Raw genomic sequence first — 72089 nt, 5'->3', positions numbered from 1 at the left:
TTCTAATACATAAAATAGGAAACTTTCAAGATATTAAGGCAGGCAGCATTCTAAGATGGTTGACAATATTTATAACTCCCCCTGGTATAGATGTCTTATATGATGCCTTCCCCTTACATGTGGACTGTAAATCTTAGCAGATTTGAGTCATATTTCTTTGCTGGTTTTGAAGAAGTAAGCGGCCATATTGTAAGAAGGCCTCAATGCTAAAACTTAAAGGCAGCTTATATAAGAGGAGAGTGGTCTCTGGCTGAAAACTGTAAAAAAATTGGGGACCCCAGTCCTCCAAAAGTAAGGAATTAAATTCTGCCAATAGTGTGAATGAGCTTTGAGGAGAGCTCTGAATCTGATGTGAGCTTGCATCCCTGGCTGCCATCTTGATTTCAGACTTGTGAAAACTCTAATAGAGGAAACAACTAATTAGTACTTGACTTCTGACCCATGGAAATAGCCAGATAATAAATATATGTTGTCTTAAACTGCTAAATTTGTGGGAATATTTTAGACAGAAATAGAAAATGAATATAGGTAATTTCTATAAATTTGGCCCATAAATTCTAGGGCTTAAACATCAACCCCATATAGAAGGTACATCTATGGGTTTGGGGCAACAAAACGATAAAAAGCTTCAGAAGCCAATGAGTGCTAGGTTCTATACATGAATGATGAAAACTGCAGAAAGTTTTATGCCTACAAATGACACACGTTCTGGAAATTACTGACAATAATTGGGCTGCATTACTATTATTATTTCCTTTCTTCCTTCCTCCCTTCCTTCATTTTTTCCTTCCTTCTTTCCTTCATTCCTTCCTTCCGTCCTTCCTTCAATGTCTCTTGCTCTTTTCTTGCTTGCATTATTGGTATTGTTTTTTTTCCTTCCTTTCTTCCTTTTTTTCTTTCTCTCCTTTTCCTTAAAACCTTGTAAAGCTAACATGCTGGGGCCTATTGACTGTTGAACACTTTACATTTTAGTTTATTGTCAGCATCAAAATCCTTGACACCTTCAATCATCTGGCTGTCTGGACCCTGAGTGAATACATGTAGAATATTGCAGGATTGTCTGATAAGAGAGAGCAGAGAAAGGAAAAATGTAGGACAAGAGGGTTTAATGGGAACAGAAGACCTGATAGGCTATGAAAGTAGGATGGGCTGAATATCAGGACAAGATATTAAGACAATGAGATAGGTTTTTAAAAAGGGCAACAAGATAAAATAATGTTTTTGCTGTGTTGTTTAGACGTAGCATTAACTTTGGAGGAAATTTTTGTCTGTTTCTTTACTAAACACCCAGCGCCCAGAAGAGTCTTTAGCATCTATGGTAATAGCATAACATACATATACTGAAAGAATGAGTGTTACACATTAAATAATCTTGATGTTTATTTGAATTTGAAGCTAGAAAGATTGGCATATTTCTTTAATTAATTTAATATTTCCCATAAAACTTAAGATAATGGGACATTGGACAGAAATGGTACGTGGATCTAAATGCACGTATATGTATTTAGAAAAGATTTTGAATATTTCCTAGCTTCATGGGATTCAAAATTATTGTACAATAGGAGAATATTAGGTGATTTTGATTAGTACAACCTAAAGGAGGCACTTAAGAGAAGAAGAATGAAAATAGTTAAAAAGTAAGCTTCTTATTTTATATTCAGCCAATGGCTGGCCTTATTTACTTTATCACAAGGATGACCTAAGTATGAGGCCACAGAAAAAATACTACTACAGAAATTATGTGATAAACATAATTGAAGAAGAATGAAGTATATTACATTTTATAAAGTTGCTGAAAATATTACCCTAACTAATTAACTTCACCTGGAATTAACAAGCATTTCAAACTGTGAGTTAAATATTAGGAATTACATATGTTTTCTATTTAGAAATGACCAAGAACTAGTTAGTGGGTCACGGTTTTGTTATAATGGCGAAAATAAAAACATTATAACTTGAGGAAAGAGTACCTTACCTCTCCATTTGCTGCTTTGGCTAGCTCATTGTAATCAAGAAGGTTTACCTTTTGATTCTGTGTGGAAAGGGGAAAAAAGGCTGCCACGAAGCCATATCTAAATCACTATTAAAAGTGCAAAGAAATTAATGTAACATTACTGTCTTGTTTTTTTTTTTCTTTTTTCTTTTTTTTTTAATAGTTAATTAATTAATTTATTTATTTTTTTTAATTTCCAGCATAACAGTATTCATTATTTTTGCACCACACCCCGTGCTCCATGCAATCCGTGCCCTCTATAATACCCACCACCTGGTACCCCAACCTCCCACCCCCCGTCCCTTCAAAACCCTCAGATTGTTTTTCAGAGTCCATAGTCTCTCATGGTTCACCTCCCCTTCCAATTTCCCCCAACTCCCTTCTCCACTCTAAGTCCCCATGTCCTCCATGCTATTTGTTATGCTCCACAAATAAGTGAAACCATATGATAATTGACTCTCTCTGCTTGACTTATTTCACTCAGCATAATCTCTTCCAGTCCCGTCCATGTTGCTACAAAAGTTGGGTATTCATCCTTTCTGATGGAGGCATAATACTCTATCCCCAGGGGTACAGGTCTGTGAATCACCAGGTTTACACACTTCACAGCACTCACCAAAGCACATACCCTCCCCAATGTCCATAATCCCACCCCCTTCTCCCAAACCCCCTCCCCCCAGCAACCCTCAGTTTGTTTTGTGAGATTAGGAGTCTCTTACGGTTTGTCTCCCTCCCAATCCCACCTTGTTTCATTTTTCCCTTCCCTACCCCCAGACCCCTCACATTGCCTCTCAAATTCCTCATATCAGAGAGATCATATGATAATTATCTTTCTCTGATTGACTTATTTCACTCAGCATAATACCCTCTAGTTACATCTATGTCATTGCAAATGGTAAGATTTCATTTCTCTCGATAGCTGCATAATATTCCATTTTGTATATATACCACATTAGATAGTATTTTAAAATATGGAACCTCATATGCTTAAGTCATTAATGTAGCAGCTATTATTATTATTATTATTTATTGGGGGGGGCACACTGCAGAGTTAATATATCACACCTCTATTTTCTTTGTCAGAATTAGGAACCAATTAGGGTATAGATACTGAAGACAGATAACTGAAGATAAAATGCTTGACTATTGATAATTACTTTTAGATAACATACTTTGAAAATGCTGATATAGATCTGGTTAATACCTGACCCCAGGTTAGGCACTTGAATATTATACACCTACCTATAAGACTTTAGGCCTTAAATAGGCAATGTGTGCCCTCTACATCCTAGCAGTACCCTAGGAGAACACAGAAGAAAGCAAGGCATGTGTATTCATTTATCTGAGTTAGGAATTCAGGAAATTCAGGAAAAGTCACTGTTACTACCCTGAGAGGTCAGAGAGAGGTCAAGAAGTTTACTATATATAAATTCTTTCTCATAGAAATATAAGGTTACTGGGAAAGGAAAACTAGGTGTGGTAGACAGAACATAGTCCTCCAAAGACATTTAAACCCTAATCCTCAGAATCTGTGAATGTATTATGTTACATTAAAAAAAAAATGGAATTAAGGTCCCAGGTGGAATTAAATTGCTTATCAGATGACCTTGAGAGAAGACAATTATCTTAAATTATCTGGGTGGGCCCAATATAATCACAAGAGTCTTTATAAGTTAAAAAAAAAATAGAGGCAGCAGAAGTTAGAATCAGAATGTAACAATGTGAGAAAGACTGGACTGACCATTGCTGGCCTCAAAAATGGATCAGGGACAACAGCCCAGGAGAGTGGGAAGCCAAAGAATATGGGCAGCCTTTGGATGCTGGAAAAGGCAAGAAAGTATATTTTCCTCTAGGGCCTCCAAAAGGAATACAGCCTGTTGACACGTTGATTTTAGCCCAGTGAGACCCATTTTGAAATTCTGTCCTTCAAAACTTTAAGATAATAAATGAGTACTGTTTTAAGCTGCAAACTTTGGGTATTTTATTGTAGCAGCAATACAAAACTGTAAGATAGTTGAAAGGCAGGCAGGCAGGGATGAGGGGCCCCACCCTAAGAGGAAACCACCCTTAAAAGGATTTTACACTATCCTGGGAGGAGCTTGCTCCACCGTTTCCTACATGATAGCTAGGTGACAAAAATCTGATTGGATGACAGGCACAGGGGGGTTAATCAGACTAAAATAGCCTGCCCAGAGCACGGTAAAAATCCCTAGATATAGAAACTCAGGTAGCAACCCCCTTGGGGCTCCTCAGGGCCCCTCCCTCCTTGGGAACTTCATACTATCACTTTGCTATTGTTCAATAAACGTTGCTTTCCTGCCCACCTCTTCATTCCTTAAAGTAGTGTGACCAAGAACCTCAAGGACCACCGAGAAAAAAATTCTGTAACTAAACTAACTCAGGAGCCACAGCAGCCAGCAGTGCAGTCATAGACACCATTCTTTCTCAAGCAGAACAAAATGTAACATAAGATTTTGGTGATTGCTAAAATGTTGGAAGGATGAGGAAAACTGAACAGAGTGTTATCATTAGACTATTGGTTTCAAAATCACATGATGTGAACTTTCAACATTGCCAATATCTCCATCACCCTGCACTGAGAAAGAAATGGTTGTGCAAAATGAAGGTCTTTGTTTTTTTTACTTCGGTGGGTGATGGCAACATCCTCAGGCAACTGTCTAACATTGAGGTAACACTCCAACACCTTTTTTTGTGGGTCTTACTCCTCATTCCCTAGCAAATAGATGTATGCATACATAGGCATTTAGAACATTTCTGCTCACCAAATTCAGGCCCCTCAATGTTATCAATGTAGTGAGCCAGGCAGTGTAGGCTAGTGAGTTGATCAAGATTCTTGAAGCCAACATATGCAGAAAACCAAAGGTAGACTGCTAACCTTAAAGCAAACTGCATCTGCTTAATAAGGCAGAGGAAGAAAAAGAATTTTCACTCGGGAAGTTGCTTACCAGTTGTCAGAAGAATGTTGATGAGCTGGAATAGACACAAGGGGAGCGGCAGTTCCAATTGCATTTAATTCCCTGATCAAATTTCAAATAATTCACTGTCGCTCTCCAAACCAACATATTATCTCTTTACTTTGTGAATCCATTTTCTGCGACTTAAATGGAGACATGATAGAAATCACTACCTTTATTCCTTCAGAACTCCTGGTAGCACCGAGATCTGCAGTACACCAGGGTTAAGATTGAATTTGGTTTATTATTCTGGGATAGAGGGCAAGTTCGAAGGCTTTTACTTCAGTCTTGAGCAAACTAATCCTCATTCTGCAAGTGAGGAAACCAATGTGGAAATTCTGTTAGTTGCTGAGTTTGTTCCAGTTATGGAACAAAAAAATGGCAGGAATAAATAGAGGTTTGTTTTTACAGACCTGCTATAGGAGATAAACTCCTATAAACTCCATTTATCACTCAGTTTCAATGTACTCTTATTCTGACTGGTAAACCTCAGTCACAAAGGAGACGCCAGATACTATGTTTGCTGGAAGCAACTCTATGATAATCCTTGAAAAGTCAAGATTCTTCTCTTTCCTCAGTGTAAAATATATTTTCATCTTGGCAAAAGGCCACAGACTAATAAGAAAAGGCCTAGACTAATATTTGATGGACCCCCAGGATGGGACTGACAGGGAGTGGATGAGCAGGTCATACATGAAAAACAGTCTAGCATTCCTATCTTCCTAAATCATTGGATTTCTTCCATTATATCATTTCAGGAATTTATTTTTATTTTATTTCTTTTTAAAATTTTGTTTATTTATGACACAGAGAGAGAGATCACAAGTAGGCAGAGAGGCAGGCAGAGAGAGAAGGGGAAGCAGGCTCCTTGCTGAGCAGAAAGCCTGATGCAGGGCTCAATCCCAGGACCCTGAGATCATGACCTGAGCTGAAGGCAGAGGCTTTAACCCACTGAGTCACCCAGGCGCCCCATATATAAGGAATTGCTAATATCTCAACTTTATTTACTCCTGGTGACTGCTGAATCCAAGTTTCACTGAAATACTGAAAGAAACTCTTAGAAATATCTCTGGCTGCCCGCGTCTTTTTTATTTCTCAGCGTGCTTTCTACGCTTTGAATACTTATCTAAGTAGATACGTACATTAATTTTCACAATAATCACATGGGGTAAATGTAATTATTATTCTCATTTTGTAGATGAGAAAAATTAGGTGAAGAGCATTTAAGCATCTTGTCTAATTCACAAAACTTCTAAGTAGTAGAGTTGGAATTGAATTCAAAATTTCTGGTATATTCATCTAGTGATAAATTCAACTTCTCTAATGTTATGTTTATTATTCCCTATCAGAAGCTGTAGAATCTATTTCCACACATACTCTGTGGTCTTTTATGATATAAATCAGGAACTCTTACAGCCATATTTTGTGACGTGTAAACCATCTCCTCTCAAGTCAGATCTTACATTTGTCCTCCTGGTGCATGTTAGGATATGACTCTGTTTATCGATTGGAAAGCCATGAGGGGGTGACAGAAGCAGGGCATGAGAGTAAGAGGGAAGTATTTTTGAGGTAACTGCCTAATGTGATATGCCAGTGCATTCAGAAGGACACTCCAAGGCTGGAGAAGAAGCTTATTGATTCTTCCAGGTTCTTCCTTGTGTGTTTTCTTTTTGCTTCTAGTTTTTCTCAGGGTGAACTCATTAATGGTTCTCCTTCCAATAGCAATAACTGAATCCAATTTGCAATTTTCCCAACATGGGCACAGACAGTTTTACCAAGCACCCACCTCAACACACCAGCCCCAGCTGGTTGGTGTTCCCTCTTGAGAATTCTGGGTTCCAGATTCTCAGAACCCTCCTAAGGTCTATAAGTTTTAATAATTCTAACCACGTTCTTGTCCCATGACATTTAAGGAGAGTTACTGTGTCCTATAGTTGCTACCTTTATAATATGCTAGACTCTCATTTTTTCTTTTCACTTACCTCACTAACAACTTTATTTCTAGTTAGCATTTTTTCCTATAAAATTCTCCCTACTCAAATAATTGCTATCATCTCTCTTTCCTGATTAGACACTGACTAATATAGGTAAGATCACCTCAGTGTCTTCAAGCAAGTTATGGCTTTCTTCCCAACAAGGTGAAAAGTAGCTACTTCTATAGGCTTGGGAACTTTAATGGGATTTGAGTTTACCAGGCTTATATTTATTGTAACTCACTCAAATGTTCAAATGTTCCCATTATGATTCTGGAAGCCTAAGTCTCTCCCCTTAAGTGCCTGACAGTCACAGTAAATACCTGGTATAGTTGGGGATTCAGATTAGTTTGTATTTCTATAACTCCTTGAATTGATTTCTGTGTCTGATTTATTGTCATCTCAATCAATGACTGTCAGTTATAAGGGATGCTTTTAGGGACTCAAAGAAGTCTAAACCTATTGGTGCAGGTGAGTTTGGGTAGTATGGTAGAGGATGAAAGGAGAGGTAAAACCAAATATTTAAGACCCTGTGCTGTAATAACTTTCTTTATGCTCTCCAGATTAATTAGAAGAAACCAGCTGCCCTCACAGTCTCTTCATCTGCAATCAGTGATCATTTGCAGCAGCCACTTGAATTCCAAATCCCACTTAGTGCTAAGAGATGCATTCTATAAATGACCACATGTCATGGGCCACCCACAATCTATTTTTCCTGTTGATGAGGCAATCACTCCCTTTTTATCCAGGTCACATTAACAATACAAAATGTCCATCTTCAGAGCCTTTTCTTGGAACCCTTCCTAGTTTTATATATTTAATTAATTTATTATAAGAAACAAATACCACTCCAGATAATTTCAGTACAGAGTGACTTAATATTGAAAATTGAATTTAAGATCTAGGAATTTCTTTACGTCTATATATGAGCATTGTTTACTTAGGAACTCTGAGAAGAACATTAATTTCCTATATTTGCTGATAGGTTTTCCCTTCTACAATTAGCCCCAACATATACATCACAACTTCCAACACCAGAAAATTGATATGTCATACTACAACTTAAGGACTCTGTTTTCAGTTTTTGTGTTTGCTTTATTTTATTTTATTTTCCTGGAAAATTTTTATGAAGGTATTGGTATAGATGAGTTGGTTTGAGATAGGAAAACAGGGGGACTCCATAAAAATCTGATTTTTGTTCCTTTTCCTGCTTATATTATTCTACAATATGTACCCCCACTTTACACATGCCTTTTGGTACAAATAGTGTCCATCCTCCTTGTAAGGGGCAGGAGTAATGGTTTCTTTATTGTCTTCCAGCACAATAGACAACTGAGGAAGGACCAGGTGACAGGACAAGACATAATGCACACATTCCAGACCACCTGCACTAGACATGTCCATGCAGAGATTCCCCTGGGCTCCAAGATGCAAAACATCTGGGTCCTTGTCCTTGTTCTAATCAGTTCCTGGATGACTGAGAGGACAGGTACTCCAGACCACAATCCACGATAAAAACCTCAGATCCTGAGCAAAAACAAGCCTCTCTTTTCCTTTCTGAGTCTCCTAGATGTTCTGTCTGTACTTGCACTCTCTCTATACATTCAGTAAAGTGCTCACACCTCCTGCTTACTGACATTTGATTTCTACCCTGTGCATAGTGAAGGACCCTCTTCACTGGTCCTGTGGGACCTCCTTCTGGGTCCTCAGTCCTGGTCTACCTGTACATTGTTCCTTCCTCTCTTACATTTGACCATAAAGCGCAGATATCAATTTGGAGTCAGACAAATTGATACTTGAATGTGAATACTAATTTTAACACATACAGGCTGTGTGATGTTAGTGAAGTGATTTAACCTCCCTGAGCCCTGAATCATTCATTTCATAAAGTACTGATACTTATTTACAAATTTGATATGAAAACTACATAAGACATTTAGCACAATGCTTAGCACATAAATGCTAGTTATTAAAATGAGGAAACACTTTTTAAAATATTTTTTTCAGATACAACAGAAAACTACTTTTTATATTTAAAAAATATATATATATACATATATATGTGTATATGTATATATAAACTTGTTGTTTTGAATGCACTGTCCTTCAGAGAAAAGGCAGGAAGAAAGGAGGGCGGCAACCCTTTCATTTGTGCTCTTGTTTCCCAATCCTGCCTCACTCCCAGCTACTACGTAAAAGCTGCTTTCCCATGGCATAGTCTTCCGTAGGAGAATCTCCTTACTCGTCCCTGGGCCAGTCCTGTGCAGCATGTGAGTGATTATAGAGAAAAGGTGAGGTTGGTGAACATAATAAGGTAACGTTCCTGGCTTCCCATGGCCCACTGAAACACACAGAAGACCCCTGGGTTTTTTTCTTGTTCCTATGGAGAACCACAGATACACCAAGTAGGCTGGTAAACTGGTAAGTGTGGAGTGAGGATATGGTAGGTTACAGTGCTTACAGACTTTGTGACCAAAAGGAGAAGAATGGGGAATACAAAGCACTAATTAAGATATGAAGCTATCTCTTCCCTTAGTTAAGGGTTCAAAAATCGACAACCCTGGTTGCCTACCCACTCCACTTGGGAAAACAGCATAAGGATCTATAGTAAGAACCTTCAGTTTTCTTTGGTCTCCCTGCCATTTGCCCATTTCATTCTCCCCCAGGTATAAGCTTCCTACCGTAAACACTCAGAGGTCTTATGGAGGGACATGTGGGCAGGAAAATTAAATCTGAAAGCCTGAGCATGTACCCACACTCCTAAATTAATTAAGAGAGTATTTGAAACCAAAGGAGCTAGAAGATATTAGATGGAAAGTTTGAAGATTTTTTACATTTAAATTTAAAATTTTTCACTTTATAGCAATTTAAGAGCTTGTGCAAAACATTAGATCAATTATGGAAATTTTGGTTTTTGTACACATCTGAGTTACAGTGTGCCTAGATAATGTGGATCTGATAGGGGATTTTTTTGGGGGAGGGGTTCTTGTGTGAACTGGAGTCATGTGTAAGAAGACAGTGTTCCCACAAGAGCAGAATGGGTATGTCCCAAAGCACAGGATGAATATACATATACTTTGGAAAGTACATCAAATATATATCTTTTAAAATAACTACATATATTCAGTCTAGGGAATAAAACCAAATAGAATCATTCATGCATTTACTGTAAGAAATTGACTGACTCACTCCCTATGGGCATAATACTTTGCAAAGCATTGTTGGAAGAATGCAAGTTTTCTAAAAGAAACCAGAATTCCATTGTCTTCAATAACTTCTCATTGTAGTCCTCTACAACCTTCAACTTTACTTTATTCATATTTGCTCTTTTTTGGTTCTTAAAATAGGCTCTGGTTAAGCCAGCTGTTCATGCAACTGAGGAGGAAAAAAAAAAAAAGCAAACTCAGGAAAGCATAGTGTCTGCCTTACATTTTGCATAGTTGCTATACTAATCAATATCACAGTAATTAAAATCACCCATGATTAATGGGCTAGCATTTTCTTAGGGCTTTGTTGTCTACAAAAGCATTTCACAGTCTATTTTAGAACTGCCCAGTAGGAGTAAACCCCAAATCACCAGGCTACCTTTTGTTCTTAATTTTCATCTGAACTATTCCTGTCTAAAGGAGTACCTTGCCTGAGGATGTAGTTGTGGGTATCCCCTCTCTGTATGAGAGGAAAAAGACCTTTTCTCTCAAAAGCAAAGTCTGAAGCTGGGAAACTAGGGATTTCTGGGTACTTTAATGTCCATTCATTAAATTCACCTTCTTTCCATACAGAAAGATCTCTGGGACATGAGAACTCTGACAGGCCAAATAGATTGTTTGCTACGAAAAGCTGTACCTATTTGCATTATATCTCTCCACAAGACAGAACCGTCAATGCTATTATTCTTCTCTTGTCTAATCAACCCTAGGCTGAGACTCTAAATCTTGAGTTCTAATCCTGGCACTAAGATTAATGCAATCATGGAAAATTGACATTTTATCTATGCATTAAAAAAAATTAGCTTATATTTTAGGGAAGCAATTCCCTTAAGGAATCAGTAAGACAAGCAGTTACTTGCAGTTACTTAAATAGGTTAAAATGCTTAAAATAAATATTCTTTGCATTAGGTTATGTTTCTGATATCTTTTTATTTTGTGTGAATTTCAACAAGGGTTTTGCACTTAATAGCTGATGAGAGAAAAATGATTACACAAAAGCTTGTGAGGTTTTGAGGATTGACTGTACTTCATAGAAAATACTCATAAAGAATCTAAATTTGCAATGCTAGATATGGTATTTCTCATCAGGTATCAATGAATACTCAAATTGGTAAATCTTAATTCCATTCTTTGTCTGCAAATGATTTGCACATTTCTTTCCAGATTGTGCATACCTTTCCCTTCAGAATTCGTTCGAATATTCTTTAAGAAAACAGAAATAGTGTGGAAATCATATAGCCTCTAGAGCTTTATTAACATAATTTTTGATAATTTGCTCCATAATTTTTATAGTTTAAGTGCAATACTATAAAGTGGGATCTATTCTGAATCTGAATGAACCTGTAATTCATTCTCAATTCATTCAACATGTATATGCAGGCATTCTATATTTAAATTGAAGTGCTTAAACACTCTCATGGCTATGGAATTCTGGCTCCATGAAAATGTCACTGAAACACCTTCTGAGGCAAAGCTGTTAAGAGAAATTGTTACCTTGACTGTCTTAGTGGCATCCTTAAATTAGCATATTCGGGACACTCACAAGGTTTTAGACACTAGTTTTACTAATTTTTTCTAAGTTCGCATTTAAATTCCATTTAGTTAACATATGGTGTAATAGTAGTTTCCAGTATACAAATTAGTGATTCAACACTTCCATACAATACCCATTTATCACATCAAGTGCAGTACTTAATCCCCATCACCTAGTAAACCCATTCCCTAACCTTCCTCCCCTCTGGAACCATTCGTTTGTTCTCTATAGTTAAGAATCTGTTTCTTGGTTTGCATCTGTCTCTCTTTTTCCCTATGTTTGTTTGTTTTGTTTCTTAAATTCCACATATGAGTGAAATCGTATGGTATTTGTCTTTCTCTGACTTATTTCACTTAGTGTTATACTATCTAGCTCTCTCCATGTTGTTGCAAATGGCAAGATTTCATTCTTTTTATGACCAAATAATATTCCATTGTATACTTACATATACCACTTCTTTACTCATTCAGCAGTTGACAAACATTTGGACTATTTCCATCATTTGGCTATTGTAGATAATGCTGCTATAAATGTTGGGGTGCATGCATCCCTTTGAATTATTATTTTTGTATTTGGATAAATACTTAGTAGTGCCATTGTTGGATGACAGAGTAGTTCTATTTTTAACTTTCTGAGGAAACTCCATACTGTTTTGGAAATTAGTTTGAGGTAGAACTTTCAAGGCAAGGGGTTGATTAGGATTGGGGAAGGATCATGATATGATAGTTGAGGACAGATGGGCACATCAAGATGAGAGTTTGGGTTAAGAGTGCAAATGGACTTGGAATCCTGGGAAGTAAGTTCTTCTTTGATGCTGTTGAAAAGTTGAACAATTTGATGTCTGTTAAATGGTTTCCTGGGAAGTCCTGAAATGGACAGTAAAATCATTTACAACCTTTGTCTTCCTGGGAAAGAGTTCCCTGGAAAAGATACATTAGTGAGGGGTGTTCAATTGTAAACTCACATCATTGCTACATGGATACAGATGACCAAAAACAAACAAAAAAAACACAAAACAAAACAAAACAAAAAACAATAAAAAAACCAACTATGCACGTAAGTGATTTAGAGAGCAGAATAAATAGTATTAAAGATAAAAACTAAGAAATAGCAATGTGGAGTATTCATCTAAATAGCTTAATAGCTACTATATGGAATTTTAGAGTGCTTTAAATCAGTTATTACTTTTAACACTTTCTCAATAAGGGTAGAAACAAACATTTTAATTCTATTTAGTTTTATTCTACATTTTGAATTCTATATACTTTTAAATTCTACATATTTTAAGCACCACTTTCAGCACAGTGTCTTACCACGTGACCCCATGCCACCTATGAGTTTAAAAATGCATGATGGGAAATGTGGCATAGAATGTGGGGCTCACCATTCTTGGAATAGATTTTCTATCTCCCTACCTCACTATCTAATCTGCATGGAAGCTAAATACATTGTCCGATTATTTAGTGCTACATCCCAGTGCTAGTACAGAGTTTGGTCCATGGACAGTGGTCAATAAAACATCTCTTGAATAAATAAATCCATCTTTCTGCTGCCTAACCCTCTTTAAATCTAATTTGAGAAAATGTAGCCTGAATTTTCTGCATTTTTCCCTTAACCCTCTCTTATGTGTTTCATGTTACTGGAGGTACAGCAGGTAAATTGGGTTTAAGTCAATTTATTCCATTTGGTGGGCAATTAATTGTTACTAGTTTAGGAATGAACATTAGAGCCCAGTTTGGTCCCTTTATATTCCTGAGATCTTGGCTTAAGCTGTTATTTTTTTCCCATGCCATAAGCTGGCAGAATGTTGAGCAGATCTGCCACAGTGATCATGTCACTCTGAAGGGAAACACTCCTCCGAAAATGAAGGCAATGCATGAAAGAAGAGAATTCACTGATAGGTACAGCTGCATCTTCATATGTTTTTAGATCCTGAATCAGCCATGCCTGAAGGACTTTCCAACTTTATGAGACAATGTATTTATTTGAATGCTTACATCAGTTTTAATGAAATATTTATGAGGATAAAATGAAATAATATGACTAAAATTGCCTTAAGTAATACACAACATAATGAATGGATGCAATGAATATTTGTTTCCTTTTTAAAAATTCCCTCTTTAATACTGTCTTTTACCCTGTTTCTAGAATACTGGTATTTTCTCAATATTAATTTAGACCACTGAAATAATCACAGAGACAATATAAAATTTTGTTTCTATAGGGCATTAAATCACTGGGTACAAGTTGAAATCCATTTTCCCCAACTCTCTTATTTACATTAAAGAAACTGAAGATCAGAAAAAAAAGAAGAAACTGAAGATCAGAGAATAATTTGATAATAATTATAAAAATAGTTGCAACCCTGGGCGCCTGGGTGGCTCAGAGGGTTGAGCCTCTGCCTTCAGCTCAGGTCATGATTTCAGGGTCCTGGGATAGAGCCCCACATCGTGCTCTCTGCTCAGCAGGGAGTCTACTTCCCCCTCTCTCTCTGCCTGCCTCTCTGCCTACTTGTGATCTCTCTCTGTCAATAAAAAAAAATAATAATAAAATAAAAAATAAAAAAACTTAAAAAAAAATAGTTGCAACTAACCCAGGCATTGAATCTTGGTCTTCTGTTTTGTTGAATGAAAGCTACTTCCCTTAGTTCTGTTATTATATGTTTTATACCTAACATATTGATACTATTTTTTCCTTAGTTTTGTAGACTTTGAAAAATATAATCATCTCTCAACCCCTCACCATAAAGATTAAAGTATAATATCATTCTCTAATAAAACATTTATTAATCACCTATTGTGGATCTGAACTGTGTGAGGATGAGTACAAACATTCCTAATTAAGTAACAGAGTCAGTACTTATAGGAAAATCAGCAAATAATAATAGCAAACAGAAATATGTTATGAATTAGGTTTTTGTGCAGCAGCATAGTATCCATCATATTTTTTGCCTGTGAACATATATCTTTCTGACTTCCCGTATTAAAAACTCTGGTGAAGGTGAAGTGCCCATGTTAGTAATGAGTAATCCCAGCTTCTTGTTCATAGCTTAAACAAAAGGTGTTCATCTGACTCAGGCTAGGCCAACCATATTCTGTCTTTCTCAAGAAATTGAACTCAAGGAAACCTAGAGATTGAGTCACTTAATGATCTGGAACTGGTTCTCTAAATCACGTGTTGTTGAGGTACGTATTATTTTAGGATAGTTTGTCTTTCTTCCAGCTACTTGCTCAAAGTACTGGTGTATTCATTTTTTCTTTTCTTTTTTTTTTTTTTTAAAGATTTTATTTATTTGACAGAGAGAGAGACCACAAGTATAGGCAGAGAGGCAGGCAGAGAGAGAGAGAGAGGAAGAAGCAGGCTCCCCGCTGAGCAGAGAGCCCCATGCGGGGCTCGATCCCAGGACCCTGGGGTCATGACCTGAGCTGAAGGCAGAGGCTTTAACCCACTGAGCCACCCAGGCGCCCTGGTGTATTCACTTTTTGATGAGAATTTGTCTTTGGATCCATTTGGGCATTCAAACAACCATAATACTTTTTGAGTTAAAATTTGTGACATATAAACTAGACCAAGTATTACTTTCCTTTGTGATTAATGACCAAGAAATTATTCCACTTTTGCTCAGTTGAGCACATAGAATTAGGTGGCTCATACACAAGGCATTTTTGTGTAAAGGCAGAACTTTATTTCCCATGAGAAGAGGGTTCACATTTAGAGCCAATCATATTAATAAATTTTTGGATGTATAAAATGCTTAATAATTGTCACATGGAAGTATTAATTTTAGATTATGTTGTGGGCTTTTAATGGGCTGAATAAACTAATTTGCATTTGGAAAACAAGGTTGTGTATTGCTTTTATTTTCAGAACATTAAGGATGAAAGTTGACCTACTTTATGTGCAGAATTCTTTGCATGGGATGTTGAAACTTTGTATGTTTTGCATGGGAAGGGAGACAACTCCTTTCATCACTGAGAAGCTGTCTTAGCCAGGAAAAGAATGCTTTATTTAGTTTAAATCCACTGCTTAATCAAAATTTAACAATAAGTTCCCAAGGTCTCCAGGGTTTTCCTCCAATTCTAGTGGATATAATGTAGTCTCTGATAATCTTTTTTTCCTAGTGGAAGAGGCTGAAATATTACAAGGATGGCTGACAAGGCAAAGCCTCATACAAAACAAAGTTATGGGAAAGTCAAGACACAATATACAGGCAGAAAAAGTGGATCTGTAAACATGAAGATGAGTATTCTGACACCAACTGGTATACTGGAATTCAATGCTAGAACTAACCAACTGGGGTTAGCACAAACCCCATGAATTTTTTTTTTCTTTTAAAAGATTTTATTTATTTATTTGACAGACAGAGATCACAAGTAGGCAGAGATGGAAGCAGAGGGGGTGGGGAAATAGGCTCCCTGCAGAGCAGAGAGCCTGATGCAGGGCTCAATCCCAGGACCCCGAGATCATGACCTGAGCCAAAGGGAGAGGATTAACCCACTGAGCCACCCAGGTGCCCCAAACCCCATGAATCAAGGGCAAGACTGTCTTCCCCTCAGATACCAACTACTCTAGAAGTTCCCAGAATACCCATTCTTGTTGTCAACTAGCTACAAATCTGAGGGTTCCCAAGATCCCCTCAGATTCCATAATTCACTGGAAAAACTTATAGGACTCAGGAAACGGCTATGCTCATGACAGTCTTATTATAAAGGTTACATATCAAGTCCAGCTGAATAAAGGAACACATAGGACAAGGTCTGCAAAGGTCCAGAATGCAGAGCTTCTGTGCCCTCTCTCCATAGAATTGAGTATATCACCCTTCTAGTGCATCAATGTGTTCAACTGGGTTATGATTAATCGAATCTTTAACCCTAAGTCAACCTCTAACCCCCTATCTTCCCCAGATGTTGGGAGGTTGGACTGACATCAAGTGGCTCAAAGCCCCAAACTTCTAACCATAGGATTGGCTTTTCTGGCATAACCAAATCTCATTCTTATTCATCTCCTTAACATAAACTCAGGTGGGGTTCAAGGGCTAACCATGAATAATAGACACTCATATAACTCAGGGAATTCCAAGGATTTATAGGTTGTCTTCCAGAAATCAGAGGCAGAGACCAGATAAATCCTTTATTATACAACAAAGAGACTGGGTAGATTTTCAGAGACTCAGAGAAGATTCCATTAGAGGAAAAACTTGCAGCCTCAAGAGCCTCTGTTCTTTATTTTTGATATTAGGTTATCTACAAGGTCAAAGAGTTCTCCTCTAATTAGTTTCCATTCCTTGCAATCAAGTTATTCCTCTCATTTCATAGAAATTTACAGAAAAACAAACAAGACTGAGCTGACATTCAAGTAATTTATAGGGCATTTAAGTATCATTTAAAAGTTCCAGGAATGTTTCAGATAGGGGAAAACAGAATAAGTAAATATATTAAGATTAGTAAACATGGAATGTATGACCAATTCCAAGACATCTTTTATAGTAATAATGTCTCTTTAAAGTCCTGGAGAAACTAAAAACAAACAAACAAACCCAAAAAACAAAAACAAAAAACAAGAAACAAAACAAAACAAAATGACAACAAGTATGGTTCAAAAATTTTTAGGAAGTTTTATGAGACTTTTCTGGGTATTATGGTTTCTGGGGCTCTTGATATCTCTGGACTAACTTCAAAGTAAGATAGTGTAATTAAGGTTTATATAGAAAGGGATTTTAAAAAAAGCTTTATTCTAACGCATCCTTTCACAGTATTATCCTGAACTTAACAGTATTGTAGCATATTGGTAGATTACATCATTTGATCAGAATTCCAGAAATCATTATCAGAAAAAATGGGAGAATTAGACTTGTCTCTATAATTTTTACCTTTAACTTTCAAGTATTTGTCCTGGAACACTCTCTCCCTTTGAACACCCATTTCCTTATGACAGTCAACTCAAAATCTTGACACTTCAATAATTTTCTGCTAATGCCCCATTGAGCATCAATATTTCAGCAAAATATGTAAATTATATTGATCCTCCACAGCAATGACGAAAAGTGAAGTAAAGACTCCTCGAGACAAATAACATAGCAGGCTATTCGAGGTCTCTGTGTGTAAAAGATAAGGAACAGCAAAATGAAATGATAACTCTGTTATTTGGGAGAAAAAAAGGAAAAAAAAAATCAGCCAGGAGTATTTGACAGTAGATTCCTAACTAATTAAGGAGAGGATCCAGAATGTTTCTCCACTGCATTTGAAGTCATCTCATTAGAAACTGGGAACTACATTAAGCACACAGTCTTGAGTAAAACAATGGGAAGAAAGCATTTCGGGAAATAATAGAAAACACAGACAAGAATGTTGGGTGGAGTAGAATGTTAGAAACTTTGGAAGCCAACCAGATGACTTAAACTTGTTATGATGCATGTGTAATAGTTTTTCCCTGGAGTAACTAATTAGAGTAATTTTAGGATCAGCCTGGAAAGAATATGAGGGGTGGATTAACAGGGAAGACAAAGGACCGTAACAGGTTAAATGGTTGCAGAAGTTTGGATAAAATTGTGGAAATGTATTCTAGGAAGATATGGTAATGACGAAGTTCAGAGTATAGGAAAAGGAAGTGATTTTAATAAAGAATGATATCTTTGTCTCTGAGTAGTAATTACTATAATTATTAGTAACAATTATTTCCCCATAAATCTCGTTTTCTCTGGATATTTCTGCCTGCTGGGACTCCACTGGTTCCTTAATGCTGCTTCTCTAGGAAAAATAATTTATGCAGCAGCTAAAAGGCTTTTTCAGCATGTTTAGTTTACAGGGGAACTATAAGCAGTGTGTGAAGGCAGTTAGGCATTATGGACATATTCCATTACATTTTTCTTCAATCATCTGCCTAATGAGATGGCAATCTTGTTTTCCTTCTCTGCCTGTCCATTTTACTCTCCATTTTCTTTCAGGACAAACTCAAGTGTTGAAGATTTTGGAATTGCTTATAGTCCTTAGAATACAGGATAACCTGGATGCACCAGTAGAAGAAAAGTAGGTTATTTATAACTCCGAGACCCTAAGAATTTAAATATATAATATAAGTGCCCTATGTAAGTAGTTTCTGCATTCTTATCATAATTCTTAAATGAAACACTAATTGAAATGACTGTAGTCCAAAAGCTAAAGACATCAATTATTGTAGCTCAGGTTGCAAATATGGTACAATAAAAGAATTTCTCTATGTTTTTTTCTCTCTCTAAATTTACTTTGACCTTCCTTCCTTCCATTGACTATTATAATTTCTGTATTTCTGTCCATAACATTAAAATGTTACTATTTTCTAATTGGTTCTCTTCTTGAATGCTATCGGAATTTTTAGAACCATGAATTCTTATAAATATGCATGTAAGTATAAGAATTAGGTCTGTAAATAGAGCATTATTCTCCAGCTTAGACTGATAAAATTATACACAATTTCTTATTAGGTATATGTAGTGTTTTGTTGGCTTTTATCTAATTACAGTAACTCCATCCTTTTTCTGACAATTATTTCTTCAATGTACCTGTGTGTGTCTGTGCAAGTCTTTCTACAGTGTCCTTGGAACATATAGAGTGTGGAATATTTCATCATGGAACATATGCATTCCCCAATCCACTTACTAAAAAATAATGCTCACTGGCATTGCTCTGTACCCTGAAGACATATCAGGAAAAAAAAAATGGCAGGGAGGGTTTGGAAATTTCTGACAGGAACATTTGTCCATCCCAATAATCAAGAGGGAATCTTAGAGAGTCAGGAAAACCAGGCATTGATGTGTAGAAAATCCCAAAATGTAGAATATTCCAATGTTCTTCACAGTTTTTAAATGTTTCTCTGGAAATTTTGAAAACGAAATTCTTATTTATCATAACTAATCCTACAACCTAAGTCTGTTTTATTCATCCAGAGTATTTATTATAGTTTTAATACACACTGAATTTTTTTAAAAATGTAACTACAGTGTCATTTGAAGGAAGATTGCCTTTTTTTCAGAAGTTTTAACTACATTTTAGAAAATTGTGCTTCTGAAAGCAACATTGTTTGTGGTATTTGCTTTGTTTTGTTTCAAATGATAACTTACCTTTATTTTTTTTTATGAAGTTCCATTAGACAACATCTAATACATCATTAGTTTTGATGTACTGTTCAATGATACATTAGTTTGAACCTCCACACAATTCATCTGTATCTGCCTATATCAGACACTACAACATTCATTGTAAATCTATGAATAGGTTCAAATGACTGAATATTCTATTTTTTACTGTAGTTGTACCTGAGAATTTATATATTAAAATGTGTGTCATATTATTATAAATTTCTTTCTGCTGGCTGCTTCCCTTCCAATATTCCCTTTACCTGGTCTGTACTTCAATACTCTTGCTACTCTGAAATTTGGCAGCTAACTGCTCAAAGATATCCCTTTAGAGAATTGCCTTTGGCTGAAATGGAGATCCTTCAACTCCTGCTAGTCTGAATGTGTTCTCCTGAAATTCATGTGTTGAAATCTCAGCACGATGTGGTGGTATTAGAAAGTGAGTCTTTTAGGTGGTGCTTAGGTTCTGAGGGTAAAGCCCTCATGAGTGGGTTTAGTGCTTGCATAAAAGAGACCCCAGAAAACTTCCTTTCCACTGTGTCAGGAGGCAGATGAGAAGTCTGCAACCCTGAAGAAATCCCTCATGTGGTCATACTTATACTCTGATCTTGGACTTCCAGCCTCCAGACTGTGAGAAAAAAACTTCTGTTGATAAGCTACCTACTCAATGGTATTTTATTATAGATACCTGAACAATCTAAAGAAAACCCCAGAGAAATTTCTCAACCAATGACTGGCTGCCACTGAAGTTTAAAAAATCCAGCCTCTTTTCTTTATGCATGACCTGTTCTATTGTGTCATGCTTTGACACCCTGTCTAACAGGCTATTCAAACTATTTTCATTTATTTATTTATTTATTTATTTATTTATTTATTTATTTATTTTTATGTTGTTAGTCACCATACAGTACCTCACTAGTTTTTGATGCAGTGTTCCATGACTTATTATCTGCATATAACACCTAGTGCTTCATGCAACACGTACCCTCCTTAATACCCATCACCAGACTAGCGCATCCCCCCATCCCACCCCTCATTTTATTTCTTGGAGTCCATAGTCTCTCATGGTTTGTTTTCCACTTCAATTCCCCCCGCCCCGACCATTTTTCCCTTCTTTCTCCTAATGTCCTCCATGCTATTCTTTATGTTCCACAAGTAAGTGAAACCATATGATAACTGACTTCCTCTGCTTGATTTACTTCATTCAGCATAATCTCTTCCAGTCTCATCCATGTTGATACAAAAGTTGGGTATTCTTTGTTTTGATGGCTGAATAATATTCCACTGTGAATATGGACCATATCTTCTTCTCCTCTCTATCTAAGCAATCTCTTCTCTCTAACTGCCCTTAAGATGGTTTTCTTGGTTCTAATATTGTGAGTTTTACTATTACATGCCAGGATGCTGGTCTGTTCTCAGTGCTCTTGGGAGGAGTCTTCCATGCCGGTAGGATGTGAATGCTTATTTCATTCCCCAGATTAGGGAAGTTCTCAGCTAGGACTTGCTCAACTATATCTTCTAGTCCTCTCTCTGTATATAGTACCTCAGAGATCCCAATAATTGACTGAAACATTGCATGGCATCATTTATTTCTCTAATTCTGTTTTCATGGATTTTAAGTTGTTTGTTCCAGGCCTACTCCTGATTCTTCTTTTCTATCAGTTTATCTTCTAGATCACTAAATTGTTCTTCTGCCTTGTTTACCCAAATTGGATCTCATTGATAACATTTTTAAATTCTGCAAGATTGGCTCCCATTTCTGCCCTTAGAGAATCGATGTTGCCATTAATAGTTTTCTCCAGCCTAGCTATTGTCCTCAAAACTGTTGCACTGAAGTCTAATTCTGGCATCTTGCCCATATCCATATCCATTATGTCTGCAGGAGAGGCTGTTATCTCTGTGTCTTTTCTTTGTCTATTCCTCCTCCTAGTCATTCTGTTGAGTTGTGGTTGAGGGGATATACAGCAGAAAATATCAACCACAATCCAGGCAAGGTGCACCCTGAGAAAGTTCAGAGTGATTGCCACCACCAAAAATCCCCAACCAAAATGAAACTCAAAAATAAGATTTATAAAGTACAAAAACAAAAACAAAAACAAACAAGCAAAAAAAAATATTCCCCCCACACGTAAAATAAGTAAAGATAAATTAAAAAATAAAGGGGGGGTAAGGGAAGGTGGTTATAATCCCTCTATGTGGGCGAGGTAGGGTATTTCAGTTCTTCCTGGGTGTATTTTGTTCTTTTTGTAGAGAACACTATTTCCCTGAGATACAGGGAAATTAAAACTAGTATATGTATAAAGGTAGTATTGAATAGGGAAAAAAGGACTACATTGAAGCTTATATCCCTATATATAAAAAAGGAAAAAGAAAAAAGTATATGTGTGAGAAAGTTCAAGTTAAAAATTTACTATGGGACATGTTGTATTAAACATCTAGTTGAGGGGTGCCTGGGTGGCTCAGTGGGTTAAAGTCTCTGACTTCACGGCTCAGGTCATGATCTCAGGGTCCTGGGATCGAGCCCCACATTGGGCTCTCTGCTCAGCAGGGAGCTTGCTTCCTCCTCTCTCTCTGCCTGCCTCTCTGCCTATTTGTGTCTGTCAAATAAATAAATAAAATCTTTAAAACAAACAAACAAACAAAAAAACATCCAGTTGAAATGATAAGTAGATGAAAAAAAAAAAAAACATAAGAAAGAAGTAAAGAAAAAAGAGAGAGAGAGAGAGAGAGAGAGAGAGAGAGAAAAGTTGTATCTAAGAAATACACAGGCTGTGAGGCAACACCAGGAGTTTAATATATTGCTTTTCCCTGGTGTTGGGGTTTTAAAGTTTTATGGGGACCCTGTTGTTGTCCTCTTGTTCTTTCAACTTGTCTTCTGGGGGAGGGGCCTGCCTTGTTGTTTTCCAGTCAATCCTGCTTAGGCAGAGCTGCCCTGTGCCCTATCAAGGGGCTGAGCTCCATGGAAACCAATTTTCTTTGCGGGGGGGGGGGGGGGGTTGGTTTATTCTATGGCAAGCTTTCTTCTCTGGCAGGTTTTTGTGCTTTGGGGAGGGTCATAGCAAAGGAATACGTCCCACACCCAGACCTCCACCCCAGAGGAGAGAAGCCGCAGTCTCCTCCTTTCTGAATCATCCACAACACACAGTCTCCCTCTCTGTAAGCACTACTGAAAACTGCAACCTCCCACAGGCAGTGCACACACACTTCCCTCCTGCTCCCCCATCCCCTGTGCTACCAAAACTGCGAGTGATCCCTGTCTGGGCAGGCCCAGGCCTGGGTCTGTGGGCACAGGTCCAATCCAGGTTGTCTTGGGCACAGGTAGCAGCCGCTGCCAGCCCCGGGTGTGCTGACTCAGTTCTGCACCTGCAGTTGCCCATCCCACCATTTGCCCCTTAAGCCCAGTGTTCTGTTTGAGCACTGTTATCAGTTCCTTCTCATCCCATCACTGGTCTCCAAGCTATGGATGATCCCCAAGTGCAGGATGCTTTTGCATTGGGTTATTAGTTACCAATGGCTAGCTTCTGGTAACTCTGTCCCCTCCCCCTTCTGTTTATCCTCCAACATCTGTCCACACAACCACAACTCAGTTCTTTGTACCTCTTGACTGATGATCCTCTGCCCCCATAGAGATCCAGATGGGTAATCTTACATCTCAGGCTGATTTTGTGCTTGTTCATAGTGGCTTGGTAGATATCTAGCTAAATTCAGGGGACTGGTTGTGATGGAGTCCCCTCACTCCTCCGCCATCTTGCCTTCAACCCTCACATTTTTTTTTTTAAAGATTTTATTTATTTGACAGAGAAAGATCACAAGTAGAGAGAGAGAGAGAAGAGGAAGCAGGCTCCCTGCCCAGCAGAGAGCCCGATGTGGGACTCTATCCCAAGACCCTGAGATCATGACCTGAGCTGAAGGCAGAGTCTTAACCCACTGAGCCACCCAGACAGCCCCAGCCCTCACAGTTTTTTAACTAATTAAATTTAAACTAACTGAAATGAAAATTTCCCCTCCTTGTTTTCACTGACTACACTTTATGGGCTCAAGACCCACATTTAGTCAGTGGTTACTGTGTTGGACACTGTAGATATGGGGCATTTCCATCATAACGTAAAACTCTATTGCTTAGTATTACTTTAGAACATTGTTGCCCAATAAAAATATAATGCAAGTTATGCCTGAAGTTTAAAATTTTCTGGTAGCCATATGAAAAAGGTTTATAAAAGGAAAGAGGTAAAGCTAATTTGAATAGTATTTTTATGTGCCCAATGTACCCAAAATATTATCATTTTACTGTGTTATTTATACTAAAATTATTATTGATTCATTTCATATTGTTTTTTCAAACTAAGCCTTAAAACCCTGCTATGTATTCTAAACTTTTAATGTATATTCAATTGACAGCTAAATCTTCATTGGAAATACTTGATCTTTATTTATACTTCATAAAATTTACAGTTGAAAAGTAGACTGAAATACTCCAGTTTTTCCAAGCATGCTTAAAAGTTTTGTAATAATTGAAGAGAAAATTTAAAAATTTTAAACTTTAACTTAATTAAAATAAAATCAAAGAAAAAATTCAATTCCTCATTCACATCCACCATAACCAAGAGTGTAACAAACACAAATGTCTAGTGCCTATTGAATCTTATAATACAGTTCCAGAGCTCCTCTTAGTAGGCGGCTGAAGCCTGATTCCAGCTAAAACAGCATCTTAATTCAGCTCCCACTTTTGACCTATCATGCTTCCTTCACTTCCCTGTAAGTACTCTCTTAATAAATTACATGTGCCCGAGTCCCTGTGCCAGACTCTGCTTCTCAGGAACCTGACCTAAGACATTAATTTTTTATTCAACTCATATTACCATTAATGCACTACATTTATATATATATACATATATATATATAACAATATATATATTGCTATATATATGCAATATATATTGCAATATGTATATTGCAATATATATATGCATTTTATATTAGCTATACACTTCATTTCAAGAAGTAAAGGGGAAAATTTCAAAACATTTTTGTGTTTTGAAGAAGGCATTAAGTCCAACACTCTGAAATCACTTTGTTACAAATATAAATGTGAGTTCATAGCTTATGTTTTTATTTCAGTATTTTATCTGTAGAGTATATAGATCAGGAAATTTTTAGGTATTTACTAAAATATAAACATTATTATTATTAAAACACAAAATTGCTAGCAATAATATTTGCTACTGTCAGAGGCATTAAATACACAGTGGCACTGCTGACCATTTTTTGAACAATCAGACCACACATTAATTCCAATAATCAAACTTAAGGATTCAGCATTGTTTAGGTCTTCTCCTGACTAACAAGCTCAAAATCAAGCTGTAACAATAGTTTATGTGGTATTTTATAAGCAATTTACAATAACTGAAAGAGAGACATTTTTATTCCTGTTAATTATACTCATCACAAAAATGCCTCTGAACAGAAGAGAAAAAAGGAAGGGGCAGAGGATTTGAAGCAGGTTTTGGAAAAACCAAAAGCCAAGCCATTTGGGAAAAAGTGGAATCAGCTCTGATTTGCACTGGAATAGCCCTAGTAATAGTCAGTACCTACTTCTGATCTCTTGAGTGTTTCTAGTCATAATTGTTTTCTTACGTTCTAATGTATAAGGAAAATGTGTGCAGTGAACAGGGTTTTGAAACCAATCACTTAAACCTGTTTGTATCTCAGTTTTGTTCTTTGTTTTGTTTTACTTTGTTTTTTCTTTTTTTTTTTAATTTTTAAAATTTTTTTAAAGATTCATTTATTTCAGAGAAAGAGAGAGAGAGAGAGAGATTGAGAGTGCTGGCATGGAGGGGAGGGGCAAAAGCAGAGGGAGATAGAATCTTCAGCAAACTCTGCACAGAGGGTACAGAGCCTGTCACAGGGCCTGATTTCAGGACACTGAGATCACAACCTGAGCCAAAACCAAGAGTTGGCAGCTTAACTGACTTTGCCACCCAGGCGTCCCTGTACTTCAATCTTATACGCAAAAGGATCATAAGAACTGTTGTACGGTTGTTATTTTAATGTGATAATTAAATGTAACCATATATGTTAAATTATACCTACATTGTTGCCTAGAAAATTCACTAAGGAGTAATACAGGTAAAGTGAGCCCTTGGGCTTTCAGGAAAATGGGTTCTATAAAGAAGGGCTAGAGATTGTAATAATGTGGCAAGATTTTTGAAATCTCTGTAACTTTCTCTAAGTCTCAGAGAGAGGAAACCTTGAGAAGGAAAACAGATTGGTATAGTTCTTAAAAAGAACAAGATAATGCGTCAGCATGATCTGCTCACTCTGTGGACCTCTTTGAGGCTCTCAGGAAAGGAATCACTCTGGTGATAGAGAAGGCATTGCTCAGATATGTATACAGTGAGGGAGCATTGAAGTGATTGGTGCTATTGGAATTTGATGGGTAAGAAGCAGATGAAGGGCATTTAAATGAAAGTGTTGACCCAGAGACAGCCAATTTATGGAAGCTATTGATGACTATAATTCTTAACCCCCTCTGTATAATAACAAAATTGGCTAATTTGTGATGTTCATGAAAATACTGTACCTCTGAGCATACCTATGAATTACGCCATCACAGTCGAAGAGGCTGCCTGGCCTTCCTGGAAGTGTGAACTCAGGAGCAACCATCTGGTCACTGCCAGAAAAGGATGTGCCAATAGAGCATTTTGTAACTGATGGGGTGTTGCAAATTCAGTCATGATGTGTAGTCACACGGGCAGGCAAGTCATTCTCCAGCAGCCTGGTACATCTGCCACTTGGCTCTGGGAATATATTAAGACATTGATGGGCATATGCAGTTCCAGAACGGGTAGATTCTACAAATAAGGGAACATTTTATGGGATAGGGTTTTTATTTACATTTTATTGAAAGTTTCATGATAAAACACAGTTGGATAAAATCTGCTAGCAGTAAACCTACAAAAATATTCACCGATGACTGCTCAGGAAACTCCTTTGGTTCTTGTTCTTTTCCTTAACTCTTATTTTTAAATCTAAATCAGGTAGTCTGGTAGGAAAATTCCTTTTATAGTGCCAATATTTTCACAGTTGAGTAGTAATGATTTTTAACAATTATTTTGGGGTAGTTATTAGTAAGTTACAATTCTGCAATTCTGCCAAATTTTTAATGGTAAAGGATGTCACTATTATATCTGACGAGTAAAAGGTCTGTGTAACTACAGTCTACTTTGGTCTATGTAAACATTTACAGTTTTCTAATAACATATTTTTTAAAAGCACCATGATAAATGTCTTTATATAGTAACTTACATAATCTTCCCAAAAGCCCTGGAAAGATGTAGAGTACTATTAAAGAGCATAGTCTCTGGAGTCAAAGTGTTTGGCTTGAATTTTGGTGGCTTGCTTTGCATTTGCTCTTCTCCTTTACTGATTTTCCTTCCCCTAGATTCTACATGGCTTCCTGTGTCCCACTTTGAGATTTCTACTCAAACCTTACTCTATTGGTATGGCCTTCCTTGATTGTCTTGTGCCAATCAAACCCCATTACCTTCTCCCCTTACCTCCTTTTAGCCAGAGCCCTTGCTATCATTTGGTATACTTCATTCTTATGTGTTTGTTTGACCACCATCTGACTCCTTTTAATAGAATATAAATTCCACAAGGTCAATGACTTTATTAAAGTAATTCCATCTTTAATAATTCCATCTTTCCATTTAACGATAATAATGCCTCACTTACAGCAGACACAAAAAGTTGTTGAAAAAATAAGTGACTACATTTTCTCTAGCACTAAAAAAGTTTATTGTCTCTTTCTATTATTCTACTATAAGTACTTACAGTGTGGTCTCAATTTAGAGCTACAGGCATACACGATTTAGTAAGAATAAAAACACTTTGTATAAAATCAAAAGGTTATTTTCCTAAGTGTTCAGATCAACTGCCATTACATGAAGAGATGCCATTCTGATTTTAATCTCTGATCCTTCTGATGTAGAAACCTGCCAGTCTCTTTTTGTTTCCAGTTGATTGGATGAGTCTTATTTTTCTTCTTGGTTCTCCCAGTTTCATATTTTACTTATAGAAAATATGTATATATCCATTTCCTAAATAACTATTTTATTTTATTTAAAGATTTTATTTTTTTATTTGAGAGAGAGAGAGAGAGAGCATGAGAAGAGGAAATGTCAAAAGGAGAAGCAGACTCCCTGCTGAGGAGGGAGCCTGGTGTGGGACTCGATCCCCAGGGCTCCAGCATCATGACCTGCGCTGATGGCAGTTGCTTAACCAACTAAGCCACCCAGGTGCCCCTAAATAACTATTTTAACTAAGAAGTATCTCTGCCCTATCTGAAGAACACTGCTGGATCCTTCCTGCTGCCGATGCCTCTCTTGTCAGTATTGTTCTCTTCAGTGTAGTTGCTGAATGATGAGTTTTCTTTCTTCTTTTGCAACTTTGAACTATCATGACCCATGTTATACAGTTCCAGAATCAGTTTTTCTCATGTATTTATGACTTTTTTTTACGGTTACGTCACTCCCATCTGCAATAAGCCACTTTTTTTCACGGTATACTCAATAGGAACAGTAGGACAGAAACTTATATAAAGTACATTAAGAAATCATATTCCATTTTGACATATAAACACATGAAAAACTGAAACAATCAAACTAGATAAAGTGTTTGCTGGAGGTGCCTCGTTAGCGCAGTAGGTAGCGCGTCAGTCTCATAAAGTGTTTGCTGGGAACACATTAGCAGGAGAGATTAATCAGTTATACCTGGGTATAACAGGGGTGAAAGGAGGTATTACAGGATGCAGATTTATAAAATTCTAGAGGTGATGACATTTGATTTGCCTGTCAAATTTAGATAGTGGGATATGCATATGAAAGAGGGAGGGTGAAGGGCCCCCTGGATGACTCAGTCCGTTAAGTTTTTGGCTCTCAGGTCATGATCTCAGGGTCCTGGGACTGAGCCCCACGTGGGGCTTCCTGCTTAGTAGGGAGTCTGCTTCTCCCATGGCCACTGCTCATGGGTGTGGACTCTGCTCATTCTCTCTCAAATAAGTAATTAAAATCTTAGAAAAAAAAAGAAAAATAAAAAGAAAGTCAGAGTGGAAAGGCATAGCAGATAAAGAAAACAACATGAGCAAAGCTTGTTTATAAATTATAGATAATTATAAAATAGCCAATGCAATGCCTGGTACATAAAAATACTGGTCATTTTATTAATACAATTATTTCCGTCAATGTACTAGCCAGTATATTCCATCAGTATACTAGCTTGTATACTAGAGCTGGGATTCTAAACCAGAGTGTGAGTTCAGGCTGTACTATAATTTCAGATCCTATGGTTTTAGCCATCATGCTGTATTACCTCTTTATCCTGATATGTTGTTATATAATAGTATTAACAACCTTACTACTGAAATCTTGATGTTTTTGTCAATATCCTTGTTGAAACTAGCCCTGATGTCTCTGAATAGCTGATGTCTCTGAATAGCAATGTTTAAAAAAGATAATAATCAAAGATTTCAAAATGACAAAGATTTTCTGAGAATAATTGCTATTATTATTGATACACCAATTTGGGAATACTATAAAAAATAAATATATTTCCTTCATGTGATGCTTGTTTTCTTATTTGGCAATGTAATGTCATGAACGATAGAAAGAACATTTCAATCCCTTTGGTTAGGAAGAATAATTTCCTGTTTGTGGTGTATGTTATTAATTACTTTTAATTACTTTTAAAGTAAAAAGCATGATAAAGTATGATACTTTTAAAGTATGATACTTTCCATATAATATCTTTAATATTTCATTTATAACTCAGTGGTATTAATTCATTTTCAGGTTGTATTTTTAGGACTCTTCAAATTTGAGGAGATACCTCAAACTGATTCAGTTAGGTTGTGCTTGGTATTAGGTTAGATGTTTATTGATCTTTGTGGGAGAAAATTTAGCCAGATAAAAGTGGAAGTTGTTTGTAAGGGGCAATCTGGTTGGGTCCAAGCAAAGTTTCAGGTCATTGAAAGACTTTGCTCTCCTTGGACAAATGAAACTGTGAGGTACTGATTGCTTTCCCATGGGGAGGTATTTACAGGACAAAAACCAGAAAGACAGTTAAAAAACAAAGTCTTTTCAGGTAATGTGCAGGCTTCACTGAAAGGTGTCTAGGTACCACATGGATCTTCACAGCTCTTTGGTCATTGAGGCACACAGTGTTCACTAACATGGAATTTGGGGAGTTCAGCAAAGCTACTTCCATTTCTGTTTATGTGGGTTTTTAAGTTTGGATTACACTGACCTCTTCCTTTATACGGCCTCTTCTTACCTTCTTTTCTTAGACCAAAACTCCGGAATCAAAAACAGCAATTTTATTAACCTATCCAACATAGTACTATTGATATAAGGTAAATGAGGGCACTGTAGCTTATTACTTTTTTTTTAAATAGAAGATGTACATGTCTATAATTGTCTTCCTTCTGATTGTTTTTGTGGTCTTCAAATGACAAAATAGCTCTCTTGACTTTTATTATCCATATAAATACCGACATGGTTGAAATATATTTTTTTCTGTCTGTTATTCGAACATACTGGTTTTCTCCTTTCCAGCCTATAAGAACAATGAAGCCTACTAAAGATGAGGATTCGGAGAGAAATTACATCGATCAAGGAAAACTAATAGAACAATATCTTCTGCAAGTATAGCTTGGGCTCAGGGATACAAGAGCACTTGGCTCCATGGGTTCCAAGCAGACCAGGTTTAGACACTTGCCACTGACAAAATCCAAAGACAGAGAAATGAGTGGTGGTGGAACAAGAAAGGAATTTACTTCAGTGGGCCAACACTGGGAAGACAGAATAAGGTCTCAAAAACTGTCTCCACAGGACCAAAAATGCTTCCAGGTTTATATAAGGAAAATGCGGGACAAAGTAGGTGGTCACAGGTAGGTGGGTCGTGCAAGTCAGATCATCACTGTCTTGGAGTCAATCACAGGCAGAGTCTTGCTGGCTGTGGGCAATCCTTATGCTTGCAATCCTATCCCATCAGGGATGGGGTATCTTCAAGGTCTTTCACCTGAGCCAGGAGATAAACTAGAAGAAAAACTCAACTAGAAATGAAGATAGCTAAAGTCCTCTTTCACCTGCTCAAGATGGTAAAGAAAAGAATAAAGGAAAGAAAAAATGCATTTTGTTTTATTGTTCTTTCAGGCATTGTTCATCTACTTGCTTTTTTTTTTTTTTTTAACCAAAAGGTATTTTTTTTTCAGTAGTTTTTCCACCAACTTGATTTTTATCAAGGAGTGAAATATACTAGATACTTTCACTAATTTCTGCCTAATATCGGCAACTGTGTGAAAACCACTATACTTTGGTTGGAAAATGATTGTGGGTAGGAGATATTAATGTGTAAGAAAGAAAGAAACGTTTGAGAAAAAGAAGCTTTTTGCAATGCACTTGCTAAGATGCAACTAAATTTTAGTTCAGACAAAACACAGTAACAAATCCTGAGAAGCCCTTAAAAAAATGTAAAATTCTGCAGCAAACAATCAGTTGCAAATAAATTTGGCAGTTATTACAAAACTATTCCCCATGGCTTAGGATTCACTATAATTCTATATTGAAAAAGGCAAGCAGAATTCTAGAGAAATACAGTATAAATCAAAAAGACCATCTTATTGTATCTGAAATACTTAGACTTCACCTGGAGTACCATAAAGTATAGTGCACATGATACTTGAAGAAAGATGTAATTGTCTATAAAGGTGTAACACAGTAGACTGACTGGGTCCTAAAGATGTCTGTGTGAGGAACATGGGAGTTTTTAGAATAATCAAGGGAGGAATTTGCGCTGATACACAGGACATATTTCAATTTTAGTCAGCAATTAAATGAATTGGGTCTAACTAGCTATGTTGCATTGATCTTGATATGGAAGCTAGTTTTTGTCATTGACATTAAAAAAATTGATTTAGAACCTTCCACCAAGACTTTTAGAAAGCTCATCTTTGATTGCATCACTCCTTTCAATCTTTTTCTATTATTTTTGCTGTGTGTACTTTCTACTCTGTGAATCATTTTATTATTTTGCATCCTTCCATAATCTGCCCACTTTAATCAAAACCTAATCCAAAAAGGCCTCATGAGCATAAGAAACTGTTTGGGGTCTTTTGCAACAATTTCAGTAGGTAATAAAATAAGTTGATAATGAAATAGAACACACTGCAATAAATCTGGGATTGAGTTAAGGCACAGTCATTTGTCTTAATTTGTTAAACTACCTCACCTGATGCAAATGCAACAAAGTAATTTACATGTCAATTTCCTTCCCTATTCCTGGATTCTTTGTGATTACTGCAATTAACTCTGGTCAATACTATTTCGGTGTTGAAAATATTTTCCAAAAGTAGATGACTTTAATATCATTTGAAAGTTTTGGGTGTTTTTCTTGTTCCCTTCCTCCTCTGATGTTAGACTTCTTTTGTAGACCTGCAGTTCTCTTCCAAAGCTGAGGTAAATGCTGAAAAGGTAATTTTTGGTAACAAATTGGCTACAGCAGTTTGAGGGTGGCAGTGACCATGGGTAATCTTTCTTCATGAAGGTCTTGGCCCCATGGAGGGAAGGCACTTAGTCACAGAGATGCTTTCAGGGAGCAAGTTTCCATAAATAACGAAACTTTCAGAGTCAATCAAGATGACACAGGCAAAGTTTGTGATAAAGCCCTCGGTAGAAAAGCACTTCAGTCGTAATAATTTAGGGCAATACAGTGTCGTTCTCTGATGGGCTTCAGCTGGAATTAAAGGGCCCACATTGTTTTTCAAAGGAGAGGGCATCGCTGCAATTTCTCTTAACATTTGAGCATAGTCACATTACCTGGAAGATGATTATACATCAATCTCAATATTGACTGGAAAACAGAACTACCTCCTGCTGTAGGCAGAATAATGAATCCCTAAAGATGGCTCCATCTCAAGCCTCAGAACCTGTGACTATGTAAAATGGCAAAGAGACATCAAGGTTGTAGATGGAAGGATAGATGCCCATCAGCTGACCTTAAAAGAGGGCCAGTATCCTGGATTTTTCAGGTGGGTCCAAGGTAATCAGAAGCATCCTTAATAGTCAGAATGTGACGGGAGAGTTGGTAAGAAGGCAAAATGAGGATTCGGTCTGATGTTGCTGACTTAGCTGACCAAGGAAAAGGGCCATAAAGTCAGGGAAAACAGGAACACTCCAGAAGTGGAAGAGGTGAGAAAATGAATTTTATTCTAGAGCCCCAGAAAGAGTTTAGCCCTTCTGGTACATTGAGATTAACCCATTAAGATCCATGTTGGATGGCTGATCTACAAAACTGTAAGATGATAAATTCATATAGTTTTAAGGCATTATTTTTTAACAAATTATTACAGCAGTGATTAAAAAAACTGATATACCCCCCCCCAACTTCATCTCTTTGTTTTTAATCACTCATTTAAACTGAAATCTGACATGAATCCACTTGCATTGGGAATTGTTAGTTTATGCTTTGGCTGGAAAGTCCTTTCATAAATTTTGTTCTTTTCTTTGAAAACTAATCAGTCAAATTTCTGATAATCAGAACCACAGGTGCCCCCAGAACTACCTATTCTTACTAATTAATTCGTTGGCATTTCTGATAAGGGAAATCTGTGTTCTAAGGTGGCCGACCCTCCGGTCTTCCAAGGACCATATCTGGGTTTCCCTCTGGCCCCCGCTACCACCTTGTGTTTGAAAGTGCCACATATATGGAAGTAAAAGTGTATAAATTACCCCCTTTGTGCTTGGGGCTCAGACCTTTGCAGATCATTCTCCTCTGACCACTGTATTAAATAAACGTACCCTCCAAGATCTCCCAGTGTGGCTTGGTTTTTCCCTTAGGTGATTTAGTCCAGATTCCACAACATTTTTAGCATAGTACCTTCCACAGTCAGTATATTTTATCAAGCAATTTACTTCCCAAATATCCCAGAGATACTAATGCATGCAACACTACTATGCAGTCAGAGAGAAAGATACATAAATGTATCGATCAACAGGTGCTTGTTTACGCTGTAAAATACCCACAAAATCTTGGTAACTTACAAATGACAAAGCTCATTTCTCACTCAGGGTAAATTTCTCTCATGGAAACATTATCCATAGTTGTGACAGAATAGTGAACATTGGCAAACCACTTCTCATGATGGTTCTTAAATCTGCTGCCCTAAAATAACACACAAGTTTGTAAATGTTTCATTAGCTAAAGAAAGTCACACTACCAAGCTTGTGTGTAATAAGGTTAAGGAAATACAGGCTTCTATTCAGATAAGGCAGCAGATATTTGGAAACATTGACTCAGTCTTTCACAATGAACTAGTTTCCCTAGAAAGCTGCCTAAAATGTGAGTGTCTGTGAAGACATGTCAGAAATACAGTGTGTTTATGTAACCTGATAGAAAATAAAAAAGTGAGCAGAAGCACATCGTGATTCAAAGGTCCTTGCTGTGTGATATTGATGTATTTGTACATGGGGAGTACGGTGGAGCCTGTGGAGGCAAAGAGAGAAAGAAAAAGAGAATTTTTAGCAGTTTCTATGTATAGGCGTACTTGTGACTGAAGGAGAGATGTCCAAAGGGGGAATTTATGAGGCTGTCCAGGGGATTGATTGTGAAACCACAGTAAAGCCCCTTTAAAGAAACCAGCTGCAAAGAACCCCCTTATGATACATTTTAAACAGATATAAATTTGTAAGAAATTGACAGGATAAAGTAAACAGGTGCTTGGGAACTTTAATTAGTAGGGAATTCTAAACAGAATTAGGCTGAGGTAGTAGATTACACAAAAGTAACAAAGTTTGTTTTTATAGTCTTCTTGGCTTTGAAGTTCCTATTCTGGTGATAAGGATGGCTTTTAACTTCATACAGGTTACATATTTTTTATATAGGGAAACTTTTTCCTGCTATCAAGGGGACAGTGGAGGGTCTGGGTATCCTTGCTTGAGAAACTTTTATTTAAAATAATATCTCAAAGTGACCACCAATATGCTCTTGTCCCTACAGTGAGAATCCAGAGACTGAGAGTTGAATCAAGAGATTATAGTGATAGTCCTGGCATTTGGTGAAACATGTTTGGATTAGATATGGATAATCCCTGGAATATAAAATTTGTAAAGTATTTTATTTTTTAAGTAGGTTCCAGTACATCCAAGTGCTAACGATGTCTTTTAATAGACTGCCCAGGCAATAGCTAGACGTTCTCCACAGGCTCAAGCTTAGCCTTTGAGTACTTACTAGTAAGGTAGTAGTAACTAAATTCTTCCTTTTTTTTTTTTTTTTTCCAATGAGGTCCAACATGGATAAACTAATATCTGTTTTCTTTAACCTCTCAGAGAGATAAAGATATTAAGGTGATATTAAGAAGCATATTTTTATGATAATAACTGAAAAACAAATGCATGCTCCACGACTGATTTTCTTTTTTTAATTTATTTTTTTTTAATTCTCAATGCTAAAGTCTGGAGATTTATCTGTGGGGAAGATCATTAATACCAGGACATTGAGATATGGTATTCAACTTACCTAAATTGTTTCTTCAAGGTGATTTCCCATTGTTTGCATTTAGAAGAAGAATTAACAATTACTCAGAGCCTGGTTTTTTGTTTTATTGCTTGCTTAGAGGATGACATTTTGAAAAAGAGTATTTTGTTCTTGAAGTTTAAACTGTTTTGAATAACTATTTTTTTCATCTTAAAAAAAAGATATCACCTTACAACTTTCCTTTTATCTAAAAAATGTTTTACTTTTATACAAAGATTGGCTTCTATTAAAGGTATTCAAGCACAAAACAGAGACCTTGATGCTTTTCAATTACATTGATTTTAAAATAGCCTTGTGAGAACCCCGTTCTGTTGAACTCAACAAGGATCATCTGAAGTCTGTGTAAAGGGTTCGCTTCTCATTATTGTCTCTGGAGGAACAATGGGTCTCATCATGACTGCTTGGTATTTGTAAAAATACCTATGAGTGGAATTTTAACAAGAAATATCCTTGGCTTGCTTACAATTGTCAATAAAACAAACACACTGAGGCTATCAAAGAAAAGACAATTGAGAGATGACTGTAGCCTTTTGTCCTTTCAAGGTGTTTTTATTTTGAACTGTAGAATTTTCACACAACAGAGTTTAGTAAGTGTATAGAAGAGATGTGTGTGAGTGTGTATGTGTGTGAAACTGAAATAAATGGTTTAAATCAATTTTAAGCATCTATTTTTTTAAAAAGTTGTTGTAAAGTTAAAGAATGACTCCCAGTTTGGAATATTTATCATTTTCCACTTACTGTCTTCCTAAACTGGGTGTCTTCACTGTAGAAAGGATAATAGGAGGTCCTAACTTATAGGGTTAATGTTCTCTAAGGACTTGGGAAACCTGTCATACTTATAACAAAAACAAAGCATTAATTAACCTTAAGATTTTTAACATTTTACCTGCTAAGAATTTCAACCTTACAGGAAAGGTTTGAGAATAAGTACAGTACAGATAACACCTTTTTCCCTTTTATACACTTTCACCTACTGCTATCATTTTACTCTATTTAAATAACTTGAGCAACATATGGCCTTTTACTATCAAATTTTTCTGTGTATTTCCTAAAAATAGTAGTAGTACTATAACCATAGAACAGTCACTAACTGTAATAAAAATGTTCTAATAATTCTATCTCACCTATGGTTTGTAATGTCATTTTTTTCACTTGAACAAATAACTTCCTTTTTAGAATTTTTTTGTACCACTGTAGATATATGTATTAATTTATCTTATGTATTTAGTCTTTTATAAATTGTGAGGCATTATCACAGCCTTTGTGTTTTATGACCTTGACACTTTAAAGACTATAGCTGTCTTCTACTTATATTAAAACAAGCTTCCTCAATCTGTGTTTTCCTGATGTTTCCTTGACATTAGACACCCATTATGTATTTCTGGCTAGAATAATGTTTAGATGATACTGTGTCCTCTCAGAAAATTTCAAATATGCAGACGAGGAGATGTCTGATTTCTTCACTGCATAACACTACAACCCTATCCTTTCCTTTGCAACTAACAAGCAGTTCATGGAAAACATGTTAAAAGCATGAAAATATATGTACTTATTCAAACTTCCTTCAAAAGCTTACCATCCATTGACAATTATTTAACAAAATTTTATTACATGGTTGCAAAGTGATAATTTTCCAATTCTAGTACATGCTTCACATTGACTAGCTCTCACTTGGCATTTTATTATAAGTAACAGTTCCTCTCCCATTTATAAGTGTATTTATGTGTTTATATATGAATGCATTTTTTATCAATAACTGATATAGACTGATTGGTTTCTGTTTTTTCAATTACCTCTCATTCATTGTTCTACTTATTTTGGTATTCAGATGGTCCCCTCCTCCTGTCAACTCACGCCGCCCAAGACTGAGGATACATAGACAAATAATGTTAATAAGTTATTTAGATGAGTTATTTCCTTTCAATCCATGATATGCTTTTGAAAATAGATTCATTATCATTGTCTCTCTCTTTTAGATCCCACTCCTTTACCATTATTGTAGACTTTTTTTTATGTACAGTATTTTAATGTTTGCAATTAGCAAAAATTCAGAGAAGTGTCTCTATTCTCTATACCCATTCCACTCTGTTCCCCCTACTCCTTAAGGTAATCAACCTCATTGTTTTTTGATGTATCTTGCCCATATTTCTTTTTGGGAAGAGAAGCATACTGTGTGTGCTTTTTAATCCTCCTCCCATTTTTATTAAAGACAATATATGACCAATGTTTTACTTTTTTTTTTAAACATGTTATAATACCTCCTAGATATCCTCCGTAACTGTTCATAGGCTTCATTCTATTTTTAAATTTTGTAGTGTTAAATTCCATGTATGTAACATAGTTTATTCAATGAGTCTTGTATGTTTGAATAGTTTCCAATATTTTGCAATGGTAAATTATGCTGCAAGGACTAACTAACTTTGTGATACCTATGTTTCTAGTTTGGGAGGTTTATCTTTGGGGTATATTCTGAGAAGTGGGACATCTGAGTCGATGGTAGGATGCGTACGTAGTTTGATAAATCTTGCCAAATTCCTGAACCGAATGTCCTATCAATTTGCAATCTCGCTGTCCATGTGTGAGACTTTGTTTCCTCTTGTTTTCACAAACTGTGTACTCTCAAGCTTTTTGATCATTGCCAATTTGAGTTAAGATGCTATGTTTACAAAAAAGTTGTGAAGTTAGCATTATTACATTTAAAATGTGATAAAGAGTGAGAGCTGCAAAGAGATTATATAAATTCCTAAGATGCAGTGGTAATTGGTAGAAACATAATTCTTTTAAGCCCATATTGTATCAAAAAGAAACTGAAGATTCATCTTTTTCAAAATTTCTTAAGAAAAGTAGATGACATGAAATAGCCTGGTAGTAGTTCATGTCATCGTATATGAAAAAGACACATGTTTCTAGGGAAATATTAGGAAGTCAATCTCCATATGGAAAAGGTCACAAAAAATTTTAATTTAAGGGAGATGAAGCAGAAGCCTACAAAGAATAACACAATCTTAAAATAATAAATGATCTGCCATATAATTATCTAGGATACTTTTTGAGAGTAAAAAGACTAAGAATATCTAGAATGATATTCATGTATTTCTAAGATTTTTAAACAATTGTTGACAATTTTTATTTTTTGGTATGGATGAACATACCTATTAAAATTCCATTGATAACTGTCTCAAGGATAAAAATATTTCTGAAATATAAAGTAATATAAATCCATATTATTCAAAATAAATGAAAAAAAACTTTCTATGGATTAATTGAACATTGAAAGTAAAAGAAACTAGAGTGTCTGGGTGGCTCAGTGGGTTAAGCATTGAACTATTGGTTTCAGCTCAGGCCATAATCTCATGGGTTCACAGATGGAGCCCCATGTGGAGTTCTCCACTAAGTGGGGAGTCTGCTTAAAGGTTCTCTTCCTCTGCCCCCTCCCCCCATTTGTGCTCAAGCTCATGTTCTCTCTAAAAGAAAAATCATTAAAAGTAACGTAAAAAATTTTTTGGCTAATTATTTCACATACGTATGTATCTTAACTTATTAAATGTCTCCAATATACATCAAAGGTATTTTTCTAAAGAATACATTTTAAACATTATATTTTAATTCTATACTTCATGAAATCACTTGCATTATTATATAAAATGGTTAGTACATTTGCAGTTGCTGACATTTTTAATTGACCATAGTCTATTATAATTTCTAATATAGAAAATAGTTTAAACAGTTAAGTCTGTCTGAACAAATTCTGTGACATAGAAAAATTCTTATGATTCTTTGCATTGAAATGTATAAATTTGTTCAGTTTCTTTTTTGTCATTCAGAGTAGCTTTCCTAATCAAAATTTTTATAGGACAAAACTCACCAAATGTGTTGTCTCTATTTATGCTTCTCTCAAATATTTAACTAAGTGTAGATGCTCCACAGTGATAGATCTCAGTTTCATTCTATTCTTGTACAGAATATAAAGGAGTCTTCCCACAGCTTGAAATATTTCATAGCCTACCTGAGAAATTAATTGTTTAATTAGTGGTGTTTCTCCATTTCTTTTAAATGGACAAATTTTATTTCCTTTGTTTGCAAACACCACGTATAGTAATTAAAAATGGCTAAAAGCTTCAAATGCTGAAGTTTATGACACTCTATTATTGAACATTTTAAAGATTTCTCATTGACTTCTAACAAAATGCATTTAATGTACTGAGAAATTTTGTTGCCTCCCCAAGTCCCATACCACTGTGAGATACCTAGACTGATTTAAAAAGTGGTTACTTAGAAGCTCAAATATAAAATCCAGTAGATGGACAGTAAAAAGAAGTACTTTAAAAATTTGTATTCAACTTCAAATGGATCACCATAATGTTGGGGTTCAGTATCTTTTTGCATATGTAAAATTCTGTAAGTTTATTGGTTAGGCACCAATTTGGTTGGATAGAATATATACAGTTTGAATACAATAATTATAAGTTTCTTACAAAGAATTTTAAGTACATTTATACAGTCCAGGTTTCTTAATTTAATGAGTATGTTGACTTGACTTTGTCATATTCTACAATATCTATATTTGTTTTAAAATAATCTTCATTCTTGATCTTTTTAACTAATTCAGTTATCAGCACTATCAAATTTTTGATGATTAAAATAATAAGCACTCAAACTCTTTATTTTTTATTCCATGAATTAGATGATTTTGACAATTATTGCAAGTATTACAACTGGGACTCTATTTCAATCATCAGATGACATGAAAATAATAACATTCAAAATCTAAAAAGTTCTTTTGCTAAAGGAGCTACTACTGTGAACTATCACTTCACATTTCAAACATACACAGGAATACTTGGAATGAATACCCACTAAAATTAATTTCTCTCAAAACCACCTACATGACAAAATAATTTATAAATATTATTATATAACATTCCTACAGATCCTTTTTGCTCATATTCTTCTTAAAATAGTTTTTAAAATTTTATTTGAGGGGCGCCTGGGTGGCTCAGTGGGTTAAGGCCTCTGTCTTCCGCTCAGGTCATGATCTCAGGGTCCTGGGATTGAGCCCCACATCGGGCTCTCTGCTCACTGGGGCTCACTGCTCACTGCTTCCTCCTCTCTCTCTCTTTCTCTCTCTCTCTGCCTACTTGTGATCTGTGACTGTCAAATAAATAAATAAAATCTTTAAAAATTTATTTGAACATATGTATGAAAATATATGTGCATATATATACACACATATAAATGTAATATATAATATAATTTTTTAAGTAGGAGTCCAATGTGGGATTTAAACTCACAACTCTGAGATCCAGAGTTGATATCAAGAGTTAGACACTGAAGTTACAGAACCTCCCAGGTGCTTCCGTTTGAATATATTTGAAATAACGCTGTATAATTTTTAGATTCACAACATTTTTGATAGATTTATATATTGTAATAGGATTGCCAGTGTAGTGATACCACATTAACTTCCAGTAAGAGAGAAAATACATTATCTAGAAATTGAGAAATATTCTGCAATGATTCAGGAATGAGTAGGTATTAGGTATATTTAGAAGATATGTTTTATATTCAATTTTAATCATAAGTTTTGAAATATTCACACAGTTGCAATAACTAACCTTAGGTCTTTTTTGGTTTTTGTTTGTTCATCTTTTTTTGTGGAGGATACATGAAGACAACTGCAAAATTTCTAAATATGTACATTCCTTTTTAAGTATAGACTTAGAGATTAATTTTGGTAAGCCTGTAGAGTTTCATCTTGAATATTGAGAATTTATATGGTCAGCAAATTTAGAAAAGCCCACATTTCCAAAATATACTTAACCCCAAACAAATCTCCATCATGTTCAGTACAAGCAATCATGAATTTAGGGAGATTCTCTTGGATTGATCCTGGCCATCAGCCTAGATATCTACATCTAGATTAGAATTTACTAATTCAACTTCAGCTTCCTACTGGCTCCCTTATTTACATGTTAATGCTTTGCTTAGCTACATATCCCAGGCCTTGCCTCCCAGTCTCACCGTCCCCCTTTTTGGTTTTTATAAGGATCCTAATTCTGTAGACAAACTGACAAAGCCCAAATCTTGGTAAAGAACCTTACTAGCTATAATTTTCATACCATACTGAAGTTTGTATTCTTTTGTAATTGAAATATATTTGATCTATAATAGTGTAAATTTAAGTTACATACATGCTAATTTGGTACATTTATAGACCATAATGATTGCGATTGTGGTGATAATCAGTACCTATCATGTTACATAATTACAATTTTTTGCTGGTTAGAATAATTAAGTTCTAGTATCTTAGCAAGTTTTGTTTTAGTACTTGTCTATATACTGTGTTTGGTTATAGTCTTTGGTTTTAGTATTTATCTATACTAAATATTATATTATACCTTAGAACTCTAGGACTTATTTACTAATTGCAAATTTATATCCCCAAACTTCTGTCCTATAATCTGTCCTCCCCCATCACATGGTAACCACCATTTTGCTGTCTGTTTTAGGAATTTGGCTTTTTAAGGTTCTACAAATAAATGATATCAAACAGTATTTATTTTTCTCTCACTTCTATCACTTAGCATAATATATAGTCAAGATGTATCCATGTTGTCACATACGGCAGGATGTCCTCATGGCTGAAAATATTCCATTGTGTATATATGTACCACTTTTTTTTTTTCTTTTAGGATTTATTTATTTATTTGTCAGAAAGAGAGTGAGAGAGAGAGAGAATGCACAAGCAAGGGGAGCAGCAGGCAGAGGGAGAAGCAGGCTCCCTGCTGAGCAAGGAGCTCGATGTGGGACTCTGATCTCAGGACTCTGGGATCATGACCTGAGCCAAAGGCAGAAGCTTAACTGACTGAGTCACCCAGGCATCCCTACATACCACTTCTTTATCCATTCATTGTTTAATGGGCGCTTAGGTGGTTTCCATATCTTGGCTATCATGAATAATACTGTAATAAGCTTGGAAATGCATATATCTCTTTGATAGCCTATTTTCATTTCATTTGGTTTATACCCAAAAGTGGAATTGCTGGATCATGAGGTGTAGATCTATTTTTAACTTTTAGAGAAACCTCCAAATTGTCTTACATAGTGGCTAACTAACTTACATTTCAACCAACAGTATACAAGGGTTCCCTTTTCTCCACATCCTCTCCAGCATTTGTTATTTCTTCTTTTTTTTTTTTTTAAATTTTTAATAAACATATGTTTTTATCCCCAGGGGTACAGGTCTGTGAATCACCAGGTTTACACACTTCACAGCACTCACCAAAGCACATACCCTCCCCAATGTCCATAATCCCACCCCCTTCTCCCAAACCCCCTCCCCCCAGCAACCCTCAGTTTGTTTTGTGAGATTAAGAGTCACTTATGGTTTGTCTCCCTCCCAATCCCCAAAGGGGCACGTGCACCCGAATGTTTATAGCAGCAATGTCCACAATAGCCAAACTATGGAAAGAACCTAGATGTCCATCAACAGATGAATGGATCAAGAAGATGTGGTATATATACACAATGGAATACTATGCAGCCATCAAAAGAAATGAAATCTTGCCATTTGCGACAACATGGATGGAACTAGAGCGTATCATGCTTAGCGAAATAAGTCAAGCAGAGAAAGACAACTATCATATGATCTCCCTGATATGAGGAAGTGGTGATGCAACATGGGGGCTTAAGTGGGTAGGAGAAGAATAAATGTTATTTCTTCTTGATGATAGCCATTCAACAAGTGTGAGGTAATACCTCATTGAGGTTTTAAGCATTTCCTTGATTAATGATATCAGGCATCTTCTCATTAGCCTCTTGGCCATTTTTATATCTTTGGAAAAAATGTGTATTTACTTCCTTGGCTGATTTTTTAAAAAAAATTGGATTGGTTTTTTATTGTTAGAGTTGTATGAGGTTTTTTTAAATATATTTTTATTAAAATATTTTTAATGTATTTTGGATATTAGCCCAATAACTAATAAATGGCTTTCAAAAATTTCACACCATTGTATAAGTTGCTTTTTCTTTTCTTTTGTTGTTCAGAGATTTTAGATTTTATGTTTAATATAGTTCCATTTGTTGAATTTTGCTTTTGTTGTTTGTGCTTTTGGAATCCTATAAAAAAAAAAAAATCATTGCCAGGACTAGTGTTAAGAAGTTTCATTCCCACCTTTTCTTCTAAGAATTATATAGTGTCTAGTCTTATATTTAAAACTTCAATCCATTTCACATACATTTTTATTAATGGTATGAAGTAGGGGTCCAGTTTCATTATTCTGCATGTGTTTTTCCAGTTCCCCAGCACAATTTGTTGAAGAAACTATCCTTTCCTCATTGGCTGATTTTGGCTCCTTGGCACACGTTAGTTGACTGTATTTGGGCTGGTTTAATTCTGGGCTTTCTATTCAGGTCTATTGGTCTACAAGTCCTTTTTTGTGTACCAGTACCATACTGTTTTTATTACTTTTGTGGTATGATTTGAAATCAGGAAATGTGATACTTTTGACTTTGTTCTTTCTCACCACTGCTTTGGCTATTTGGGATGTTTAATGGTTCCATGTATATTTTAGGATTTTTTTTCTATTTTTGTGAATGGAATTCTATTTCTGTAATTGGAATTTTGATAGGACTGCATTGAATCTATAAAGTAGCTTTGAGTAGTTTGGTCATTTTAACAATGTTCTTCCAATTCATGAAAATAAACTGTATTTCTACTTTTTCTTAAAAGAAATTAAAGAAGACAAATCTTGTAGCTGTGGTTGTACATATATTTCACTTTTTAGTTAAATTTATTTCTCTATTTTTGATGCTATTGTGAATGTGATAATTTTCTTTTCGGCTGTCTCATTATTAGTGTATAGAAAAGCAACTTTTTCAACTATATGTTGATTTTTTTTAATCTGGCAACTTTACTAAATTCATTGATTTTGTTGTTGTTGATTCTTTGAGATTGTCTACATTCAAAATTATATTTGCAAATAATGACAGCTGTACTTCTTCCCTTCTGATTGAATGACTTTTAATTTTTTTGTCTTGCATAGTAGCTCTGTCTAAAACTCTCAGTACTATATTGAATAAGAATGATGAGAGTGGACACCCTTGTCTTCTTCTCTTAGAGGAGAAATTTCAATTTTTCACTGTGAATTATAATGTTAGTTGTGGATTGTTGTACATAGCCTTTATTATGTTCCTTCTTCTATCATGAAAGGGTGTTGTGTATTGTCATATGCTTTTTCTGCATCTACTGTAGTGTTCATGTGATTTCTACTTTTTATTCTTTACTTTGAAAAATTACATGTATTGATTGTGGATGTTGGAGCGTCCTTGCATCCCAGGATAAATCCCACCTTGTCACAGTGTGTGATCTTTTTAATGCATTCTTGAATTGGTTGCTGATAGTCTGTTGAGAATTTTTGCAGCTATATTAATCAGAGGTATTGTTGTACAGTTCTCTTGTAGTATCCTTACCTGTCTTCAGTTTGAGAATTACATTGGTCTTGTAGAATGAGTTTGGCAGTGTTCCCTCCTGTTCAATTTTTTAGGGGAAGTTTAAAAAATATTGGCATTATCTCTTCAATTGTTTGGTACAATTCAATGGTGAAGACTTCTGGTCCTGGGGTTTCCTGTGTTGAAAGTTTTTTTTGTTTGTTTTTTGTTTTTAATTTAAAAAACTATTGAGTCAATCTCTGTAGTTCTTGATCTGTTCAGCTTTTCTGTTTCTTTCTGATTTGGTCTTGTCAAGTGGTGTGTTTCTAGAAATCTGGAAGAAATTGACTTCCTAATTTGTTGCCATGTAATTATTCATGAGAATCATGGTCCCTTGTATTATTGTGGTATCAGTTGTGATGTTTCCTCATTCACCTCTAGTTTTGTGTTTTGATTTTTTTTTAAAGATTTTATTTATTCATTAGAGGGAGCAAGAGAACACACAAGCAGGGACAGGTCAGGCAGAGAGGAGAGCAGGCTCCTTGCTGAGCAAGGAGTCTGATGGGGGGACTAGATTCCAGAGCCCTGGGATCATGATCTGAGCCAAAGGCAGACACTTAACTGTTAGATTGAGCCACCCAGACATCTCTCATTTCTAGTTTTGAGTATTTTTTTTTTCTTAGTCTGTTGATGACTAAAGGTTTGTCAACTTTATCATCTTGAAAAAACAGGTTTTGGTTTAACCCTTTCTGTTTTTCTGGACTGGCTATCCCTGCTTTCTTTTGGTTTCCACTTGTGTGGAAAAACTTCTTCCAGCCCCTCACTTTGAGCATTTTGTCTTTACAAATGAAATGTGTCTCCTGTATACAGCATATTGCTAGATTATTGTTGTTGTTGTTTAATCTAGGCACTCCATGCCTTTTAATTGGTGAATTTAGTCCATTTACATTTAAAATGATTATTGATATGGAAGGACTTACTAGTGCCATCTTATTGTTTTCCTTTCTGGTTATTTTGTATCTCCATTTTTTCTTTCCCCTCTGTTTCTGCTTACCTTTGCAAATTGGTGGTTTTCCAAGTTTGTGTACTCTGTCTCTACTTTTTTGTTCTGTGAATTTACTCAGTTTTGGCTTTGTGGTTACTAAGAAGTTTATGTAAAACATTTCTTAGCTAAAACATTCCATTTTCTTGCTGATAGTAGTTTTATCTTTGTTCATTTATGAAGGTTCCACCCTTTTACTCCTCTCCTTTTATATCTTTGATGTCCAGTTTATCTTTTTTTGCTGTGTCAACAAATTATAGTAGTTATAGTGACTATTTCTTCCCTTTAAACTTTATATTATAGTTTAGTTAACAGATCATTTTGATAGGCAGTTAGTTTTCTAATTCACTTTTACCACAGTGGTTTACTTTTGTATGTTTTAATGTCACTGTTTAGGGCCTTTTCATTTCAACTTGACCTCCTTTCAGCATTTTCTTGCAAGGTTGTTATAGTGTAGGAAAGCTTTATTTCTCCTTCATATCTAAGGGACAACTTTGTCAGATAAAGTACTCTTGGCTGACAATTTTATGTTTCAACATATTGGATATGTCATCTCACTCTGTTCTGACTACAGAGTTTTTGTTGAGAAATCCACTGATAGCCTAGTGGGGGTTCCTTTGAAGGTTACTTTCTTTTTTCCTTGGTTGCTTTTAAAATTCTTTATCTTTTTTTTTTAAATCCATTATGATATGTCTTAGAGAGGTCTTTTTGTACTGAGGTAACAAGATATTCTACTAGGTTCTTGAACTTGTATGTCACAAGCCCTTCCCAGGTTTAGTAAGTTCTTAGCTATTAATTATATCTTTAAAGGTATTCTCAGTTCCCCTTTTTTCCTCTTTTACTTGTGGAACACCAGCTGTTTTAATATCTCCCTTTTTGATTGAGTCCAATAGATTTCACAGGCTTTCTTTAAAAAAACCAAAAACAAAAAACTTTATTCTTTCTCTTAACTGAACTATTTCTATATTCTTACCCCCAAGTGACTTGTTCTTTCTAATACCCATTTTGCCTGTTATTGGTGTTCTCTGTTGTATTCCTCTCATTCATTTAATTCTTTGGCTCTAGACTTTGTTTTTGTTCTTTTTTATAATTTCAATCTCTTTGGTAAAGAATTCTTTTTGTTCATTAATTTTACTCCTGAATTCATTGAATTGTCTTCTGAATTTTCTGTAGTTCATTTTTGAATTCCTTATCAGTTAGATTGCAATATTCTGTGCCTTTGAGATTGATGGCTAGAACATTATCATCTTTTCATGATACCATATTTCCTGTTTATTTTTATTTTTGTTTCTTGCTGTTCATAGGTATGTATTCTGTTATCACATTTAAAGGTTTTGTCGTCTTTGGCTCTTCCAGTGCAGACTGGCTATTAGAAACCTTTCTTTGATTTTCCAGGAAGTGATATTATAGCTCTTTCTTGCCCATTGGCCATGGCCCATTATCTGAGCCTCCTTCTGGGTCTTCCACAACAGGATCACATGGGTGTACTTGGGACCACACACAAGGAACTGGCAATAGATAAGGAGAAGCAAGTGCTCAGCACTTGGGGCTTTGGGTGCACCCAAGAGGTTTATTTCCAGAGGTTGGTGGATCTACTTCCCACTAAAGTCCTGAAAGATACAATAGGAAACACTGTGCTTTAATGTTTTTTAATAGTCTTATCCACTTCCTTTCCTCTTTCTTCCCTCTCTGTCATGGAGACTCATCCTCAGAATGCTGGGTATTGTTGGGAGATAATGAGTATTTTTAACTATAATCCCACAACTGGGTTAGCTGCATAGTCACTGAACAGTTAGGCTTTCCAACTCCTCTATGGGAGAGATCACCACCTTCCACCTTCTCTGCCAGAGATACTGCCACAGCAGCAGCTGCTGCTGCTAAAAGCCCAGTCCTTTGCACTGTCAACAGTGGAAGGAAGAACACCCTGGTAACTTTTTCTCTCTCATTTGCACCCAAATTCTTCTCTATCTCACTCTGATGTTGTACTGGAATCTTCCCTCAGTCATTCCACAAATTCTCCCTGTATCTGCACATTTTGCACTTTCTGGGTTCTTTTTTTCCTGTGATGGTAGAAAATAGAGGTGGGATCATTTTGTAGACTCCTTTTCATCCACAGTCCTTACTAGGTCCTGTTTGTTTACTCTCAGAAGCACAGGTGGACTAGAATCCCCTCCTCTATCCCTTGGTGTAATGTGCAGAGGCACTTCTGTTAGGTTATAAATGTCTAATTACTTTCTCTAGAAAAGAGGGGGAGAGGAAGGACTTGCTCTGTCATGATGTTGATATCATTCCTCTTAAATTATTAACTTTTGGGGCACCTGGGACACCTGGGTGGCTCAGTTTGTTGAGCACCAAACTCTTGATTTCAGTTCCAGTCATGATCTTAGGGTTGTGAGATCAAGCCCCATGTTGGGGGTCCATGCCCAGTGAGGAGTCTGCTGGAGATTCTTTCCCTCTCCTTCTGTTCCTCTACCTCCCCCTGCCCCCAGCACTTTATCTCTCTAGAATAAATCCTGGGATGCCTGGGTGGTGCAGTCAGTTGAGCATCTGGGTCTTGGTTTTGGCATCTGCAAAATAACAAAATAACAAATTGTTAAAATACTAAAGCATACTTAAATACTTAAGTTAAAATACTATATATGGCAAGGACATTTGTAGCAAGAATATTCACAGTACTCTTTGCACTCTAAGGCAGGACTCGTCAAATGCTATTTTTTTTTGTTCATATTTCACTTAAAACTAGGTAATAATTTACTACAACTTGCAGAAACAGCCCTCTGGGGACTTTACAATATTGTGCAGAGTAAGGCATGACTGCTTAGTACATGGTGTGATTGGCAGATGCAACACCATTGATTACTTTTTGTCTTATGTTAAAGACTAGATATACTCAGGTGTCCTACCTGCTTCAGTTGGAGGATACTTTGCTTTACTCATTAGTACTCTCCATCAATCGTTGAATGAGAGTGTTAATTATGGTGTATCTGGCTGGAATTGTTTTTTTTTTTTTTTAAAGATTTTATTTATTTATTTGACGGAGAGAAATCACAAGTAGTCGGAAAGGCAGGCAGAGAGAGAGAGAGAAGGAAGCAGGCTCCCCACTGAGCAGAGAGCCCGATGTGGGACTTGATCCCAGGACCCTGAGATCATGACCTGAGCCGAAGGCAGCGGCTTAACCCACTGAGCCACCCAGGCGCCCCTCTGGCTGGAATTGTTAATGGTATCTCATATATATATATATACACACACACACACACACACACACACACACACACATACATATATGACTTAATTTGATAAAGAAAGAAACAGAGAGAGAGAGAGTGCACAAGAGAGCATGGGTATTGAGGAGGGGCAGAGGGAGAGGGAGAAGCAGACTTCCTGCTGAACAGGGACATAAGGCTCAATCTTAGGACTCTGTGATCATGATGTGAGCTGAAAGCAGATACTTAATTGACTAAGCCACCTAGATTCCTCACTACATTTAATGTTTCAAGCATGTGTTCAGCACAGAAGTTTCTTCTTCTACTACTATTACTACTACTACTACTGCTGCTGCTGCTGCTCCTACTACTTCTTTTTTAAAGTAGGTTTCACACTCAGCATGTGCTCCATGCAGGGCTTGCACTCAGAGAACACTGAGATCAAGACCTGATTTGAGATCAAGTGTCAGACAGTTAACTGACTGAGCCCCTAGGCACCCCAAAGACAGAAGTTTTTTTACACATTTTTCTTGCAAATTCCTAGACAATACCATAATAGAGATTGAAAATAAAGGGTAAAGTTCTTCTAAACAAATCCCATTTATCTTTAGTGTTACTGTTGAAACCAATAGTTCATTTATAGAAAAACTCTAAGATAATTCCTAAATAGCATGGGATACTGAGGCAGCAGGCATTGGTTGGGACTATCTTTGGAAAGTTGGGATATAGGATCACCCAAAATATGAACATCCATATTCCTCAAAATTTTCCAAAGACTATAAAGAATGCATTAAAAAATCCATAAGTAAAGTTTATTTAGATAACTGTAATGTAGATAAACTATAATCTGCTCTTGCTTACTCAAAATGGATGGTCACTATAAAGCAATTTTATGGGTATTAATTAGATATTATCCTTGTGATTTTAAAATATATCCACAAATTATTTGTTACTCCTCTTTCTAAAAGACAGAATCTGGTCCTCCACTTGTGTCTGGGCTGTACTTAATAACTAAATTCTAACAAAGAAAATTTTAGCAGAAGTGATGGTGTGTGACTTTTGAGACTTAGTTGTAAACAGCACCATGGCTTCTTTATCTCTCTTGGATCATTCATTCTGAAAAAAGCTGGTTGCAAAGTGTAGACACTTGGATTTGACAAATAACTGAGCAGGAAGTGCAGCCTTCTTTCAATAGTCAAATGCGTAAACCAACTTGAATAGTCTTTCCACCCCAGTCAAGCCTTCAAATGACTTCAGCTCTTCTAAGAGACTGAGTCAAACCATGCAGCTAAGCTACTCCCTAATTCCTGACCAGTAAATGTTTATTTATTTTTTAAGGCCATTATATTTTAGGGTAACTTGTTTCATAGCAATAAATAAAGCCCTGAATCTTCATCTCAGAAGAACATAAAAATGGGTAGGAACAGTCAGACATAAACATAAATGACAAAAATATAAGACAAAATATAAAAAGACTACAACTTTAGAGGGAAAGAAATACATTCCCAGTGCAAGATCAGGAAAAGCTTTATAGAAGAATTATGAGCTGAATGTTGAAGTTCAAGATGTTGAAAAGAATTACTATTGGTGATTGCAAGGACTAAGCATAGTCAGGGGCAGGATAGCATGGGTCTATATTTAGGTAATCATAGTTATTTTACTTTGACTGTAATTTGGAATATATGTAGTAAGAGAACAGAATTGACATACATACACCTGAGTCAGCTTTCACAGAGTTTTAACTGTAAAGACATTTGAATTATTTAATATGAATTTTATGTATATCAAATAATCATCATAAAGAAATTCATAAAAATGTATTCTTAGTAAAGTGCCTGATTCCAGACCTTAAATTTCTAAGTGTTTCCCTGATACACCTTCATCAGATTTTAACAGGCTATGGCAGCATTAGAAGTTATTAATCTCCTGGGGTTCCCTTAGATGTGGATTTAAACCTTAGTCTGAATAGAATGTATTGAAAGTTATACTTCACAGAAAAAATCATCATTACTTGGCTTTTAATTATAAATATAAATTCAGACATGTAAGAGAGAAAAATGTCTAAAACTGAAGAAAGCTTTTGGAAGATGGCAAGAAACAGAAAATAAACATTTATGGAAAAATGTCCTAGATATTGTACCAGACACCATACTAAGTACTGGTGCTAAGAGATAAAAATGATTTTTCAACATTCTTGGGAATAAGGAATTAATAAAAGTGAAAGTGTATATATATAGTATTCTGAAAATTATGAACATTAAGAATAATCAGTTATAACCTAAATAAAAGCAAGAACAAACATTTCTTTGAGAAGGTCTTTATAAGATTATGGGTGGACCTGTCAATGGCTATTTTTCCTGTTGATAATATGGCCTTATGGGAGAATAATAAATTGAGACCTGGTCACCAAACATTTCATCCATATTATAGGTGCTATTGAATTTTGATCAGCTATTTGAAATCTATAATTAGAAGAAAATTTACCAACTTTTACAGAGTAAGTAGTTTCTATGTTCTAGCTGAATTTTTTACTATCTCTGAAATATTTTTATAGGCAGTTGTAATAAATTAAATTCAATTCAATTAAAATTAGGTTGGGCAGAAATATTCTGGGATAAAGTTGAAGAAACGAGACTAATTTCTATCCATTCAAGTTGTAAGTTAAAATAATAGTTTAGAAAAAGAAAAAGCAAGTGGTAGGGTGAAATGTTTTTTGAAGAGGATGAAGTAGTTTTTGACATCTGAATATTCCTGCTCAGAGCTATTGGAAGACCATGAATTAAAAGAAAAGAAAAGAAAAGAAAATATGTAATGGAAGGTATCAAATCTAGAGTTTCTTTCAAAACCAGATGGACTAAAATTGCCCAGAAAGCAGAGCTTCAGATTAGTGAGCTGATAATACACAACAACTTTTCACGGGGAGCATTTTAGTATGTGGGTTATGACTAAGAAACTCAAAATAGAGGTTTATCCTGGAGGAGGCCTATACTGGGAGAATAATTACCAAGCTCTTGACATTCTACACACTTGAGTGACAAAACTGGAGACTGGACTTTCTCCATATACATGGCTTGTATTTCCCTCAAGTTATGTCTGAAATCAGAAGCTGGATGCATGAGGGAGGCTAGAAAGCCAAATGAAGAACATGTGAAGAGTCAGAAAAGGTTCTTCCATCTCCCAATGCTGAGAAAATAAATATGTTGTGGGAAGAGGCTGTGGTAAAGAAACAAAGCTCTGTTAAAAATCCAATAGGCCTAACTGTAAGAACATGAGTTATTAGTCTTTTTAAAAATGTTTCAGTGTTATCCTTAATTCAATCAGTTTTTTATTCAGTTAAGGTGAGTAACTCCCCAGTCTATAGTCATAGGAGTAAGAATGGCAAATCCTCTACATGTACCTTTAACTAAAAGTATATACATTTGAACATACCTGTAATTGGAGTTTCTGAAAGAGAAGGAGGAGAATATTTGAGAAGATAATGGCTGAAATATTTCTAAACCAAAAGACCTTAACGTACATATTTAAAACACTCTGATAAAGCTCAAGAAGGACTATATATATATTTATATTAATATTAATATTTATATTTATATTAGCATACCATATTGAGATTGCTGAAAACCAAAGATCAAAATTTCAAAAAGAGGCAATGAAAAAAGCATAAAAAATGACAACCTACCTAAAGGTTAATGATAACCTACCTAAATGATAACCTACCTAAAGAAACAATAGAAATAAAGAAGTGGAATATCATTTATAAAGCTACAAACAAAAACAAACAAAAAATCCCAAATACAGAAAACATGTCAGCTTTGAACTCTATACAGAATACTCAAATTGAAAAGAGGAGAGTGAAATTTTCAAATAAAATCTGAGAGTTCTCTGTCGACAGCAGACTTTTATAAGAAACAAAGAGGAATTCCTCAAGTGGAAGAAATGATCCCAGACCAAAAAAAAAAAAAAAAAAAAAAAGTGGAAAAACAAAGAACACTGAAACAGATAAATATTTGTATAAATATAACAATGTAGACTGTGTAAAACAAAGAATGCCTTATAAGGTTGAAAATATGAGTAGAATTAAGATACACAACAACACTAATGCAAAGAATGGAAGGTATAAATGGTTAAAGTGTTCTAAAGATTGTAGTGGTAAGCTAAGACAGAAATATTAATTTGTATCAGACTGTGATAAGATAGTATGTGTAAATTTCTAGGACAAGCCCAAGAATAGGAATTTAAGAATGTGTAACAAACAAGAGCTGGTAAGGAGGAAAAGATATTTGGCGAATGGAAGCAAATCAAGAGAAACTTAAAATAAGCTGCTCAAATGGAAAGATGAGCAATATAAGCTTCACATACGTAAATAGTAGCACTAAATATACATTGACAAAATAAAATACCTGTAAGAGACTTAAGTTTTCAGACTGATTTCAAAAAGAAAACCTACTACAAATGCCATATAATATACATTTCTTAAATATAGGAACATGGGAAATTTGAAAGAAAGGATAAAGATCTCAAAACACTAAAAGTAATTGGTTATTTATATTTTTATCCATTTACAGAGTATGTAATATGAGTATGCAATTACAGAGTATGTACATACAGTGGTTATTAAATTTACATTTAAATTAGATTTATATAAAATAAAAGTTTTCTCAGCTGAACTAGGCCTATTTCATATTCTTAATAGCCACATGTGAAGAGTGGCTGTGTCTGAATGCTCAGATATAAAATGTTCTCATCATCAGAGCTGAAAATAATTCATATACCTGACTGAAGTGACATCAAGCATAATAATAAATTTTAATTTTTTAAGGTAAACAATGAAACCTTTCCCAAAGTTGACCATATGCTAAGTCATAAAACAATTTCTATTGAAATGGTTTCTTCTCCAACCACAATGGAATTAAGATAGAAATTATGAGCATAGAGAAAACTAGAAAATCTCTAGCATCTCTGAAATTGAACAATATCCTTTGAATTAACTCCAGGTGGCAAATGAAATACAAAATGAAAATGAGAAAACAGTTTTAACTGATAGCTAATGAAGATTTCACATATCAAAAGCAGGGAAACAACAGTACTCAGCAGTACCCAGAGAAAATGTGGTGTTTCAAATGTGCAAAATATAAAAAGACTGAAAATTATGTACAATTCAACTCCTAACATAGAAAATGGAAACTTCATATCAAATTTTTAACATGGAAAATAATAAAAAAAAAGGAACAGCAAAGAAACTAAAACCAAAAATAGACAAAGCCTAAAACTTTAAATTGGTTCTTTACAAAGATCAATAGAAATGAATATCATTTGGCAAAACTGATGGTGCGTGGGAGACGATAGGACAACACAAGAATTATCACCATTACGAATCAAAAGGGGGAACTTTCTACAAATTACAAACAGTAAATAGATAATAAGAGTATTATGAATAACTTTAAGTTAATGGTTTTGACATTTTTGTTTAAACAGAGAAACTCATTGAAACAACTTACTGGCACTGACACGAGATGAAAAGAAAATTTAAATATTTATTAAATAGCTTGAATTTATTTTAAAAGCCTTTCTATTTTTTTTTTAAATTAATTTTTTATTTTTTATAAACATATATTTTTATCCCCAGGGGTACAGGTCTGTGAATCACCAGGTTTACACACTTCACAGCACTCACCAAAGCACATACCCTCCCCAATGTCCATAATCCCACCCCCTTCTCCCAAACCCCCTCCCCCCAGCAACCCTCAGTTTGTTTTGTGAGATTAAGAGTCACTTATGGTTTGTCTCCCTCCCAATCCCATCTTGTTTCATTTATTCTTCTCCTACCCACTTAAGCCCCCATGTTGCATCACCACTTCCTCATATCAGGGAGATCATATGATAGTTGTCTTTCTCTGCTTGACTTATTTCGCTAAGCATGATACGTTCTCGTTCCATCCATGTTGTCGCAAATGGCAAGATTTCATTTCTTTTGATGGCTGCATAGTATTCCATTGTGTATATATACCACATCTTCTTGATCCATTCATCTGTTGATGGACATCTAGGTTCTTTCCATAGTTTGGCTATTGTGGACATTGCTGCTATAAACATTCGGGTGCATGTGCCCCTTTGGATCACTACGTTTGTATCCTTAGGGTAAATACCCAATAGTGCAATTGCTGGGTCTTAGGGCAGTTCTATTTTCAACATTTTGAGGAACCTCCATGCTGTTTTCCAGAGTGGCTGCACCAGCTTGCATTCCCACCAACAGTGTAGGAGGGTTCCCCTTTCTCCGCATCCTCGCCAGCATCTGTCATTTCCTGACTTGTTGATTTTAGCCATTCTGACTGGTGTGAGGTGATATCTCATTGTGGTTTTGGTTTGTATTTCCCTGATGCCGAGTAATATGGAGCACTTTTTCATGTGTCTGTTGGCCATCTGGATGTCTTCTTTGCAGAAATGTCTGTTCATGTCCTCTGCCCATTTCTTGATTGGATTATTTGTTCTTTGGGTGTTGAGTTTGCTAAGATCTTTATAGATTCTGGACACTAGTCCTTTATCTGATATGTTGTTTGCAAATATCTTCTCCCATTCTGTCAGTTGTCTTTTGATTTTGTTCACTGTTTCCTTTGCTGTGCAAAAGCTTTTGATCTTGATGAAATCCCAATAGTTCATTTTTGCCCTTGCTTCCCTTGCCTTTTGCGTTGTTCCTAGGAAGATGTTGCTGCGGCAGAGGTCGAAGAGGTTGCTGCCTGTGTTCTCCTCAAGGATTTGGATGGATTCCTTTCGCACATTGAGGTCCTTCATCCATTTTGAGTCTATTTTTGTGTGTGGTGTAAGGAAATGGTCCAATTTCATTTTTCTGCATGTGACTGTCCAATTTTCCCAGCACCATTTATTGAAGAGGCTGTCTTTTTGCCATTGGACATTCTTTCCTGCTTTGTCGAAGATTAGTTGACCATAGAGTTGAGGGTCTATTTCTGGGCTCTCTATTCTGTTCCATTGATCTATGTGTCTGTTTTTGTGCCAGTACCATGCTGTCTTGATGACGACAGCTTTGTAATAGAGCTTGAAGTCCGGAATTGTGATGCCACCAACGTTGGCTTTCTTTTTCAATATCCCTTTGGCTATTCGAGGTCTTTTCTGGTTCCATATAAATTTTAGCATTATTTGTTCCATTTCTTTGAAAAAGATGGATGGTACTTTGATAGGAATTGCATTAAATGTGTAGATTGCTTTAGGTAGCATAGACTTTCTAAAAAGAAAACTCAGATCCCAGGCAGTTTAAATAATAAATTTTCCAAAGATTTAAAGAACATAAAAGTTCTCAAAAGTAAAGAAGACTAACAGACAGACACTTTCACCTTACTTTATGAGGCTATCATAACCTTCATATCAAATCCTGACTAGATTATTACTAGAAAGCAATTTTATGCCAGTATTTCTCACTAACATTCATGTTAAATTGTTAAATGAAATAAATCAATATGTAAGCATAATACAGAATTTCATGACTTGAATCCAGGAATGCAGTAATCATTTAAGATAGGGAAATCTATACTATAATTCTACCACATTAACATAATAATTTTATATGATTTTCTTAAAATACACTGAACCCACATTTGAGAAGTTTAAAAAGTCACTGAAGCAAAAGCAAAAACAAATTACCAAACTAGGAACAGAATTTTCTTCATCTGTAGAATATATATCCAAGAACAAGCATCATAATTAATAGCGAATTATCAAAAGCTTTTGCCTTAATAAAAAAAAGATGCCTGTTATAATCACTTCTCTTCCACATCATGCTGGAGGTCCTAACAGGTGCAATAAGCAGTTAGGAGGGCTTCACTCTCACCTGCCCACACTAGGCCTCAGGAATTCATCAACTGTTCTGGTGGAACTCTTTTTACCACTTTGGTTTGGCTTGTCTCTGGTAAACGTGTCCTGCAGTCACCCTGTCTTTCTCCAGATTTTGTTAGTTAGTTATCCCAAGACCTCACTTTTTTGATAGGTTCAAAAAAAATTGTGAATTGCATTTTGTTTGGCCTTCTCTTGCTGTAAGTTTATGAGTGATGTTCTCTCTAGCTCCCCAGATCCCCACACCAGAATTGGACTTAAAAGTATACAAATATACTCTACCCCCATGCCTTTCAAGTTGAACCTGCACATGAATCAACTCGGGATACTTGTAAAATGCATATTCAGATTTTGTAGATCTGGGTGAGACCTGGGAATGTATAGTTTTGACAAGCCCCCAAATGATGTAGATACTATTGCTTAATGGGCCACACTTTGATTAGTTAGGCTTTACATGGCTAGTTCTCAACGAAATGCACATTAAAACCACCAAGTGATGCTATTCCAAATATACCAGAATGTTAAAAATATAAACAACTGACAGTGCTATGTATTGACAAGGATGTGGAGCAACAGGAACTTTCATATGCCTTTTGTAGGAGAAAATAATCTAGGAGAAAATAATCATTTTAGAGCTGTTTTGTCAATATCCACTAAAGCTAAATATATACATATCCAATAACCCAGTAATTCTAGTTTCAAGTATATATTTAAGAAGAAAAAATATGGGGGACATAGGCTTACCACAGGATATATATATATACAAGGATATTAATAATAACACTATTGAATTAGCCCTAAACTAGAGCAACACAAATGGCCTTCAATAATAGAAGGCAACATAAATTGTGGTTTACTCACATAGTAGCTTACTCTACTGCAATGGGACTGAACTAACTACAACTACCTAGAATAGTAGATAAAAGATTATATATGATTTCGTGTATATCAAGTTCAAGAAAGGGCAAAACTAACTCATGGTATTAGAAATCAGGATAATGGTCATCTTGAAAAAGGGAGGTTGTACATCCCCCCCTTCCTGGATTCAATTTGAACTTTCAGTTTACTAGAAATTAATGTTTCTGATCTGGGAGTTTGCTATCTTCTTTTGGTTTGTTTCCTTGTTTGCTTTGTTTTTACTTTTTGATGAATTATCCAACTAAACACTTAAAAGTTGTATTCTTCTAAGTGTACTTATTTTAAAATCATCCAATTAATGATAGCGGTTGAAACTGTTGTAAATCACTCTAAAGAAAGGGAATGAAGCCTTAAAAGAGTAATGTCTCCCATTTCCAATATCACTTTAAGAGTACATAAAACAGGATGAGAATAGGTAATTTTCAGTTTTTGTCTCCTCGGAAAATGCAGTTTTTCCACGATCAGTAAATTCTTTAATTTATTGTTACATTCTCTCCTGGATTCACAAATTTTCCTCTTCATGAAAGATTTTAATAGTATTGTGTTCAATGTCTATAGCATTTCACACATTTTGAAGCATATTCTTAGATTATATATTTAAACTTTGCAACCAGTCTGTAGGAAAAAAGGGGCAATTATCAGTTTTACTGGTTTGAAATCATCTTTCCCCTTGCAGACTGAGGTTCTTTTCCTATAGGGAATACAGGGAAAAGTTAAGGCAGAATTGCATGCCCTTCCTCTAGCAACTGCTGTTCCTTTTCAGAAGGCTTGAGCTGTAAGGGAAGCTTTCTGGACTCTGCTTTCTTTCCTGAGAATGAATCTTGGGATCACACTCTAATTGTTCTCTAAATATTGGGTCTTATAGTCTCTGAGAACAATTCAGAAAAGACTGAAAAACTGGCAATCATTACCATGATTGTAGAATAATATGCAATATTTATGAACAGTCTACCTGAAGAGCTTGTGAAATGCTAAGGCGCTCTGTTCCCGGTAGTGTCCATCTGTTCTGGAAAGATATTCTCTCTAAATATATCAGAGACCTTCCTTCACAGACCAAGCCACACCATTTTGGGAACATTGTAGTCCTTACCCAAAAGGTTTCTCTATCCCAAAGAATCCTTGCTACTCTCCTGTGCTAGCTAAGCTTCCTCCATTGTTCAGGTTGCTGCTTAAATGTAGTTCCAGACTCTCCTGTAAGAAAACTCTGAGTAGGGACCTTCCTACCTACTCTTGCACAGTCTTTCTGGATCTAACATTATGAAAGATGCATAGTAAATGTCCAGCTACCTTTTCTGAATGAGGAAATTTTCAAATTTCTAGAATATCTTTAGCTGCAATTTGAATAGGCAGAAAAATTTTAAAAAGTCAAACTTGACAAAAAACCCCAAAGAAATGTTAAACTATTAGCTAATAAGTGTATTTTTAGAATGAAAGAAAAAAAAGTGAAAAGTTCCTTCCATGAGGCATAATAAAATTCTAACTTGATATTTGCTATATGGATCTTGGAAAATAATAACATGTCTACCCTGCGTGATTTAAAAAAAAAATCATGATACAAAAATCAAGAGCTCAGAGCAAAGATTCACTCAGTTTCTTAGTTGTCTGAAAATTCTGGAGTCAGAATTGCAGTGAAAAGTATTGTATGAGTTTAGCTTTGTAGGGGTTATACAGTACCTGGCAACTTTGTAAGAGATTTTTTTCTGTCAGGAAAGAAAATTATTGAAATAAAAGTGGGGAGCTGCCCAGTGGGGAGACAATTACTAGCTTCAGCTAACAAATAACAAAATTAGTATGCTTACATGATTTGTTTATTTAGGAATATAATTTTATTAATCAAATATAAGCTATAACGGTGGCTACCTAGTGATTTGTAAATGTATACACCTTGCTGAATAGTAACTTGAAGTCCATTAACTTTTAAAACTGTCAGGTGGAAGTCTCATGATGAGTTTGCGGGAATATACTCAAAATGGAAGCATCAGCTCATTAATGAAAGAGTTTGAGAGGAGTTGGCTTCAACTCCATTTGAAGGTCATAGGGAAAGAGTGGAAAACCCAGCAGTGTCATGCCCAGACTACATTAGCTCACTATTGAGAGGAAGTGATCAGTGTCAATTAATCTTGCACAGCCAGGAGAAAACCGTCACACACGGCTATCAAAAGAAATGATCTTATATCCAAGACTGCATCTGGCTGCATAGGTTCCAAGTGGGGGATGTGTCACTGCCTTATGGATAAGGATAGCTTGCATGGATTCTTTTGATTACCAGCAAGATTTTATTTTAAAAGATGCTGGAGTTACTTTTAGAATGTGAATACATGAATATTAAATTTCTCAAGTTTTTAAAGATCATTTTTAGAATTCATCATTTTATCTACTGTATTTAATATCATTCCAGCTGCCAAGATTTCAAAGCAATACCCTCTAGTTTGCATTAGGGAGAAAGGTCTTTACGACCTTAGAAGAGCGAAGTTTTTGGTAGTAATAATAGCTATTATTTATAGAGCACTTAACTTGTGTCGGGATTTTTTAAAGCCCTTTAGATATATTATTTCTCTAAACAATCTAAAATGTGTCATTTTCCAGTCATCTGTAACAGTAGGTGTGGCCTATGACAAATTCTTGCCAGTAGGATGTGAGAGAAAGCTCTATGTTCTACTTCTAGTCAAAGCCTTGAAGAATCTGGTGTATGCTCTTCTCTCGCACTTTTTCCTTTTGCCCACTGGTTACATAAAGGAAAAGGCCCTCCTGGAAGGCAGAACTACGTGTTGGAAAGAACACCCTTTCTCAGTTATCACAATGAGAACTCTGGTTTACAATCTCTATCCCTGCCTTGGACTATGTGAGTGAAAAATGAACTTTTACTGTGTTTTGTATGTAGGTTGATTTGGTAGGGCACTTTAGACTAATACTAGAGAATACTATTATTATCACCATTTTACAGTGGAGGAAATTGAGGCACAGGCACAGGAGTTTGAAACCCCTCAATTGCTAAATAACCAAATGAGCTTCTGAATCCATACAACCTGCCACCAGACTGGTGTGTGTGTGTGTGTGTGTGTGTGTGTGTGTGTGTGTAACTATTTTGCCATGCTTGCTCTCACAATTCTGAGTGGTGTCTGCATAAATATTTTGCATAGGCTAGTACAACTGTTGGTGATCTAGAGGGAGTAGTTGGAAGCAGCACATTGTGTAGAAACTAGTGGACTGACTGTTTGCAGCTGCCTTTTGAAGCTACCCTTGTTGCTGTGGGGAGGCAGCTGATGGATAAGAAATAGGAGTCTATGGGCAATAAAACAGCTCACCAAAGGAAGAACTTCAATCCAAACCTGATATGTAAAACTTTTTCTTACCCCTTCTCATTGTGTAGTGCATCAGAAGAGGTAGCCACTAAAGGAAAGGAAATTGGAAAATTTATAGAAAGACTTCTAGTACCCTTGAGTTTCTGGAGCCACACAGAGCTCTACCATGTTTGGGGGAAGGGAGAAGAACTTTGAATTAAGTTGGAGATGAAAGATTGTTTATCTTCTTAGGATGATAGAGAATTTAGATATTGAACTCAATTCATTCTATTAACCAAGTGCAAGAGCAGAGCCATAAAATATGAAATACCATTAAGGAGAATTTAATACAGTGCAGATTAATATATATATATATATATATATATATATATATATATATAATCCATAACAACCAACCAAACATTTGTTTATATTCACATTAGGATGACCAACCATTTTGATTTTCCTGGGACTGCCCCAATTTTCACAATGATGTCCTGTGTCCTGGAAACCTCTAAGCACTGAGTAAACCAGGACAATTATTCACTTTGATTTCTGTGGGTTGGCATTCCTTAATAAACTCTTCATATCTGTTTTTTGCCCCCAGCTCTTCCTCTTTATTCCTTCATGTTTTCTTGCTTAGCACCTATCATTAAACCTACAGAAGCATCACAAATTCCTTAAATATGCTATTGTTCCATGACTTTATGCCACTATATATTTATTTTGTGTATTTATTTCGATGCTTCTTTTATCTAGAATGCTTTCAATCAATCATGTTGTTGGTCTATCAATACTGTCTCATCTTTCAAAACTTAGCTTAAAAATCAATTTCTCTATTAAATCTTTTCTATCTCCCCAGCCCCAGGTAGAATAAACAGCTCTTTTCTTTATATTCTGTACAGTCTTTTATTTCAATAGTTGTGACATATTATTGCCCTTTGTTTTTATGTCTATATTTCCTTCATCTAATGTCTCTCAAATTAGGATCTGTGACCTAATACCTGAAATCTACAGTTATATCTTTAAGACAGTCTGTTTTCTTTGCAAAAATAATGTAAATACATATTTTCATCTATTTAGGAATAAACTTTTCTTTTGCTATGACAATTTGTAATTGAAAAATATTTTCACAGAATAAAAATGTAATTTCTGGATTGGGGGCTTCATAAATCCCCAGTGTGTCTTTTGACCCATTTTGCTAGTCCCTGGAATTTCTTTTTGCTCTAGATGGGACTGTAAGTCATTAACATACACTTGAATTCCCATTGTGATGATCACGGCAGTTTTTACCTCCCTTCCCACTTCTTTATGGGTTTTCATGAAGCTGACATTTCCTGAATTCTCTCAAGAATTTTCCTGTTAATACTGGAGTGTTATTCTCCCCTCAATCATTGACATTCTGTAGTGAAGATATTGCTGAAATAGTCTGTGAGTTGGACAAGTCATTTAAACTCAAGAGATTCAGCTTCATTACCTTTCATTGAAGATGCCAGGACAGAAGGGCTTTAAAGTTCAATCAAGCTCTAAATAGGTTGCTACAAACAGTGAACCCATAAGCCTACTTGCTTGACTGATATCAGTGCTCTGGCCCAGGATTGTGAGGTCACCGGAATAAAGATCCCACATATGCTTAATCTCAAGAAAAAGGTCAAAGATAAGATTATGGTGAGAATTTAAAATTATATGGGAGATAGTTTATCTTTAGACTAGTGAGAAGAAAGAACCTACTTCCAAAAAACCTAGATATATATAAAAACTTAAGAAGATTGTGATAATTGCTTATAAATATTTGAATAGTATATGTATTGGTGGGAATGAGCACTCTATCAGAGATATACATAAAAGAAATAGACTAAATTTAAGGAACATAGTTTCTTTTTATATTCAGAATCCTCTTTATAGGAAGAATGGTGATAGTGTGGTAGAAGATAGGTCTTTCAAGGGAAGTTTTGCTCCTTTATGTTAATACAAAAATAATATCTCTTGAATACATTGAGGAAATTATATGTGTATTAGAACATGTTTGTTTTTGATTTTTAAGTTTTTTTGACCATTTTCTGAAAGTTTTCCTACCTGCTTATCTTCTTAAAAAATTTGTAGTGCCCCTGTAATAACTTGTATTACAAGATGCAGAAAATGAAGAGCAAACTTCTCCTAGTGTATATAGACTATGATATGAACTGTTCTGAGAAATCACTATTTTCTGGTAATTTAATGAAATTGCTAGCAGCAAGACCATATGTCCAGAAGTCAGTACAAAATGAATACTTTTCCTAGTCCAATGATGTGTTCTTTACAATTTTTTAAACAGCCTTAATTTTCTTTGTCCTTAGAAACTTACCCTTCATCATGACCATTCTTTCTTGTGTTTATTTTGTATGGCAACAGTTAAGAACTGGAAAGGGTCTAGGATTTTACCTTTTTCTAGTTTATAAGTTAGCTTGCCACAATTTTATAGGCACTGGCAGAAGACAGGAGAAATCTCTTGGGTCAGAGAAAAAAACAAACAAACTGTTATTACTCCTGATACAGGATCAACAACATGGGGTTCATATTCACGTAGGATCCCGTTGTCCCTCAAGTCCCTTGGGGGCAAAATAGAAAGGCCCAGGTAGATGCTCAGCACAGCTGAAGACTGTCAGACTTAGGAAACCTACATCTTTTATTATATTGGACTGCAAGCAAATTTGTTAAACTTGTCCTTGAGGGGGACATTATCTTTATTATACTACATAGTACAGATAAAAACAAAACGTAAAAACAAACTAGAAACTAAAAACTTCTTTTCTCTGCCCTGAGGGGAAGGTACAGTCTTTATCTTCCAAGGCTGTTAATTATACCAACAACCTTGAATACATACTCTAAAATAGACCATTAATTCAAATGCTCTTCTCATGAGATGTTAAAAAATGTGAGAAACAATGGAAAATTATCTCACTTTAAGAACAGAAAAGTAATAGTACTAAAAAGAGTGTGATTATTTGTTTAGAAAAAATAAAAAGCTATTTGGAGCCTTGTAAATTTCCATTTTACAGCTTTCCAGGTTCTAGTGAGGATGACCAAACTATTATTTCTTCAAGAGAAAGACACTTGCTGAAAAGAAACTTTGTTTCATCTACGAAATAATGGAACTCCAAAATAAATGTTATTAAATTTGTTTTGACAAAATCTGTAGTCCATGAAGTAGGAAACAATCTCATATTAATAAAGGCATTTTCATAGCCTGTTGTTTAGTCTGAAAAAGTAAATTATTAAAATTTAAAATTAAAATTATTAAATTATTAAAACTGATGAGTATACATTAGAACCTATCCATGTCATGTAATATGGTAACTAAAAGATAAGTTACCATATGATATTTAATGACACAGATTAACCTATCCATGTCATGTAATATGGTAACTAAAAGATAAGTTACCATATGATATTTAATGACACAGAAAAGTTATTATCATGCCAATAAAGCAGAATACAAGGCCCAATGTATTATATATTCTAGTTTTGTGATAAATCTAGTTTTATGTCTACGTGCCCATATGCAGAAACAAACATACACACGTGTGCACACACAAAGTTAGAAGGATGCACATGAATAACTTAAAATCAGGGAATTTTAGGGGATATTATGAGTATTTTTTTCTAGATAGTTCTAAATGTACTGTAAGTAATATAAAAATTACTTTTATGAACATTAAAAAAAATTATTTAAAAATCAAGTTGTAGGGACGCCTGGGTGGCTCAGTTGGCTGGATGACTGCCTTCGGCTCAGGTCATGATCCCGGAGTCCTGGGATCGAGTCCCGTATCAGGCTCCCAGCTCTATGGGGAGTCTGCTTCGCTCTCTGACCTTCTCCTCGCTCATGCTCTCTCTCACTGTCTCTCTCTCAAATATATAAATAAAATCTTTAAAAAAAAAATCAACTTGTAATGGATTTTTGATTTTATGCAATACATTTCCCTTAACTTATAGTTGAGGGAAGTCATATTTAGGGGCTTGGCCAATGTAGTACAGTACCTTCAGACCACAGTCTGATTCCAATTCTTTTGGTTTTTAACCCAGGGATTTTCCAGTTACTATACTCTTATATTCTTTTACTGTATTCTGTTATATCTATATCCTAGGGATGTTAAACATGTTTCTTTTGGGAGGTAACTTTACTTATGACTTGGAAGCTCTTTGAAATTTGGATATTTAAGGATGGTAGTAAATCCCTGGATGGACGCCTGGTACTGGATTCTGTAGAGAACAGCCCAGACATCTCTGGCAGGCAGAGATGGGTACCTGGAAAGTCTGTGAATGGAGCTTCCAAGGCACCTGAGGAGGCCAGGCTAGAGAGGACAAAAAGACAGATTTAAAAACTGGCTTCACAATAGATAGCAGATGGGAATCTTAAAGGGTGCTGATTCAAGTTGGAGAATTGATAGACTAGAAATAATGGATTTAATTTGGAGTAACATAAAAATCAGTTTAAATAGCAGCAGGGGGGAAACTTTTTAAGAGGAGCTAGTTTTAAGAACCACCAGGGAACAGAATAACCCAAAAGGCTGTAGAAACAAATAAACAAAAATACTTTAGCTCTTGATCAAATCAAAGATTGATGAATATTTTAGCAACACATGAATCATTGAAAACCCTATTGAAAATTTTTTAAAAAATTGAAAAATTGAATCACAAGGTAAGTCAGTTTTTACGTATTTGTGAATTATAAGAATGGCAAACTATTTCCATAAAAAATATTTTTGTTCTTTTAAAATATTACCATATCATTTTTCAAACATGAAAAAATATGAAAGGACAGGAAAATGAACATGTGTGTATTGACCAACCGGATTTAAAAATTAAAAATTTAAACTTATGAATTTTAGTTTTAGGTGTCTAGATTTAAGAACAAGTACTTTGGCATTTTGCTTATTATTTTCATTCCTAACCCTTTGCAGCAAGTTTTAGGCATCTTGACACCTCACTTCATACATCTCCTAAAATTAAGAACAACTAATAAATTTAACAGTATCACTAATGAAAGCCATTCCTTCTAATTTCATTATTTTTCCTTTATTGTTTTAGTCAGTCTACAGTTAAATATCCATTTGGTTATACCTGCATTAGAGGAAAACATGTTAGTTTCTCTTGGCTGCAAAATTTATTCTAGTACTCTGCAGATTATAAATTCTGTAAATTATGCACAGGGATATCAAAGGACCTTTAGGTCTGAAAAGCATGCAAGTCCATATGATGAGGTGATCTGCCATGCTATTGAAAGCAACTTTCCTACAAGCTTTGTAGAAATTGGAGCATGACTCTTATCCTTTTCATCTCGTGTATTTGAAAAACACAGATCTCTGCAGTTACTCTGGAAGATGATGCAGCTTTGCAAGCTTTGAATGTAAAGAAATGTTCCATCACATTATCATTTCTTTTCCCTACAGATACCGTAAGCAATGTATACATCCTCACTTTTCACCGTTTGCCAATCTCCAAACGGGGTTGATGGTTGTTAAACTTCTTAACCATCCTTCCTGCTCTACAGCTGCCTCCTGGCTCCTGAGACAGGTGCTGTAGCCTACTACCACTGAATAGACTGAAATTTGCTAGGGCAGGGTTTCAACTGATCTGGCTAGTCTTGGAGCCTGCAGCCATGGACATGTGGGGCCCATTGTCTTCCTCTTTCCCAACATTCTTCCTTTCTCTTTTCCTTTTTAAAAAAATCAAAACTATAAGAAAGTTAAAAGAACAGTATAATAAAGGACCACATAGCCTTCAAAAAGGTTGAATTCGCCACATTTGCTTTCCTTTGATGCAAATGTACACATGCACATGTGCATCCCATGAGAGTTTAGTTTAGACCTTCTGAAATGTCGTGAACTTGATAACGACCCCTTGTGACTCCATTATCATTGTATATTCCTCATCTGATGACATATTTCAAAGCATTAATTGTACAGAAGTAATTTTAATATAAATTTTCTTGAATCTGTTGAAAAGCAACTTTAATTTCTCAAAAGGTAAATTTTTGTCTACATTTTACCAAGTCTATAGTAAAATGTACAAAATCATCAGTATACCATATCTCAGAGTAGAAATATAACATGCATTAAGGCATAAAATAATATAAACAGTTGATAACTTTTTTTTGCATTATTCCAAAAATAATTTAATGATAATATACATTCTAGCCTTTCCTTGAACCCAAATCTTGAGCCAGCTCATCATTGCCAGGTTAGCTGACTAGCTCTTGGTTATGGACCTCTAATGGCTTCAAAATATTCACTGATCTTCTGGCTCTCTGTTCGTTGCTTCTATTATGGTGTTCCAGTCTCTTGGAATTAGAGCTGCACGTCAATTTTCCCTTAACCTTTTTTTCTCCCCTAAAAATTGCATGTGAAAATTCAGTTATTCTCCAAGACTGCTGTTTAAAGGGAATAAAAACTGAAAATTATGCTTCTAGAAAATATAAAGAATAGCTTCACTCCTATCCTAATTGACAAAGGAGAGTCTAGGGAAAGAGGAAATGAGGGACGGATGGACTGGAAAATAAGTAAGAGTGGATCTTGAGATTCCCTTAGGCAAGAAGAAATGCTACAGACTCAAATTAAAATAAGGTAATTAAGGACCTAAGGAAGAAGAGGTAGAAAGGCGGTAAGGAGGAGGAAGATGACGATAGACATTCTTCAGAGGACATGAGTTGAAGAGTTGAGTATCCATGAACAGTGGGCAGTGATTAAAGAGAAGAAAGAGAAGTAAGACAGTTTGATCTATATTTGGCAAGAAGAGCTAAGTTCCAAAATGGATATTGTATATATATATATATAGCTTTACTTCTATCAGGATGTGATATAAGTGGATCATAATAATTGACAAGCGTTCATTAATTTAGAAATCTCTTTATCTGTGACGCAGAGGAGAGATTGAAGTAAGAATCTGTTTTTTGGGAACATTCTTAGATTTACTGAGCATTTTATATCATCTGTTGCCTCTTGGATCCTACCATGTACTTACTAATGTTGAAAAAGTTGAGAGCTGAGAATCACAGGAGTCAAACTGGATTCATGTGCCTTTGTTTCAGATTTCAAATTTATTTGTAAACTACCTGCATTATACCTAATTTTTGATTCCTACAAGTCTTGCTTTTCCCAGTGGACCTAAGCTGCTTGAGAATAGTAACTGAATATTGTGTGGCTTTTTCTTTTCAGAATTTTATTTATTTTTATTTATTTTTAGAGGGAAGATTTTATTTTATTTTATTTTATTTTTTTTTTTAATTTTTAATTTTTTATAAACATATGTTTTTATCCCCAGGGGTACAGGTCTGTGAATCACCAGGTTTATACACTTCACAGCACTCACCAAAGCACATACCCTCCCCAGTGTCCATAATCCCACCCCCTTCTCCCAAACCCCCTCCCCCCAGCAACCCTCAGTTTGTTTTGTGAGATTAAGAGTCACTTATGGAGAAGATGAGGGAAGATCTTATTTATTTTTAGAGGGAAAGGGGTTGGCTGAAGGAAAGGGAGAGAGGGTCTTAAGCAGACTCCACAGTGAGTCCTGAGCCTAGGAAAGGGCTTGATCTCATCACCTTGAGCTCATGACCTGCATAGAAACCAAGAGTCAAACTCTTCACTGACCACGTCTCCCAGGCAGCCCTGCAGGGCTTTTCCTGTCTTTGCACATATCCAGAGTATTTCTTCAATTAATGATTTCTGAAGGATTAAGCTATGATAGGAAATTAAGGGGGTAAACATTTTCTAGTGCTGTATAAATTTAAGAGACACTGGAACATGAAAATTTAGTGAATCCCTTATTGTCTATAGGACACATTTTAAACTTATTGGTATGATCCTCTCAGCTTCACAATGTATTTTAACATTCTCCACCCTGCCCCCCGCCTTTTCCCTATATTCTCAAACACTGGATTATTTGTCATCCCACAATATGCCATGGACTTTAGTTCTTCTCTGACATTTCCTCTTCTTGGGGCTTTTTATAGTGCCACAATTTTTCTGGCACCCAAAGTCCTAGTTGTCATTCAATCTTGCTCAAATGTTCACTCCTTTATGAGGCCTTTCTTGACACTTCACCAGAAAAATGAATTTATCCCTCATATGTACAACCATATGCCTATAGATATTATTGTATTAACAGTATAAATAATTTGTTTAGTATATTTCACCTGTGGGATGAAGGATATAGTCTCTGTGTTTTATTCCTAATTTTATCTCATGTGCTTATTTTCATACCAGGCACATAACAGAAACATCAATGAGGGACATCAAGTCTACTTCTGTGTTCCTTTCCTCCCTTGTATCTATTTCCAGCATTTAGTTTAGAAAACAAATTAGAGGAAGGTTGCATCAGAAGGGGAACAGGCAAATGCCTCCTTAGCATTACTCCTTTAATGGCTGTGATCTTACAGGGCAATGCAATATAGCTCCAAAGTCACTATTTGTTATCCTCAACAAGAAGACTGTACCCTTATTGAATGTCCTATACGGTATGCAGCCTGAAGAGAGGAAATCCATTAAGTTTCAAGATCAGTTTAGTTTATACCAAACTTCATGGAATGGCACAAGGGAACCTGACCTCCTGGTTCAGTAAGAAATGTGACAAGCCTTAACTGATCTGGAAAGCATTATTTGGTTTCAAAGATATGGGTCTTCATATTTTAACTGAAATATTGCTTTATTGATTATTATTGATACTTGTCTTTTGACTGTTCCTGTATGTATATATTTATATAAAAATGCAAATTAATACACTTTATATTGAGAAATATAAAATGACAAGCATTGAATATTTACAGTGCCCATTTTTAAAAAAGATTTTATTTATTTATTTATTTGAGAGTGAGCGAGCGAGAGAGAGAGAGAACGCATGAGAGGGGAGAAGGTCAAAAGGAGAAGAAGCAGATTCCCTATGGAGCCGGGAGCTTGATGTGGGACCTGATCCCAGGACTCTGGAATCATAAGCTGAGCCAAAGGCAGTCCCTTAACCAACTAAGCTACCCAGGTGCCGTGTAGTGCCAATTAAACACATGCTCTTGCTGTTTGTACTGCCCATATGAAAACAAATTAAGATCAGAAGTTTCGTTTGTAATCTAATTTAGATTAGGCAGATTTGGGACTATTTCATCAACATTTTGATGTCCCAATGAATTTTTTCCTAAAGTAATTTTATAACATTTTATTGGATTTTTTAACCTCTTATTGTCTAAGATTTGGTCTGACTTGTGGAAACAGTGATGAAAAATAAATTAATCATGATGGGACTGCAGACACATTGATCCCAAAAGGCTAATCAAGCAGTTTATAGGGACTGTATCTGCTGCAGTGACAAGATGGATTGATGATTTTTTTCCCTGCCCATAGAGCCTTGATTTGAACCTCCTCCCCGCCCTCAAACACAGACTTTATTTGTAGGTTAAAGATGTAAAGCTTTGCTGTTTGTTACTTTTAGGAGAAAGATGTGCAAATATTGCTAACACTTGTCTATGAAAGTAGAGACTAAGAAGACAATATATCTATGGAAGAGAGTAACATATTACCAACACTTCGATTTCCTTATTTACTTGAATTATTTTGGTTAATTAATATAGGCCAAAAGCAAAACAAAACAAATCACAAAAATCTGGACTCAACACTGCATCAGAAAAGCTTTCTTCTCTCATGACTGGACCTTATGCACTTTACTTCCCAGCCCTGTATTTTCTCATTTGTTTGTATTAAAATGTTCCAGATCATATAGAATAAAACAAGAATCTTGCAATTCTGTTTCCAGTGAACATGGAAGGGCTTTTGAATTAGCTTTTCTGAGTCTTGTCACACCCGGTAGGAAATCTCCTGGGTTTTAAATAGGACAGGGTGATTAGACAGTTTCTCAGAGAATCTGACTTTACAGTTCATGGAGATATACAAACTTAAAATCCACAAAGGCTATTATGGAGGTCTGAGTCTAGAAAGATAATCCTCTGTGATGAAACACACCAATTTAAAATGAACTTGCATCACATTCATCTTCCTTCTCATCATCTAAGACACCTAATTCTCCAGTCACCACTTTAGATTTGGAAAATGGTTATTTAATTTTTATTTACTCCTTTGTTTCATTTTACTAATAAAGAAATAAGGCCCAGAGAAGTAAATCGATTTTTCAAAAATAAATTATACGAGGGGTACCAGGGTGGCTCAGTGGGTTAAGCCTTTGCCTTTGGCTCAGGTCATGATCCCTTGGTCCTGGGATCAAGCCCCACATTGGGCTCTCTGCTCAGCAGGGAGCCTGCTTCCCCTTCCCTCTGCCTGCCTCTCTGCCTGCCTCTCTGTCTACTTATGATCTCTGTCTGTCAAATTTTTTTTTTTTTTTTTTTAGGAATAAGCTATTTTAATCAAGCAAAACCAAATTTGTATTCATTATTTCTAAAAATAAAATTAGACTTTTCCAACCCTTAACATCTGCATTTAATAATATCTTCTAACCAAAATACAGATGCTAAAACAGCAAATCACAATATATCTTGTACAGCATACAGTATGTTCACTGTTTACACCTACTTTAATTCTAGTTGGTCGTTATGTACTCAATGCATACTGAAACATAACTCAGGATAAAGTTTTCACAATTAACAAAAAAAAAAAAAAGTGACAAGGCTGTCAAAAAATAAACTGTAAGAGCTATAGGAATAGATTTCAGTTCTTTTATTATGCTGATCAATGTTTTTCACGTATTATTCTACTCTGCAGTCTCCTTGGAGGGTCTATATACCATCTCTCTAGTTACTGTCTTCTCTTCTCATCTTATACATTTAGGTATTAAAAGGCAGGATAAAAAAAAAAAAAAAAAAGAAAAAAAAAAAAAAAAGGCAGGATACATAGGGCTTAAAAACATGGACTCCATCCATGGACACGGTTTGAAAATTGGCCCTTGGAAAACAATATGCATTTATCATACCTGCTTCTTTATGTATAATAAACATGTATACTAGGGTTCTCCAAAAAAACAAAA

The sequence above is a fragment of the Mustela erminea genome, chromosome 9 (assembly GCF_009829155.1).
Source record: "Mustela erminea isolate mMusErm1 chromosome 9, mMusErm1.Pri, whole genome shotgun sequence".
NCBI lineage: Eukaryota > Metazoa > Chordata > Mammalia > Carnivora > Mustelidae > Mustela > Mustela erminea.
The sequence above is the reverse complement of the archived record's forward strand: the minus strand, read 5'-3'. Positions refer to the sequence as shown.